At 48.2% G+C, this 71,683-nt stretch overlaps 2 long non-coding RNA genes across 2 annotated transcripts; one reads left to right on the top strand and one right to left on the bottom strand.

Moving 5' to 3' along the window:
- The first annotated feature begins 19,288 nt into the window (after positions 1-19,288).
- LOC111774927 (uncharacterized) lies at positions 19,289-37,671 on the top strand. The gene is made up of 4 exons (XR_011438110.1): positions 19,289-19,782; positions 34,315-34,418; positions 35,126-35,292; positions 36,542-37,671. It is a non-coding gene; the product is annotated as an uncharacterized lncRNA (long non-coding RNA).
- Positions 37,672-46,295: 8,624 nt separating this feature from the next.
- Positions 46,296-56,096, bottom strand: LOC106782131 (uncharacterized). Its single transcript, XR_001378974.3, has 3 exons — positions 55,949-56,096; positions 55,065-55,274; positions 46,296-46,543 (listed from the first exon to the last, which is right to left on the bottom strand). It is a non-coding gene; the product is annotated as an uncharacterized lncRNA (long non-coding RNA).
- Between the last annotated feature and the right edge of the window lie 15,587 nt (positions 56,097-71,683).

The following is a 71,683-nucleotide window of genomic DNA, read 5'->3' as shown; positions in this document are numbered from 1 at the left end:
GGCAAGTCGCAGGCCACCGTGGTCCTTACCCAACTTACAGTCCACAATCGCCACCACTGCCCCAGGCTTTTTACTATGAACATCTGGGCAACTAAGCTAAGCTAAGCTAAGACCCTTCTCTCCAGGACTAGATATCCAATTCTCTCAATTGCTTTTCATCTCAATAACATGTATAGGACTGGCTCAACGAGACTGGTTATGCCTGACAAGTCTCCATGGGTGTTGTCATGTGTAGCTCCAGGAGCTCCCAGCGGGAAGAGCGAAGCCTGTGACCCGGGAGACGAGGGCACCACACAGATGCGTGTAGGACGCGGAGGACAGGGCTGAACATGCTCTGCGCAGCTGTGACATCTTTAAAACACACGGCACCGACATTGAGCCATCACAATTCTCTACTTCTCAAGGGCAAATGCCACATTTTAGAGCAAGCTTTCAAGAAATACAAGCAGAGACATTCAAATAAAGACTTTCCGCCCCTGAACTCTAAACTTCGCACACACAATCACACTGAGGACGTCGTGTGGTTTAGCTTCCTCTCGCCCCCGGCGTTTGCCCAGAACTCCATCTTCTCAAAGCCGCTAGCCCTCCAGCTGGTGCTGATTAAGAAGAAGTGACAGCATGGTTTTCTCTTCCTACTAACCAGGGGGTTAGAAAGGAACATTTATGGAGTTTCTACCAGGTAACAAACTCCTGCTGGGCATTCTCTGTACCTGATTCCACGTAATCCTCGCCACAGCACTGAGAAATACACTCTTACCTCCGCTTCACGTACGGGAAGATGGAGCACCACGGGACTTCAATGACTTGCCCTGTCGACAAAGTTGGTCATGACAGACTTTGGACTAGAGTACACAGCTGTTGACCCTAAAGCCTGTGCTTTGTCCACTGCTTCAGACTCTAGACCTGCGCCATGCAACGGAAATAGAATGTGAACCACAAATATGAGCCAAATATGTAATTTTACATTTTATCATAGCCACATTAAAAAAGGGAAAACCAGGTAAAGTTAATTCCAGCAATTTTTTTTTTTTAACTCAATGGCTCCAAAATGTTAGTATCAATGAGTAATCAGTATAAAAACTATTAATTTTACATTCTGTTTGGTAGTAAGTCTTTGAAGTCCGTTGTGTGATTTACACTTACGGCACATCGCTCTTTGGACGAGCCATGTTTCAAGTGCTCAGTATCCATACTTGGTTGGTGGCTATCATATCAGTTAGCTCAGATATTAAACACAAAAATAGCTGTTTTGTTTTCTCTCTTAGCTATCCTTAAAGAGAATTACATTTTCTCTCAATGCTTTTAAATACATTTGAATGTTATAAGAAATAGTAGATGAATTCCTAATGAGGTGAAACTGAATAGCTTCTTACTTGCATTAGTCTGCTCAGGCTGCCATAACACAATACCCTAGACGGAGTGGCTTAAACAACAGATGTTTATTTTATCACAGTTCTGGAGGGTGGAACCTGAGATCAAGGGGCCAGCATGGTTGGCCTCTGGTGAGGACCTTCATCCTGGCTTGTAGTTGGCGGCCTTCCTGCTGTGTCCTCACTTGGAGAAAGAGAGAGAGCGAGAGGGAGACTGCGCACTAGCTTTGTGTCTATTCTCATAAAGGTACTAATCCTGCCGGGAGACCCCGCCCTCATGACCTCATCTAACCCTGATTACCTCCCAAAGGCCCCGGCTTCAAATATCATCGCGATGGGGGATAGAGTTTCGACTTATGAATCCGAGGTGATACAAGCATTCAGTACCTCGCGTCACTGAATAAAATGCAGAATGGGGAAATCTCTCACAGTGTTCAGTGATGCAAAGTGTCCTCGGGGTTACCTCTGAGGACAACTTGGCAACTTCTCCTGGTGTGTATCGGGGGTCTGCGTGTTGCAGATACGCCCCTGCAAAGTAAAGACGTCCGTTCAAATCCTGCTCTTTACAACTCTTTGCACATTTTGTCCTCAGTCCTTACAGCAAGCGGTGATATCCTTACCCCAGAGTTTAAGAGTCAGACCTGGAGGCTCCACGGTGTAGTGATATGTTGGCACTAAAGGTGGGTAAACAGTGGGAGCCAGGGCTCTACCCCTGGCCTTCTGAGCTCAGGGCTCTCTCCTACGCTCTGCTTTGTGAAGAGTTGCTGACAACCGGTTGCTGTTTCCTAGGGGAATCAAGGTTACGGTGGACCCTGTTCTGCACACTCTTGGCTCTGTGTCCCTTTTGAGCAGCAAAAAGCTTTAACAGGTTTCGGATCATCATCTGTGCTAAGCGCTTGGTGGCTTGGCCAGTGGGCCTCTGTGCTGGTACCCAGAGAGACAAGATAATTTTGCATGTGACTGTTGGAGCTTCTAGGGAGGGATGCCCGGGGAGCAGGCACTTGAACAGGCTTCACCTTCTTGTTGAAGCAACTGGTTCTTCATTCCTGCCTCCTTCAAACCCTCACTCCGGACTGCTCCCTGCCAGCCCCTGGCTAGGCTGGAAGTGCACAGTGATGGAGCAGTGGCTCTTGGCTCTCCGCACTCACAGCATGGTGACACAACCAGGAGGGAGGAACACATGCTCCTAAATCAGAACAAGTGTCAGCAAGGCCTTCGTTTACCAGCAGACGAGAGCAGGCAAGAGCTTCTAGGGCTCGGGGTAGATGCCGCTGCCTTCCAACAAGGCAGAACACCAGGACGGCCTCATTGATGGGGACGAGGGTAGGGCATGAGCAGAGTGGGCTGGGTATCTTGACCTGGACAAGCCGCCTCAGACCAGGGGGTCTCTTTCCCACCTTCACCGCCTCTTTAAACCCAGATGATGACAACAGGGACTTTATGGACAAAGATCAATGCTGTTTATTGAGGACCGTGCTATGCCAGGATTTTACATCTGTTACCTGTTATGAGTTGAACTGTGCCCTCCGAAAATTGATATGTTGAAGTCCTAATGTGTAGGACCTCAGAATGTGACCTTACCTGGGAATAGAGTCATGGTCGATATAATTAGTTAAGATGAGGTTATTAAGTGGTCCCCAATATACTAGTGTCCTTACAAAAAGGGGAAATTTGGAGACAAACACACACATAGGGAGAACACGAGGTGAAGATGAAGGCAGAGGTGGGGGTTATTCTTCTGTGAGCCAACAAACATCAAAGATTGGCAGGAAACCACCAGAAGCCAGAGGAGAGTCATGATTCTCCCTCACAGCCCTCAGAAGGAACCCAGCCTGCTGACACCTTCATCTTGAACTTCTAGCCTCCTGAGATCAAGCCTCAGGCCTCTATCTGGCTCAGGATTCCCTTGACAGAACCATGAGACAAGAAACTTCTGTGGCTCGAGGCCCCCAGTTTGTAGCATTCTGTCATGGTAGCCCTCGCAAACTGGCACGTCATGTCGTTTAATACATATACCAGTCCTGTGAAGAAGCTGGTATCAAGCCCATTGAACAGAAGACGGAAACAAGGTTCCGAGAAGTGACTTAGCCCAGGTTGCTCAAAGGTATCGTTTGAACCCAAATCCACCTTGCACCCAAGCCCGCTACGTCCCACGACTCTCAGTGGGTGTTTCCTCTCTGGCTCTGGGTGAATGTTCAGCCTAGGAAAGGATCAGATCATTCACTCATGAAAACACTTGCTTCTCTTAAGCACATTCTCCTCCAGGTTCTTTTGAAAGGCAAGCCGACCCACTGGGCACAGGGGCTGTGTACTGCTTTTCAGGAAGCAGATCCCAGACAAGCCAGCTCCACTGGTCCCCCTGAGCCCGCCTAGCAAACTCCCAGCAGGGGACAAAATGTTTTATCTAGCTTAGACCTCCCCCAGATGGAGCTACGCGCCTGCCTCAGGACGCGCCCTGCATGGAAGTCCCCTTCAGGTGATAGAAACGCCCCCGACACTGATGAATGAATGCCCTGCTTGTGGTCCAGGAGTTTCACTCAGTCCTATGACAGGCGTGCTCGTCTTTTCACCTTTTCTACAAAATGGAATGGAAAGTAAGGACGAATCCCTAAAGAATTTTTATTGGCCCTGTCTGTCATTTACTTTGGCTCCATAAACCAAAGAGACGTCAGGCTGCAAAATACAGGCAGCCCCCTGGTAATACTCCATCAGGATGTGCGGTGGGCACAGTGGATTGTACTCACTGGGTCAAACAAACATCTTTCATCTGTTGGTGAGTCCGTTTATTGAGTGGGGGCTTTCCTTCCAGCTAATTTCACTCCTCTGATGGAACATTAAGGGACTCCGGCAGTTCTTAAGCGAGGCAACCGTTACTCTTTTCAGTGTTTCCCCGCTTAGCTTGACCTAGACTCCACAGGAATTTTTCTGAAGCTGTAGGGTAAAACGAGGCATCTCTTCAGCCGCCTCCTCCTACTCCTGCCCCAGCAGAAGATCAAGCCACACCCAGCCTAGTACCCCAGCAGGTTCACCATGTCACATGGCAATGGTCAAATACTCGCGGAGATTTATCCCTACAAGGATGTTCCTGTCCACCCCAACTTCTTTCTACTTTTAGTTTTGCTGAGAAATTGTAAAACATGCTTGTCGTACAATATTACTCATTATAGAGGTGTATGAGTAAAATGTGATTGTAGCTACCGTCTTGCAATTTAAAAAAAAATTTTAAGAGAAATTGAGTCATACCATTTGGAGAGTTTTGTAACTGCTTTTTTTCACTAAATGATAAACCAAGGAGTCTTCTAGATTAGTAGAGTTAAATTTAATTCCTTTTAATTTCTCCTCTGTTTTCCATGTTTTGTTTAACCCTTCCTCCAAGGCTAGTCTGGTGTCACTGGTGACTTTGCCCTTGGATGCTTGCTGCCAAGAAGCTGTTCTGTTGATTCTGCTGTCATCGTCTCCACTAGACCTTGGCTACCAGATGCTGTCATCCCACCATCACTGCCAACCACCATCTCCATCACCACCCCCATCGCCCCCACTGCCATCAGCTCCAGTGCTACCAGCACCTCCCACCACCATCTCCATCACCACCACCATTGCCCCCACTGCCCTCAGCTCCACTGCTACCAGCACCTCCCACCACCATCTCCATCACCACGACCAGCACCCCCACTGCCATCAGCTCCAATGCTACCAGCACCTCCCACCACCATCTCCATCACCACCACCATCGCCCCCACTGCCATCAGCTCCAGTGCTACCAGCACCTCCCACCACCATCTCCATCACCACCACCACCAGAGTGAATTCTGAACTGTTCCCTGCTTCTTTGCAGCACTGGTTTCAGATTCAAAGTCCTCGGTGGGAGTCCTTAATTGTCCATACACAAGCTTTAGCTGTCAGGAGTCAGGGACAACAATCTGATTGGGTTAATCTGAGGAGGATTGGTAACCTCATAATATTAAATCTTCCTATCTAGGAACACGGGATGTGTTAAAATCTCCCATATTTCCAAGAATTTTTGTTAACAAAATGCTAGTCTGATCCTACTCATTTATAGATGATTCTGTTTTCTCCCTCAGTGTTTATGATTTTCTCTTTTTCCTTTGTGTTTTAAAATGTTCTATGGCATTTTTTTTCATTCATTCTAATAGAATAGATGCGTCATTTTAATCTGGAGTTCCTTCTCCTTGTCTTTCTGCTCTATGTTCTGACAGATTTCCTTGACTTTATCTTTTGGTTCATTTACTGATGATTATTTTGGGGTCACAGAACGGTGGATGACATTTGAAATGTCTAAGAAGATGTTTTCTTCCCAGAATATTCTTTATGAATGTGCAATCTTCCTGAATTTCTGAGAGTACTAATCAGAGTTTTTTACAGTTTCTTTTGCTCATTGAATTATCTGTATGTCCACAGGAGTCTATTCCACTGTCTGCCCTTGCAGTCCTCATGTCGCACATGCTGACCTGCTCCGCCAGCCTGGTGAGTCCCTGTTTGAAAACTGTGTTGGTTCTTCCAGATGGTAGATACAGCGGCCCTTTCTACAGAGGCGTCTTCTATGATTGAACTTAGGGTTTGGGTTCCTGGGCTGGGCTGGGGGCCTTCCCTTGTGTGCAGTGAAGAGCAAGGCTTCAGGCTGAAGACGTGGCTACTGAATGAAACGAGCTCAGTAGTGTCAATGTCAGAAAGCCGGGAACTTTCTCTGGGTTCACATGCATCTCCTGCAGCCCCTCCGGCTGGCCTGGGCTGGGCCTGGCTGCAGAGAGCAGACCCCTTTTCCTGTATCCATTTGTTCAGAGGAGCTGACAAATGGCTTCCTCTGAGTTCTCACTTTCTGCTGGTGATTTTCCATCCCATTCTCTGGCCTGTGCCAGGAATAACATTTCACACTCGTCTCACACCTTTTCTCCTCTGAGCTCCAGGCACTTTACAAGCAAACAGTTACTATTATTGCCCTCTGAATTCTGATGGAAAAGCTGAGAGTTCCAGGATCCAAGCTGCCACGGTTGGGGGTGAAGGCGAAGCTCTCAGACACTCAGGTCAGCCCCCAGCCCCGTGCAGGACCAAAGACAGCACCCCAGCCCCTGGGCTTTCAAGAGGTCCTCAAGGAGAGGAGGCTCAGGGAGGGTTCTCAGCCCTGGTCCCCTGGAGGCCTCCTCAGAGCCCTCCTATTCCAGCATAAAGCTGGTGCATTTGCCCTTGGCTGGTGACAGCCCAAGAGAATGGGCTCTTGGAACCATATCTTGAAAGGAAAGGTGGGCCAATGGTTTGTAGTTTCTTCTAGGGATGAGAAGACTCACGGAAGCCTGCAGTGTCACCAGCTTGTCTTGCTGACCAACGAGCAAATCTGTGTTGTGTGGCCCTAGACAGTGGAATAAGGCTCAATTGTTGTAAGCAACATGGGGCAGGATTTCACTATTTGGAGGCCTTGCTGACACAGTGAGATGCCCAAAGGGGAGTGAAAATCTGTCCCTGGTGGGGTCCCAATGGAAGCTGCTCTAGCTGTCAGTGTGGATGTGCATCATTGCCTGGGGCTTAGGCAGGATGTCGCCCAAACCCTCTTCCAACCCAGACATTTGCATCCTAAGACTTGACTCTCATGTCGTCTCTTCCGGGTGGTGGAGGCACTGGGGCCGAGACTCTGAAATTCTGGGGCAAGTTCCTGCTTGTTGGGTCTGTGAAGCTCCTTGACTCCCTCCTTCTCCTCCTTTCCTTCAGAAAGCCTTGATTTGGGGTCTATGGTTTTTTCTCTTCTGTAGGCAGCTTTGCCCAGTGGTAGCTGACGCCTAGCTAGAAGGAACACCTGTGACCACAAAATTTTCAGCAGCCAAACAAAGCCCTGTTGACTTAAATGTCTGCCAGGTTGTTGGGAGTCATCAGTGAGCGAGGAGTGTGTGTTGAATTCAGCTTCCCCTAGTTGGGTGGCTGGAAATTGGTCCTCATTGAACTGGGAACACAGTAATCTTAGGAAGGATTCATGGAACCATCAGGATGGAGGGGACTTCTGGCCAGGCAGCAACAGAGAACAAGCCATCCCTTCCCCATGGATCCCAGATGGAGGCTGGCAGCTGGAGGTGGACGGGGTGTGCTCGTTTGACTACATTTACTGAGCAGATACAATGCTGGTCACATCTGTATGTGTTATAGCTCGGTTACACCTTTCACAACTCTGAGAGGTGGGTCTTATAGTTCCATTTTACGAGTGGGAGATTCAAGGTTAAGTAAGCGGCCCCAGGGTCTTAGCACTAGCCGAGAGCAGAGCTGGGATGTTAACCCAGTTGTCCGTGGCTCCGACACTCTTTCTCTGCTGGAACGCTGCATGCCTTGAAGTTAGGTGCCACCAGCGGGGTCCCTCAGACCTCGTCTGGCAGGCCTGGAGTCTTTTCTGGCTAGCGGAGCCCTCCCAGGCCCCCAGAATTCTTTCCCAAGGGCTGGCTGCCACACAAGTCCCGGCTGCCTTCTCTCGGGTCCACTCTGAGCCTCAGATCCTATAGCGAGGTCTGGGCTCAGGCCCAAGCTCAGCAGGGCAGCCCTTGTCCAGCGCTGTGGTTTGCGATCTGGCCATTCATAACCAGCTCCGAGCAGGCACTTATCATCCTTCCACGACCACCCAGTCAGCCCCACGCTGCCTGGAAGTGAAGCCCGAGCTGCCATAGCCAGCAGCTGCTCAGCCCTGGGCCCTGCTGCTCTGTCTGCCACCCCCGCTGTAGCTGGCCCAGCCTGTCCAGCCAAGGGGACGCTGGAGCCCAGAAACAGCAGGGCCTGAGCATCCCCCACAAGCCACAAAGAGAGATTCGCAAATCAAAGGGGCCTGAGTGAACAGAGCTGTCACTTCAGCCCATCACGGAGCCGGATCTCAAAATAACGCCGGCCAGAGGCCTGCCAGCGGTGAGTCACCGCCCGCCAGAACAGGCACAGAGGCCTCCAGCGTGGGGAAAAACACCTTGGTGGCCAGCTGGCTGCTGCCGCCCAGAGCTGGGAGGTGCGGGTGTCTGCGGGGTGGTTCCACCACACTTGGGGCAGCAGTAAGGAGTCCGCCTTGGAGGGAGCATTGTAGTGACGAGGATGAAGGCTGCCCCAGGGAGAGGGGCCCAGGGCATCCTGGCTGTGTGTACATGCCCATCTATATGACCCGATTCATATCTAAAATTATACGGCCACACAATAACCAGACCCCACCTGCGCTGATACCATTTAATGACTTTTTACATCATCTTTCCTTTGGCTAGCAAAAATAAGTTACATACACTTGCCTTATAAATTTAGCCTTAATCCTCAACACATTGCAGCTCTTTACTGCCCATGGGTCCTGTCCCCATGCTATTCTCTGAATAAAAGAGCACTACTACCAGACCTTGAGAGTCCAAGAAACGCTTCTTTTGACTCCTTGGCTCGCCGAGCCTGCATCAGTAGGAACAGGAGGGAGGGGACCAGGAAATGGCCATGGTGATGGCGCTGCTGTCTCTCTCTGAGGACACAGTCTGGCTCCCTCCATCTCATCACCTGCTCCTGGCCTCTGTGATGATGAGGGCGATGCTGGCACAGCCTTTGAGTCACTCTCTAACCTGAATTTGACCCTGTGCTGCTGGCCCACTTCTTCCCAGGTGACCGAGTAGAGCTGCGAAGCTGAAATGAGCGGAGCAGCTCAGCAGATACAGTGCCGTGGTGACTTGCAGACCCAGAGCTTGCCCTCGGCGTTCTGATTTCCACTCTGTGTGTTTACCCTGACTCCTTCCCTGGGAGTCCGCATCCAGTCCATGGATGCGACATGTGGCAATACTTGCATGCGTCATGCCCGCCCTTTCCTGCTGGTTTAAGAATTTTCCTGACATTTTTCCTCTCTATATCTTGTCTTTGCTCCTAACTCCTTTCTCCTTTCTAGGCCTCACTTTTCTCATCGTTAAGATGGAGAATTAGACATGAACATCTCAGAGAGGCTTCCAGTTTTAAAATTTCAGGAGGCTAGACGATCTTCACTGGACTGAACATTAATTAGGAGGGTGTGTTTCTCTTGAGGAAGGAAGCAACAAAGCGTTCAATTTAAGCAAGAGTAAGGAATATGTCCTTGCTCCTCCCCGCTGTGAATTCCCTTGCTGTCTTTATTGATACTGTTCTCTAAACTCCTGGGCCTGGGCTACAGCACTATCAGAGCTGAGTTCTGTCACCTTGGTGCCCGGGTAGCCGCTGATGGGTAGAGGGTGCCAGGTGCTGATCTGAGGTTTCATTCAGGACCACAACCCAGAGAAGTGACCAGGGTTCACCTTGGCCTTCTTCATCTCTAGCCGGAGTCCATCCACCCCCAGCCCAGAAGCGAGCAGGTAGGGGATGTGAGCTTCGATGCCCCTTTCAGACTTGGCTCATCCTTTCCATCTCCATGCAGCTCCTCCCCACACCACTGACAGGTGAATTTCACATAATATACAATGAACCGCTTTAATGTGTACCATTCAGTGATGTTTCATGTATTCACAATGCTGAGCAACCATCAGCTTGCTGTAGCTTTAAAGATTTAAATTATCCCACAAAACATCCCGTACTCACTAATCACTCTCCATTCTCCCCCTCCCACACCCTGGTAACCTCTAATCTGCTTTCTGCCTCTGTGAATTTGCCTATCCCGAACGTATCATACAAACGGAGACATACAGTATATGACCTTTGGTGTCTGGTTTCTTTCACTTAGCGTAACGTTTATGAGATTTATCCAAGTTATACCACGGATCAGCACTTCATTTCTTTTTTATGGCTGAATACTATTCTGTGGTACAGATAAACCACAATTGGTTTATTAATTCATCCACTGATGGACATTTAGGTTGTTTCCATCTTTAGGCTAGGGTGACTGCTGCTACATACATCCATGTGCAAGATTTAGTGTGGACAGATGTTTTCATTTCTCTTGGATACATGCCTAAGAGTGGAATAGCTGTGTCATATGGTAATTCTCTGTTTAATTTTTGAGGAGCCACCAAAGATTTTTCCGAAGCAGCTGCACCATTTTACAGTCTCATCAGCAGTGTATGAGAGTTTCAATGTCTCCACTTTATGGCCACCACTATCATCTGACTTTTTCATTCTAGTCATCCTAGTGGGTGTCAAGTGGTATCTCACTGCGGTTTTGATTTGCATTTCCCTAATGACCAAGGATGTCAAGCATCTTTCATGTGCTTATTGGGCATTTGTGTATCTCCCTTGGAGAAGTGTCTACTCAGATCCTTTGCCTGTTTTTAAATTGGGCTATTTGCCTTTTTATTATTGAGCTGGAAGAGATCTTTATATATTTTAGATACTAGACCTTTACCAGATATATGATTTGTGAATATTTTCTCCTGTTCCATAGGTTGTCTTTTTCACATTCTTGATCATGTCCTTTGATACACAAAAGTTTAAAATTTTTATGAAGTCATATTTATCTAATTTTTCTTCTTGTTTGTGCTTTTGATGTCATATCTAGGAATCCTTTGCCAAATCCAAGATCGTGGAAATTTACCTGTATATTTTCTTTTAAGAGTTTAATAGTTTTAGCACTTAAATTTAGGTCATTGATCAATTTTGAGTTAAGTTTTGTATATGGTGTGAAGGGGGGTTCAAATTCATTCCTTTGCAAGTGGGTATCAAGATGCCCCACTCACATGGGTGTTTGGATGAGAAAGGGAGCTTGTAAACTGATTTCTTTACCAGAATCCTTATGTATTTTTCTGTTTGGGCAAACAAAGGTGTCCACGTAGAGATACACGTAATCCAGTTCACATTTTTCAAGTTCAGGGTTGTCACAAAGATTAAATGAGATAATATATGTAACACTTATGTAGCAAAGAGTGGGACCTAATGGTGGCGCTTAAGGTCAGTTCAGGGGACATAAATTATCAGCCTCTTTAGCAGGAAAAAAAAATAGGACTCCCTCCCTTCAGTGGAGCTTGACTGGCCTGTGCTGTGATCTCTTTGTTTCTTCTGAAACAATGGCTGTTCCAAAGCCCTGGGCCACATCGCAGCTCACATTCACCCTGTGTGTGCTGGTGGCATCTTCTCTGTTGTTGGGTCATTTAGCAGGACAAGGCCAGCCCTCAGAGACAGCTCTTGCCCTGGGAAGGCAAGGCTGCCACCTTGGAGCATCTCCCAGAAAAGACAGTACCTTGCTTCTGACTGTAGGCCCAGCGCTGGGACTCTCCCCATTAGTGAAGGGCTGGTCCTCAGATGTCGCCACTGCACATCTGGTGGCTCATCAGCAAGAGGAGAGTGCTGCCCTGACAACGTGGTTCCTATGGGACCACATCCCATAGACGGGATGGATCTCCACTGAGCTGAGGGGTTCAGTAGTCACTATCCTAGGTGGGCCACCTCTGGGGGTGATGGTCCAGGATCATGGACTCCAGTTCCTTAGTTGATCACCTCTAATGATTGTAATTGCTCCTCCACTACCCACTCATGTCATCATCCAGAACTAAATAGTCTCCCTTTCTCCATAACTTCCTTTCTTACAACTGTCTCAATCGATCCTTTTGGAAACACGGCACTGGGTCTCCCAGACCACTGCTCCCTCCGCTTTCTCCCTCCCTCTGGGCTCCCTCCTTCTTTCATCTGCTCCTCTCCTGTTTCGAGTCCATGCAGTACACCTGCAGCCTCACACTTGCAGGAATCTTCATGTCTCCTGCATTGCTCTCCTCCATGAGTGTCCCTGGCAACACCTCAGCCATGGATTGACCCAATTGTCCCTTTCTCAGAGATGACATCTGGGCTGTTGAGGGCTGCTGGAGAAAATCAGACCACCAGTGCGAGCCCATCAGAGCCATCGGAACCCCATTCTCCACCATGGCTCCTTTCAAACTACCCCCTCACTCTCAGTAGGTGGCCTCACCTCCTACCTTGATGCTGTGATGGAATCTGGGCTCTCCTCCAGCTGTCTCCTACACTCCTCCCAGCGTCCATGCCTTCTGGGGCTTTACCCTTTGATGGCCCATCTTGCCCCTGTCATCCCCTTGTTTACGTTTCCTTGCCGGTTTCTGCTTCACTCTTCCTTCTTACAAAGAAAAGAGCCCCAAGTCTCCCCATACCCTTCAATTCCTTCTTTGACTCTCTCCCTTTTCTGACCAAATTTAGGGGTGAGGGCTGTAGCCCCATGGGCCGACTGAGTGCCTTGTTCTTGGTCCTGGCCCAGAGGACACTTTTCAGCCTTCAGCCTTCATGATTTCTCTGCCACACTGGAGCGTGCGGACCATTTCCTCCCGGTTTTCACCACAACATGTCACTCTGGGGTCTCCCTGCCCTCCCGGCCCGCTCCTTCTCTGTCTCCCCTGCAGGCTCCTTTCTCTGCTGGTGACTCAGACGCTGGGTCTCCTTCAGCTCTGTCCTGGCGCATCTTCTCTCCTGCACCTCTCCCCTCCCTAAGTCACCTTGTCCACTCGGGGGTCTCCTGCAGTCTGGGAGGTCTGGAGGTGGGTGTCCCCTTCCTAGCACACCCTGGGTCATGGCCTACTGATGCTGTCTGCATGGTGGCCAGGCTGGGAGGGTCTAGTGGCTCTACCAGGAGTGCCATGAAGACTTTGGCCTCTGGGTCTCTGAGCAGAGAACCCTCTGGAGAGCAGGGTTCTGGTGAGACCCTTGACGGCTGCCTCTATACGGCCTGTGGAACAGCCGTGTGGACATCACCTGGGGACTTGTTAGATGTGCAGGGTCTCAGCCCCAGGGTCCTGAACCAAACGTGCATGTTGGCAAGGCCCTTGGGGTACCTACACACACAGCAGAGTGGGAGGTGCTGCTGGTGACCCATTGTGGGCAGAGCAGGAGAGAGTCAGGCAACTCAATTTTTTTAAGACGTTTTTGCCTCCAAATAGAGGCCAGGTTTCTAAGACAAATTTGATGGAAGAACCCTGTATTTTTTTCTGGTGGAATGGAAGCTTATGCTCAGCAAGCAAAAGAGATTCTTGTTTGAAAATAACTCTTGCCCCAGCTTTGTGGGCTCCCAGGGGGCATCAAATTAAAGGGAAAAGCAGTGGCCATGTAGCTGTCTGGCTGTGCCAGGGCGGGCTGACCTCAGGGTTGAGCTGTTCCCGTCCACAGTCTGGGGCCGGGCCTGGGCCTGATAACACTCTGGGGAAAGGTGACGAGGAGGATTTTCTTCGACAGTCTGGATGCACCCCGACATTCCAGCCCTCCGGGGTGCTGCTTCATCCCCCGCCCTCCTCACTCCACCCCACAGAGCCCATGCTCATATCCTTTGCCCCCCTGAACTGGGCCTGCAGAATTCCAGCACATGGGCATTTCATGGCTAAATATGACCAAAATCAACCCTGGCTTTTGAGCCGGCTCCCGAGGCCAAAAACAATAGCTCCTCCTGCTGCGCATTAATGGGGTGGTTTGGGTTTAGCTGGTAACTCCCCCCATCGCCAGCCCTGCCTCTGTAACCAGCACCCCCGGGCCAGGCCGGGCAGACAAGGCTGAGGCTGTTTGCAGGAAACAAGAGCCCCGCTGTGGGTCCAGCGTGTTCTGGTCCCACGCTCCAAATAAAGATGATGGGGATGGAGAGGAAGTGAGCTTGGGAGAGCCCCAGGTTCTTATGGTTTCAGCCTCAACAGAAAGGCCTGAACGAGAAAGCTCCTGACAGCCTCCCAGGAAGGACCAGGGTCTGGGCTCCAGACACTCCTGCAGCCACAACCCAAGGCCTTCGCCGTGACTAGTTACCGTCTTGTGAGCCTGTACGCATGGATCCCAGGCCGGTGGCCTTGTCCTCTTCCCCGCTGGGCACTTGTCACTCACCATTTAGCCCAGATCTTAGCTGCTGCTCGCAGGAAGCTTCCTTGTCCCCCCAGGGCCAGTGCCTCTGGCATCTTCTTAGCGCCTCGGTCACTGGCTCCTGGGATGAGGCTGTGTCATAATTGCATCTCGCCTTCCTCTGTAGGGCCACCGGGGCAGGCTCTGAGGGGCACTGCAGGTGCCCCCTTAAGGGAGGGCTTGCTGCTGCCCAGCTGCCAGAGGTGTGGTTAACTGATAGCCTTGACTGCTTCCTTGCCTGCTCACACTCCTCCTGGCACAGCCCCCTTCGCAGCTGAGGAAGGCAGTGGTACCAGTGCATAGCTCTTCCTTCCCACTGGGGTCTCCTCTAATTTCTGGTCTCTGCTCCAGAGTTCTCTGGGCCTGGGAGACACTTGGTCATGTCTGCATCACAGCCTGACCGCTCGCTGCCCAATCGTGTGCCCTGCCCCTCCTGCAGAGGTGCTACTCCCCAGCCAACCTTTCATATTCCTAACTCCGCCTCAGAGCCTGCTTCCCAGAGAACCCAGATGGGACAGCCTGGCAGGGCTGGGACCCAGGCATTCCCAGCACCTAGTACCTAAGAGGTCTCAGAGAAGGTGAGTGGGGAGAGCAAAAGGATGGATGGATGGATGGATGAATGGATGAATGGATGGATGGAAGGATGGATGGATGGATGGATGGAAGGATGGATGGATGGATGGATGGATGGACCAATGGCTGGCTGGCCGGCTCTTGAGCTGACTGCAGCATGCTCATCCCAGCTACCCACAGGCCAGAATAAGGTTCTGGGTCCTGGTCCCTGTTCTGAAGAAGATCTGACTGCCTGGAGGACCCCAAGAGCTGCTTCCTTTTGAGGGTGCAGCTGAGGAGGCAGCAAGGCAGACACAGAGAGGCCAGCAGCAAAGGTGGCAGAGGTGGTGTGGCCAGGCCTGTGGCATGCAGCCATCACTGAGCTAGCTGCCACATCAGTCTTCAAAGTGGCAAGACAATGGCCAAGCCAGAGCCCACACCCCTCACCGCGGGCCACAGTCACATCCCCTGGAGAGGGAGCGAGGAGCCAGGCTGGCCCAGAGCCTCCCTTCCCACTTTGGCTGCCTGAGGCACACGCTCACTGACAACACGGGAGGAGGATACCCAGGGATGCATCCTCAGCATTCAGGGGAGGACCAAGGAAAGAAAGCATGTGATGGTGTGTGAGTGTGCGCGCGCACGCGTGTGTGTGCGTGCATGCGTGTATTGAGGGCAGGAGGTAGTGGAGGAGCCTGGACATCCTAATATGGGCCTCTGTGGCCTGGGGATGGGGCTTAGAAGGGGGCCGTGTGGACGAGAGCTCTGGGCCTCAGTCCTAAGCCCTCTCTGAACCTGGGTAGGATGTTAGAGTTTGGTGGAAACCTCACAGGCTCAGTCTCTGTGGCCAGGGTCAACCTCACATGGGTCTGCGTCCCCACTGGGCATGGCATAAGAGAGGCAGGAGAAGGTCCCGACCCACGGGCATCTCCTTGCCTGAACCCCAAGGCCGAGGACACTGCCATTTGGGAGGCCTGCTTCTGAGACTACAAGGCTTCCCTTTTTCAGGGCTAAGATGCTGAGGAGGTGGTGCAGCTTTAAGACTTCAATCTAGCCTGGCCAAGGCTGCCTTAGCCTTCAGGGCCTGGGCTGTAACGCCCTCCCCTGCTCAGCCAGCCCCATGTCAGGGCACCACGGCAGTGATGTTGGCTCTGACACATCTGCTGACAGCAGAGTCTGGTCAATTCCCTGTCTGCCCCTTTTGACTGGGGCTCCCTCATTGCTCTCTCCCTCGCCTGGCACTGCCTGGCACACAGCATGAGCTCATCAAATGGAGATTGGGGGCTGAGTCAGGCCCCACAGGGAGGGAGACAATACCGTCAATTGAGGCTCTCTGTTGAACGCTGGTTTATCAGGTATGGAAGGAGCTGTTCTAATTATTTCACTTAATCCTCACAGCTTAATCCTCAGGAGGTCCGTGCTCTTATTGTCTCCATCTCTTGAGAGAGAACTGAGACACAGAACAGTTAAGGAACTTCCTTGGGGTCACACAGCCTGGGGGTCAGGACACAGTCGGGGAGGGTGGCACTCCCTTCAGGGCAGGCTGAAGCTGGGTGGCCTGCACGGGCTCCAGCTACACCCCTGAGAGCTGTTTGTGTCCCTGCCCCATCTGGCCTGCATTTTCTTGGAGGATTGTCTCAAAGGTCCAGGAAGCCGGGCAGAAATGGGAAAGGATTTTGGTCCCCGGTGTGGCATCTGTTTCCAATGACACACCCATACTGTCTACACCGTAGGCAGGCCTCCCTCCTGACAAAGTGGCAGCTTCAAAGTGCTGCTCACTGGACGTGCCTCTGTGGGTCTGTGCTGTGTTTGGAGGCCCCATCTGCCCGCTTGTCCCAAGGAGGCTGGGGCTGGGTACACCGTGACGTGGTGTGTGGCAGGAGGCCTGGGCCTCTGAGTACGGAATAACCCTGATCCACTACAGTGCTGGCCCCATCCTCGTACTGCAGCTGCTGAGGCCCCTTGCCCGAGGACATGGGCACAAGCACTGGCTTAGCTTTGCCTCTGCATCTCACAAAATCCCACAGCATCTCTGCAATCCCCTGTTTACAGGTGAGGAAACAGGCCCGGAAGTTAGGTGATTCTCCAAAGGCCTCCTGGAGGGCAAGTAGGGAGCAGCCAGGACTGGGACCCAGCACCATGCGGGACTTGCCCATCCTGGGTCTCTGAGTCTCAGCAGTGAGTCACCCAGGGGCCGAGCATCAGTCCAGATGGTTCTCACCTGGATGAGAAAATGAGTGTCATGTGAAGGGACATCCAAAGAGCCCCAAACCCCACACAGGAGGGGCCATATCCGGGTTCCCGGGCCTCCGTGTAGGTGAGCTGGGTTCTGCATGTCACATTCATCCTGGGCATTTCCCCAGACCTCATCTTCACGGAAGGCGGGGGGAGGGGAGCATCGTCATTCAGCCCGGAAACTAGAGAAACAGCTGGCAGTGGCAGAGGGATCACCGGGTGAGAGGCTGAGAGTCCATGTGGTGCACCGGGTCCTTACAGGGATGCCCTTGTCCACCGGGGCAAGAGCCAGCTGGAGGCCCGCTGACCTGGATCCCTCACTTGGCCTCCCCCGGTCTCTGCTTCCTCCTCTGTAAACTAGGAATAATAATGCCTCCTCACAGGGTAGGGATAGGAGATGAGGCGCGGTACAAACTTTAAAGAGCTGCAGACATATTAACCATTATTATTACGTGAAGCTGAGGAGCGTGGAAAGCGAGGGTTGATCTGTGGAGCAGTGATTTCCAGGTTGCTGGCCGGGGGCCTCCAGGGCGAGCCACATCCCTCATCCGTGACCTGCCTGTGGCCAATGACAGGAGAACCTTTGAGGGTCCGAGAGGCGTGGCTCAGCTTCCATGGCACACTGGTGAGATGTCGTCTGGGTTTGTTGAGCCGATCAGTAGCCGTAAGCCGGGTCATGAAGCAAATGCTCTGTAGTGCCCTGGACATGTCCACATGCACACTCCCCGGTGGCCAGGCCATCTGGAGCCCAGGGGCTTGGCCAGCCCAGGTCAGGACGCTCCCTGGGGCTCCAGAAAGAGGCTGTGAGGGGTGGAGAGGCCCCTCGGTCAGTTTGCTTCATTACAAGTGACGGACTGTGACTGGCTCCGCACACAATGGCACAGCCTGGTCCCTAGAGGCCAGAAAGTCAGCAGAGGCTTGAGCATCTTGCCTGTCATTGGCGAGGCTTCCCTGGAGGCAGAAGGCTGGACCTGGAGTCCTAGGCCACACCTCCCGGTTTGAGGTTTGAGGTTCCCTCTCTGGGGCCTAGTGGGGCTTCTTTCTGCGCTCCTGGGTGGGCCTGGGGACGCTCACTTTCTACTTCTGCTCGGAGCCCTGGCTTAGCCTGGGCTGAGGCCTTCTCTGCGTCTGCCGCTGCCCCCTTAACCCCTGCTTTGTGGCTACACCTGAGGCTTAGAGGTGGCCTGCCTAGTCAGAGAATCCACCCAGCTTACTGCCCTGTTGGGCCACACGGGGCTGAGGAGGGAGGGGCAGGCACCCCAGTGGCTGTTGTGGGTCCAGGTGGGCCAGGCTGTCCTCAGGCAGGAGAAGCAGCTCAGGGGGCCTACAGAGCTCCCCATGGGTAATGACAGAGATGGCATTTGTTGTCCCCCAGCTACAATGGGGAGAAATATGCTCTGTAATCCAGAACGTGGGTGTTGATGAGGCAGGACCTGGGTTCAGATTCAGACTCAGACTTTCCAGCTGTGTCACCGGCCCTCTGAGTCTTGGTGCCCCCATCTGCCAGCTGGGGAGAAAATTCGCCTCCCAGGACTGTGTATGGGCATCCTGTGCAGTGAGAGAGAGAAGCTGTTTAGTGAGATGTCTGAGCCTCGTGTGTGAAGTCGTGGGGAAGTCACGGGATTATCATGGCGCCACGGCAGGCATGGTGGGTACGGCTCATCTCAGCCCTACGACGGAGGGTAAGGATGTATGAGACCCATTTTACAGATGGGGAAAGCCAAGGTAGAGAAGACGATAGACATGATTTGCCCAACATCTCACTGTTAATAGAGGCAGAGCCAGGCTTGGAACCCGATTTCTTTAATCCAAAGCCTGGGCTGCTATTGCTACCTTTGGCATTATCTCCAGGGGTTGTGGTTTTATGATCATAATCCTCAGGATGCTGGTGGAATTGGGATTCTCCAGTGCGGGACTCAGAGCAACAAGCTTGTTTTGGTACACCCAAACCCAGCCATTCTCGAGCATTTCAGAGAGACAAGGAAATGTCACCATATTTAACCCCTCATCGTGTCATCTCCCCTCCTCCAAAAAAAAAAAAAAACCTGAGGTGGCTTCTAGCAAAGATACATATAATAATATTATGATATCACAGAAATAACAAACCAGGTCTAGGAAAAAAGTAAGTCAAAGTAGAGAAGCAAGATTCAGTAACAACACTCATCTATCATCTATGAGGACCAACATCGATGCTATAATGGAGCTCTGAGCTTCACTCTGAGCTTGGCAGCAAAAGTGAGACTTTATTTGTTACATCATTCCCATGGTCACAAAGAGAGCCCAGCGGTTGCTCAGGAAACCCCAGGTTTCCACGGTGGAGCTTGACAATGCCCTACTTGTGTGGTGCATACATAGGGGCTTCTAGAACTTTCCAACCGCAAATGCTGTAATGGGCCTCCCTCAGCCAGCCCTGAGGGGTTTCCTCTGTGGAAGCCAAGGCCTCCAGCTGCACGAGGCTTCTGTGTTGCTGCGAAGGGGCAGGCCTGCTCCCCTCCTGTAGCATACGCCTGGACAGCTGGTCACCTCTGTCCGATGGCAGTGGCAGGATAGGGGATGATATCTAGTGGGGAACTTGCAACAGAAAGGCCATTTGGCTTCTAGGCAATGACTGTGTACATGCCAGAGGATCGTGTTTTCCAGGGACATTCTGGCCTCATGGAGGACACCATGGCAGTGTCCACTCATGGGCCGGCGGGGGATTCTGACCTGGAACTTGCCTGCGAGGGCAGAAAGGAAGGCTTTGGGGCACGCAGCATCCGAGATTGGGATGGTGATACGGTTGATGAGCCAATTCAAGTGCCCTCTTGCTTCACCCTGGCATCCTCTAAAGGAAGTCCAGACATTTTCTCAGCCACAGGTACTTAGCTCTGTCCCAGGGCGTAGTTCCATTTCGCCTTTCTTTGGGGTGTTGCCTCAGGAATATTCCTCTGAAATGCAAGTCTGTTTGTCCCAGGATCTGGAGGGTTCCAACGTCCTGTTCCCCTCCCCTCCTCTTCCCTGGAGCAGCTTCCAGCACAAACCCGAGAGAGAGAGAGGGTCTACCAGGGATGCTTGCTTGAGGCATTCTCCAACTTCTCCTGCCCAAAGAGAAGTGTGAGGAAGGAGGGCGGGAAATAATTCCTGCCCCTGCTGTGTAGCAGGTGCTTTCAACAGGGTGACCAACTATCCAAGTTTGCCCAAAACGGGGGGTCCCCTTGTACAGTGGGTCACGCAGCTTCAATAATTCCCACAGCATTCCTGTGAGGCGGGAACTCTCACCGCATGTTGCAGAGGAGAAAACTGGGCTCGAAGAGGCCACCTGCCCCATCTGGGGACCCTGAGGTCATGTTCTTTCCACTCCTGCATGTTGTCACTCCTGAGGGGATGAGGAGACTTTCCAGACCTACTAAGATGATGAATCTGAGTTCCCTGGAACCTTCCAGCTTTCCTTAGGTGGTTCCTGTCTGCTGGTGGGGAGGCTCTTGTTTCTCCTGACTCCATACTTCTATGGAGAGGGGACCCCACTGAGTGGTCCAGGCCTCACTCCGCCCACTACAGTGCGGGGGTGCTCAGAGCGGGAATTACCAGGCTGTGCTCAGACTTGCCTCCCTGTCTCGGAACCCATCCTCCCTGCAGAAAGCCTTCATTCTGTGCAGCCTTGACCACGTGGGGCTGGGGGAGGGGAAATGTCTCCCTGGCGGGTCCAGTTCGCTGCACATCTGAGGCCACCTTCTCCACTCAGCTTTGTCAGTAACAGAGATGTTGTCTTGACATCTTTCGGTGTGACTCCTGCGTTTGTCTTCCTACTGATGTGTAAGGAAGGTGTCATGTTTTGAACCCCCTAAAGCCCCAACACTTAGGTTTTCTTTTCTGTTCTGAGACCTCCAGCAAGATTTGGATGTGCAAACCCTTGCAGCTTATCCTGGGGGACCCACAGGGGACCACGATCTGATTCCTTGGAAGAGAGCAGGATCTGGTGTGGGTTCTATGGGAAGTTGAGGAAAATGGACTCTGAGCCAGGGCCCCGGGGCCAATCTTCCTGTTGCTCCCAGAAATAGGAAGGAATCAGGGGTCTGTGGGATTGCTCATCAATGCCAGGGCTTCAGAAACTTCCTCCCCAGAAATGCAGCGTGGGGCTGCAGGAGGTCTTGTGTCTTTACCCCACCGAGACTGCCTGCCCCGCTGGTCTGTGGCTGGAGCCAGGAAGAACTCTGCGCTCCATCCTCTTCCCTCCTCCTCACCAGCCCCCTCTTCCCTCCGGGATAGTGATATCAAAGGGGACCTCACGCCTGGCTTGCACTTATCTTGATTGGTACCCAGGCTGCCCAACTTTGCATTTTCTGTTTTCAGAGGGCTTAGGTTAATCTGAAAGTCCTGCTAGAGACCACCCACCGCCCTTAAACAAACAGCTCACCTTTCAGCCCAGAGCCGACCTCTCTGCCTGGAACCTTTGATAGGCCTGGTCTCACTGAATGTGGCTAATTAGCCCAAACAACTGTGGCGCTTTCACAGATGTCAGGGCCAGAAAGCCTGGTGGGTGGAGGCACTTCTGAAAGCCAGTGCTTTGGCCAGTCTCCCTGCTCCTGGGCAGTGAAGTTCAAAGCTGAGCAGGCGTGCAGAGGTGATCGGCACTGCTGACTCTTGGCTGGAAAATGGACATGCAGAGCCAGGAATGCTCCAGACCCCACAGCCACGCATGGGGATCTCCGCTCTGCTCTACTCAAAGATGCTCCTGGGGCACAGATTTGGGGATGGAGGCCAGAAGGAGCTCAGAGTTTGTTTGCAAGTCTTCAGGAGCTTCTCCTGTTGTCATCTGCAGAGGAAGTCACCACCTCAGGCTAGGATGGCGTGTGCAGGATGTGCTGGATCCACCTGAGGTCAGTTCCCTGTGCTCTCACTCTGTTATCTCATCTTCATCCCTACAGGGAACGTGTAATAGAAGCTATAAATTGAGAAAGACCCCTGGGCTTATCTGGAGGGACAGCAGAAAGTGGGGAACACTGCCAAGGGACAGAGTGAGAAGAGGCAACACCAGGAAGAAGATAAAGCAGGTCAGACTCTAAGGCTCAGGCAGGAGCACCAGGGGACCTAGATGGCTGTAGGTATGTGAAGGGCTGTTTCAGTTAAATATTTCATTTTAAAGCTTAGTGGTTTATGATTCCTTATTATTTTACCTGGTTCTGTCCAGGGTTGACTGGGCTCAGCCAGCTGGTTCTCCTTTAGGGTGTCACGTGTAGTTGCGGTCAGATGGCGGCCGTGCTAGAGGGTCTGAGGGCTCAGCTAGGCTGGACATCCAAGATGGCTCACTGACACGGCCAGCTGCTAATGCAGGTCATGGGCCAGGAGCTCAGCTGGGCTTGTTGACACCTCCCTGAGGCCTCTCCATGTGGCATGGAAGTGAGCAGCCAAGAAAGCATTCCAAAAGCGAGTGTTCCAAGAGGCCTGGGGGGGATGCTACAAGGCTTCTTTTGGCCCAGCTGCAGAAGACCTAGAATGTGACTTCCACCACATTGGACTGGCCAAGCACTGAGGTCAGCCTGTTTTCAAGAAAGGGGATCAGGCTTCTCCTCTAGATGTGAGGAGCCGCATACGCCTTCAGGGAGGTGAGGACAAGATGGCGGCAATCTGGAAAGTATCTCTCCTGGACTTGCCAGGTAGAATGTGGAAGGCTGGTATGAGGGTTTTCTCCAGGCGCTGTCTGATGTTGCTGTTGGCCACGGGATAATGGTGAGGATGCCTCACGTATGTACTTTACAAAGCATTTTTCATATCCAAGTGATTCGCCAAAGAGTGAGCAAGAGGTTACTAGAGAGCAGAATATTCTTGTGTCTACCTGCCTTAAAGAGGAAGGGACAGGCTCCAAGCAGCTTAGTGACTTTCCCCACGTGATGCAGGTCTTCTGCCACTGACCCAAGCTCAAAGGCTACTCATCCGCATAGGAGATACCCTTGCTGGATTAAATGTCCTCTTGCCACAGCCTCCCCAGCATTCTCATGCACTGGTGGCTTCTCTCCACGTCCCCTGGACATGGAGTGACCCCAGGGTCACTCCTGGGTTCTGACCTGGCTCTCGTGCTCTTTGCTGAATGACCAGCTAACTGGTTTTCTTCCCCATGGCTCAGTTTTTCCATCCTTAGTGTGAAATCGGAGTCAGGACTGGGGAGCAAGCAAAGGAGTCAGAGAGAGAAAAACCTCCCTGGGTGGTGCAGAGTGGGCTCTGGGAACTGGCCAGGGGCAGGCCAGGAGGCCATTTCCAGCTGGCCCTACTGATACCTCCCTGGCTGTCATTGGGCTGCTGCTTTCCAGGCCACTGGTACACGGGGAGCACAGATGGAGAGCCGGCTGCTGGTCAGATCCCTAGACCAGGAGAAACCCTGAATGTCCAGGTGTGTTTGGGACCTGTAAACTGCCTCAATCTTTGGCCAGCTGAAATATCAAAAGTAATTCTATTTTGCCTAAATGCATTCAAATTATTCAGGGTATGTGTGTGTATGTGTTTAAGGAATTGATTGATATTTTAAAACAGATTGCATTAATAGACTTTGCATTTATCATTCCTGCCCGAGGCCCTACCCTACTTCCTCCGGGTCTTAACCATGTGGGGTAGTCTTGGCTAGTACTGGGGTCAACACAGGTGAAGACCATCAGTAACACTGGCAACAGACCCTTGAATGTGACAGCCAGTGGGGAAATCATAGGCCCATTGCCAACAGTATTGATGGCTGATCCCTCAGTGTCACATACTAGTGCCTTTTTGGGACCCTGGCCCTGAACTCTAGAGAGCACGACTGTCACATCCATGAGGAACCACACCATGCTCATGTTGGGGAGAAAAGTGCTTCATCAATGGACTGAGCTAGTCTGTCTTCCAAAAGGTCCAGGCATGGGGGTAAGGATGGAATTTACTCCCCAAGAAGCAAGCTGTGTTTTGACCCTGGCACAGAGTTAGGAGGGGAAAACTGAGGGCATACAGAGAGAATAAATCTTCCCAAATTACATCTTCCCAAAACACAGCCCAGGAAATGCTGCCCCCTGTTGCCAGCATCAACACTTAATGCGCAGCCTCGGCCCGGGGCCACCAGTAATAAAACATAAAAAACACAGAATCAACAGGCAGGGAGAGCCAGGGCGTGTGGTGGATTCCAGTCTGGCCTGTGAGGTTCTTCTGGGCACCGAGTCCTAAGGCCTGTTCTCTTTCCAGATCTTTCCTAGGTGCCCCCACTGAGGTCTCTTCATGCCTGGGACAGGCACCAGCAGGGCATTTCAGAGCTCTAGGGTAGAGAAATGGGGACTCAAGCAGATGACAAATGACAGCATCCAGCCTATTGCCAACATCACTGTGCACTGCCAGGGAAATTAGCAGCCAGCCCCAGTGGGGTCCATGGGCTCCGTACTCAGGAGAGCTGGCTGGAAGCTCTCTGGCTCTTTTAGGACAAATGTGGAGAGGGCTGGTATCAGTGGGTGGCCCTACATCTGGGGAAGCTATTAAAGCCACTGGAGGGCAGGGGTGACAGCTCCACTCTCTCCTTGATCCACAGAGAGTGGCCCCCACATGCCTCCCTGGGTTAATGTTCCAGTTATCTATTTCTGTGTAATAAACCACCCCAAAATGTAGAGACTTAAAACATTTGCCCTGTTCTTTCATGGTTCCGGGGGTTGACCAGGCTCAGCTGGGTGATTCTCTGTCATGTAGTTGCAGTCGGATGTCATCTGGGGTGACAGACGGCATCTGGAACTAGAGTCAATGAAGTCTAACCTAGGCTGGACATCCAAGATGGCCTTTTCACTCTCGCGCCTGGGCTGGGATGGCTAGGACATCTTGGGTCTGGCTGGGAATCTCTTGGGCTTCTTCACATCACGGTGGCTTGAGGATAATTGGACTTCTTACACGACATCGGGGTTCCCTCACAGCAAGTGTTCCAAGAGGCCAAGGCAGAAACTACAAGGCTTCTCATCAGCTAGCATGGGAAGTCACGTTGTGTCACGTCTGTTGCATTTCATTGCTTACATTGGGCCAGCCCAGATCCAGTGTGGGAGTGGATTAGATGAGGACACGGATATTGGGAGCCATGGTTCATGGGCGGCCATCTTTGGAGACCAGCTATCACAGGTAGAAAGAGAAAGACTAAGACTGGGTAGATCTGAAACCATTATTCCTTCTTACGGTCACTATGGAGCCAAAATAGCCAATGGGGGTCATCTGATTCAGTACCTCTGAGTGACAGGTGGGACTTCTGGAGCAATGGGCGTTCTGGGGCCATATCTGGGCAGACTCCCTGGTCCCTGGGTCAGCCTGCTATCACTATGTTCTGAAATGCTCCTTGACAACTCTTCCTTATTTCCACGTGTCCTGCTATTCTGTTTCCATGGCAATTTCTCAGTATTGGCCCTTGACTCTTTGTCTTTTGTAGTAAATTTCTCTTCAGTTGCTTTCACCGTCTCTCGCCTCTCATTGCTCCCATCCATGGAGCACATGGTTGGCAGGAAAATTATCATCAGATGCTGCTCTTAGCCTCGTATTCTCCTATAGAGGAGTCTGCAGCAGGTGTGAATGAAGTACAACACCTAAATGAGAGGCTCTGGAAGGAGAAGAAAATCCATCAGCTCCGTGTGAAGTCAAACATCATTTATCTGTATTTGATCCATGAGCAGGGCTTAGAGGGCATCATTATGTTTTCTGACTAGATAGATAGATACAATTCACCTAAGCACAAAATACACCCATTTAAATTTTACAATTTGCTAGTTCTTAGTATATTCACAAAATTGTACATCTGTCACTCCTGTCCAATTTCAGAACATTTTCGTCACACTCCCCCAAACAGCCATACCCATTAGCATTCACTCTCCAGTCCTCCCTCCCTCTAGCCACTGGCAATCACCAATCTACTTTCTGTCTTTATGGATTTGACTATTCTGGACATTTCCTATAAGTGGAATCAATATATGGCCTTTTGTGACTGACTTTTTTCACTTGGAATAATGTTTTCAAGGTTCATGTATGTTGTAATGTGTATCAGGACTTTATTCCTTTTTTATGGTTGGATAATATTCCATTATATGGATATACCACATTTGGTTTATCCACTCATTCATTGATGCACACTCGGGTTATTTCCACTTTTTTGCTATTATGCATAATGCTGTTAGGAACATTCATATACAAGTTTTTGTGTGAACATCCTTTTTCATTTCTCTTGAGTATACACCCAGAAGTAGAATTGCTGGGTCATGTGGTATCTCTATATTTAACTTTTTGAGAAACGGCCAGACTGTTTTCTAAAGTGACTACACCATTTTGCATTCCTGCCAGCATCTATAAGAGTTCAACTTCTCCACATACTCACCAACACTTGTTGCTATCTGTCTTTTTGATTCTACACATTCTAGTGGGAGTAAAGGAGTATCACATTGTATCAATTATTGCATTAAAGAAAGGGGAATGAGAAGATAGAAGTGCCAGTTGACCCAAGTATGAACAACCTTGAGATTGTGAAGGCAGAGTTGCAAACTAAATGCTCAGTGGAGAGGATGCCGTGGTCCTTATGCATCATCAGGTCTAAAGAGTCCCTGAGGGCACAGAGCTGAGTGTGAGAGCTCAGAATCAGGTCTCACAGACTCCTTTCCAGTCCTTATAGGATTGACTTCCTTCAAGAAAGCCGGAGTCCCAGTCTATTTTAACAGAGGCACTGCCCACTGTTCTCATCACCATGCACGGGGCCTAGCCCACTGAGAACCTGACATTATGTAGGGGTGGGGGCCTCACCCATAGGCTTGAGCCCAACGGACCAAGGCAGGACGCTATGTGAACACGCAGATGTGAGGGAAATGACATTAAGGCAGTGTTCTGGGTTCACTAGGGCTCCTCTCAGGTTCAGCTGACCCATCTCAAAGGTAAGCAGATGAGACCGTTGACCTGGAGCTGCCTTCCTACTCTACTGCATTTGGAAGAAGAAAATCGGCGTTCCCTGCCTGGGTTGGTTTCCTAGTTCTGCCAGAACAAAGCACCATAAACTGGTGGCCTAGAAGACAGAAATATATCCTTTCACGGTTCTGGAGACCAGAAGTCCAAAACCAAGGCATCAGCAGGGCCATGCTCTCTCTCCCAGCTTCTGGCAGCTGCCAGCAGTCCGTGGTGTCTCTTGGCTTGGAGCTGTGTAACTCCAGTGCCTGCCTCCATCGTCACAGAGCTGTCCTGTGTGTGTCTTCACATGGCACTCTCCTCTGTGTGTGTCTGTCTCTGTGTGCTTCTCCTCTTCCTACAGGGACATTGGTCATATTGGACTAAGGGCCCACCTCACTCCAGTACGACCTCATCTTAACTCACATCTTCATTACATCTGCCAAGACCTTATTTCCAAATAAGGTCACGTTCACAGGGGTTAGGACTTCAACATATCTTTTTGGGGGACACAATTCAACCCGTAATACTGCCCATGGCCCAATATCTTTCACCACATCCTCCGCACTGCTTCTGGGCCCAACCCTCCTTGGCTCCTCTCCCCTCCCACCATGGTAGCGCCTTTCTCAAAGCCTTAATGGCAAAAGCTGTGGATCTACCCACCCCCTCACCATTAGCACCAAATCAGGCCTTGTTCCGTTTGAAGGTCAGCAATGGGGACAGTCTTTGGACAGTCTCTTGCTGTCTTCAATTTCAGAAAGCATGGAGACCTTCCCCAAACGGACGCCGGCTCCTCAGCCGGCGTTGCCTGTAGAAAGGAGAGGACCTGGTCTGTGTTTGCAGAGAACACAGTGTACCCCAGACCATCAGCATCAGCATGCCCCGAGAACTTAATAATGTAAATTCTCAACGCCCACGCAGACCTCCCCGATCAGAAACTCTGAGGTGGGCCCAGCATCTGGTGCTTTAACAGGTCCTCCAGGTAATTTGAATGCACACTAAAGTTTGAGAACCACTGGCATAGAGAAGTACTTCAGATCTCTTGGAGAGGCTGATGAGTGAGAGGACAGCAGATGAAATGCAAAAGATAGATCCTGCAAGTGAAGAATGCTAGCTCTCTACTCTCTGGAATAAAGCAAGACCAAAATGTGCTGGGAGCTGGCCTGGCAGGAGCTGTCCCTGGGGCTTCCTGCCCCCAGGGCAAAGGAAAAGGCAGGTTTTTAAAGAGCCGGGAATTAGTGGCCTGGCTCCATTCTTGCTACCCCAGGGAGACTGCAGCTCATCGTCTCTACCTGGGGAAGGATCTGGACTATAGGATGGGCTGCATCTCTTTCGCCTTGCGCTGAAGCTCGGGTGGGTGGTGAGATCTAGCATGTTAATATAATAACAAAGGGTAGGAAACCCCAGGCTTTTCCTAAGGACTCCAAAAGGAAGCTTCTTGAAAGGGCCTATTCAGGACCTTTCTTTTTAACCTGCAACAGCAATGTTATGTTAAGTTTCTCCTGTGGAGTTTATTCCTTTATTCTTTTTCATACCCATCAAAATCCCTGAGCTCAGGGGACCAGCTCTTCCATCTCCCCAGCCTCCTTTACTTTCCTTATGTTCGCAAACAGTCTGTTGATGAGGCTGCGCCCCATGCAGCACGGGGACTTTTCTGGCTAGAGGGTCTCCAGGTTTCTCTCGTTTCTCTAATTGGAATGGGCTTTTCATTCCTTTATGTCAAGCCATTCCCTTTCTTTAAAACCTGAATCATGAGTAGATGTATAATTACTTAGAAGCGTAAAGATGTGTAATCATTTAGATAGGTGAAGATAATAGAGGGATGAGTCTTTGCCTCTAGCTTCTGAAACCATTTGGAAACATTAAGGAAAAATAAAAGTAGAAAAAAATGACATGTGATGAAACCAGAAAACAGGCACACCTCTGAACCACAACTGGTGACCTCCAGAGTCAATTTGCAGAGCCTGAGGGGTCAAACAAACGACTCCTCCTTTGGGATGACGATGGTCAGGGGCACCAGAGGGTTCTTGAGTCACGGCATCAGGAGAGCAGGGAGTCCGGGCTTAGTGAGGAGGCATCTGGAAACACGTGCATGTGCATCTTTGCAGAAATGTGATGCCAAGGTGGAGGCCAAAACAGGGAAGGCCAGCAGACTTCCAGTTACTGATCTTGGTCACCAGAAGAGAAATAAACACAAAATCGAATAGATATAGATATGCCTATAGATATAGGTGTGGATATAGATATATAGATAAATTCCACACATACAACTGTGACACTAAGAGCTTCCCTCTAAACCTGAGAGATTTCTTGAGCCAGCACAGTCATATCTTCAGGGGAGAATGTTGCTGAGAATATGTTCACAGGCAGCAGGTCAAAACCAAGCTGCCCAATCAGCTGCTATTCTTCAATTCCAGCTGAAACAAGGAGAAAGAACTCCCTTCAAAGATAAGTAATGATCACAAAGAAACCAGCATCATATCTATGCAAAATATGAGAATTTGAAAAAGAAGGAAAAGATTAAGACAAAGGGCAAGGGAGAAACACACCCTTGAAGGATTATGCCATCCAAGCAAATGAACTGAGACCAAAAATTCCATGAAATCAATAAAAGTAAAGAAAATGTCACCTCTCTGAAATAAGAGCTCAAAGAAGAGGTATGAGGGCTGGGAGAAGAGATGATGAAACAACCAAAGGAGATTAAAAGATACAAACCTTAGCCATAAGATTTTATAGAAAGAAAAGTTACGTGAGAGTCATCACAAAGGAGACTGGATATTGTCAAACATATAGGCAGTGGCAAGGACAGAATGGAGAAAAGAAAGCAAAATGAAATGAAAAAAATAAAGAGCTAAAGTGAGTTAGAAGAATGATTTGGAAGACAGACAAATGTTGTCTCTTATACAAGTAATTGATTCTCCTGAAGACAATAGCGGAAGAAATGTAAGTGAAAAATAAAGATATAATAGAAGAAGCTTTCCCAAAATAAAGGAAGATCCAAATTGACCTGAAATTTCATGACCCAGGAAAATACTTGTAGAATCATAAAAATGAGAGACATTCTTATGGAGACACTGGAATTAAAATATAAAGAAAGAACTCAATGGCCACCCAGGTTTCCAAAAAATCAACTCCATTGGAAGGAGAGAAATTTCCATTATAGTGGCTGGCGATTTTCACAACAGCATAATTCAAAGTTAGGAGACAATATAGTAATCTTCAGAGAATAAAACAACACAAGAATCAAAACAAGTTAACCATTATTTAAGAGTAAATAATGATAATAGACAATTTTACTGAATTCCAGACTCTGTGTAAGTGCTTGTATATATTATCTCATCTAATTATCTCAATAACGCCATGAGGTAGGTACCGTTATTAGCCACATTTGGAAGATGAGGTTCCTGAGACCCAGGGAGATTAAGTAGCTTCCCAAGTTCCCACAGCTTGAAATGGCAGAACCAGGACATGAACACAGGTGTCTGATGCCAGATCCTGCTCTCCTAAGTATTATCCTATATTTCCAAACTTGCAAGAACTCAGGGATATAAACTCTTGAAAATCTACCAGAAAATGGCTGAAATGCAAGAACTGAGTGGGAAAGGAGTAGTAAAAAGGAACAGTGGTGAGCATTGACTCCATTTTAATGTAGAAGGTAGATGTGGAGAGAAAGCGTATTTAGTGAGGTTTGTGGTTGGCCGCCTCTAAGACAGCCCAATGAACGCTGCCTCCAGCTATTCATGCCCTTGTGGGATTTGTCATGCTGTGAGCTGCCCTATGGAGAGGCCTGCATGGCAAGGAGTGGGTTTCTCTGGCCAACAGCCAGTGAGGAACCGAATTCAACCAACAACCACATGAGTGAGCTTAGAAGCAGATTCTTCCCCAGTTGGGCCTTGAGATGACCATAGCCCAGGCCAAGGCCTTGACAGTGGCCTTGCGAGACATCTTGAGTCAGAAACACAAAAGCCGTGCCTGAATTCCTGGATCATAGAAATGGTGCGATTGTAAGTGTTTGCCATTTTAGGCCACTAAGTTTTGGAGTAATTTGTTACACAGCAATGGATAACTGACCAAGGTCTAAGCATCGTATGTCTAGTCCCAGCCCCATAAAAGACTCTTTCAGATCCGCCATTCCACAAAGACTACCCAAGTCCTAGAGAGTAACTCCACATGTATGTTATGTTTATAGAAGGTTTGAGTTTGTTTATAGAAGATGTGTGTGGGGGAGGGGCACATCACTGGACCAGCAGCGACAAAGGTAGTGACCGCAATAATTAATCATGGCTTCCATTTAGCCACTGAAACAGAATTGACCTTTTCTTTAAAAAGAAAAAATCTCTTTTTATTTACTATAAAATGATACCCATTATAGACAATTTAGAAAATACAGAAAATGAGAAAAACGGTTTTTGGTGGTATCACAATTCTAATAATATTTAAAAAATATATTTTTCCTTTTTTGATGCAACCTCTTATTTCTACACAGTGGCTGCCAAAATGAATATAATTCCCTATCTTAACATGTTTCACTTAACGTTTCTGAATCATTAAGATCTTTGATCTCTTCATAAATTTCACTTTGATGGTCTAATAACATTCCACTGTGTGTTTGCCTGTTTGGGGGCATAAGGGCCATTTCTCTGTGGCTGTAGGAGGGGAGTTTGGCTTCTGCTTAAAACTCTTATAAATAACACTGCGGTATAGACCCTTGAGCATAATGCCTTTGGTATGGTGAGATGTTTCTTAGAGAAATTCCCATAAGTGAAAATAATGAGTCAAAATATACCCCTGGGCCTGACACAGAATGCCAGATTGTTTCTTGGAAGGGTCCTGTCTGTTCACACTGCTCCCCACAGTGCAGGGAGGACCCACCGTTACACTGCCCATCCTTTGAGGATTCCTCCAGAGGAGAGAAATCCTTCTTTAAGAGGCTTTCCTTTTTGTTTCATTGAGAGCTAATGAGGCTAAACCCTTCCCTCCGTGTTCAATTGCATGTTTTGCAACCGAGTAATCATCTGTTACTGTCACCATGTGTGGATCCACTGGCCCAGCCGCCAGCCACCTACCGCCAGCCTGGCTCTATTATGCTCAGCTTTTCAGCTCTCAAGTCAGGCCTTGTCCACCCCACCCCCAATCTCGGCCAGTTTTCTGAGCACACCGGGAGACGATAAGATGAAGGTCTGTTCTCCATTGAATGAAACCTCCTTGAGGGCAGGAGGGCTGTGTCTTGCTCTCCGGGTACCTGCAGAGCCTCGGAAGGGCCCGTGCCTCATCTGTGCTCAGGTTGAGGGGCTGTGTGTCTTCATCCCCATGGTATCTGATGAGACTGACTTTGAACTGTTATTTCCATTTTGGTGTCTTGACCTCAGGCTCTGTTTCTAGAAATGTGGCTGCTGCTAGCTTCGGAAGTGTCACCCCAATCCTCTTCCATTTCCTAACGAAGTCAGTCTCTCTGGCCCTCAGGAATCTCTAGTCCCTTCTCTAGAGGCCCCTACTCTCCCACTAGCCCCATCACTGCTTAGTTAATCCTCTTGAGAAGCCCACTGGCCCCCGAGCACGGGAACCGAGATGGTCACATCCATCAGTCAGTTAAAGGCTTCATTGAGCCCCTGCCCTGAGGCCTGCACAGGGACGTTTTCTTGGGCGAACTTAATTATTGCATCAGAAGAAAAAACATGTTCTCATGTTAGTCTTGGGGAGGGAGCAAGAGTCAGCAAGGCTTCCTGTAATTTTTATTACCAGTAATGACATTTTCCACGACCCTGAATTCATCTGGTTATTTTTATTCCTTTTACATTTCTTGTCTAAATGGTGACAGAATCGATGAAGGGCAGGCTTGATAGCAGTTTCTATAAATTCAAGGAATTATCGGGAATTTTGAAAGGTCACTTAATCCATTCCTCGAGCGTCTGGCAGCACAGCCATGGCTGAATCCTCTGACATCTGGAAACCTCATCGATTGGTCAAGATTTCCAGAGAAACGCCTTCCACAGTCTCCCATAGATTGAGCCATTCTATGGTCTGGAAACTCCCAATCAGGAAGGCCTCCCCAGCTCTAACAATCAATCGCCCTTTGGAATAGCAGCAGCAATGTGAGGCTGCCTTTTTTTATGTCTCAGCCTGGGCTGGACCCTGAAATCACCTGGGCAGCTTTAAGGGTCCTGATGCCCATGTTACACGCAGATCAGTTAAATGAGAGCCCCTGGCATGGGGACAGAAACCTGTGTTTGTTAGTGACGCTGATGTGAAGGAAGAGTCGAGACCCACAGCCTTGTCTTTACTGATTCATCAAATGCCCCACCTGGAAGGGACATTGAAAGGACTTTAAAGATTCTTGGTTCCCACCGCGGCCTGAACATTAGAATCACCTGGAAGGATTAGGTGATCTGTCAATGCCGGGCCTTGCGCCAACAGTTTCTTGCTGAATTGTAGCTCGTCTGGAGCCTGACTACTTTTTGAGAGCACCCAGGGCTCTCTGTCCAAGGCTGAGGGTCGCCCAGTTGAGACTTCATGAGGCTTCTTTGGCCTCTGGCCTTCAGAGGAACTAAGGAGGGCTCCAAGACACATTCACATGTGCAAGAACACCCATTTTGCAAGTGGCGAACAGACGCCTTGAGGCCCGTCCCGAGACACTCTAGTGGTTCATGGAACCTGGGTCACCTTCACCACTTCACTTATAAAATGGAAAGCAAACGCCTAGAGAGGTCCAGCGACTGGCCCAGGACCGGGACTCAGCGGCAACAGCTCATCGGGAACCCTGAGTTCTGCTGTCGGCCCGCAGCTCTGCCCGAATCCAGCTGCAGCTCCGTGTGCATTACCCAGAAAGACAACATCTCGTTGCCTGGTGTGGTAGCCTGAGACGTGGCCCCAAAAAGATACACACCTCCTCATGCCTGGAACCCACGAGTGTTAGTTTATGTGCAAAAACAAGGACTTTCTAGATGTGAGTAGGTTAAGGATCTTGAGATGGAGAGACCATCCCGGATTACCTGGGTGGGCCCTAAATGCAAACACAAGTGTCTATAAGAGGGAGGCAGGGAGAGACTTTACACACACACGGGAGAACTGAGTGTGTATGGAGACTGAGCACAAAAAGATTTGAAGATCTTGGCTGTGGAGACTGGAGTGATGTGGCCACAAGCCAAGGAACACGTGTGGCCACCAGAAGCTGAGAGAGGCAGGGAATGAATATGCCCCTTGAGGCTCCAGAAGGAGAAATCAAGATGGCTTGATTTCGGACATCCGGCTTCCGAAATTGCAAGAGAATAAACGTCTATTGTGTGAAACCACCAAGGGCATGGTAATTTGTTACCGCAGCCCTAAGAAACTAACACACCTAGGGAACAAAGCTTTAGGGTCAGGAAATGGAATCTGGAATATGTGTCTATGTGACCAGTTCTAACCCCAGTTTCTCTGGGGGTGCCAACTCAGGGAGGCAAAGTTAAAGTGTGTGTGTGGGGTTCCCTGAAGTTGAGTTCCAGCCCTCCAGTTGCTTGCGTTGGCCTTTCAGAGAGCATCCCTCACAACCTGGAGCACAGACATTGGCCTCCCCCAGCTACGTGTATGGAAGGTGCTGGCCCCAGCATACAGTGGCCCCTGCAGTGCTTACGGAGTGTGAGTTGCCTCTCGTTCTTTGTTACAGCTGAGCCCAGTGACGCCCTGGCCAGGCATGGCTAGGAGAGGCAGGGCTTCATGGGGTCCTCCTCTGCCCCCTGCAACCCCGACCCTGTAGCCTTGAGCTCACCAGGACTCTTCTTACTGGCCAAAAACACGTGTTGGATCCGCCCATTAAGAGCGATCGGAATTTCATCCTTCAGGGTTCCATGCAAACATCCTTCCCTCCAAAAGTTTCTCTGACCTCCCAGACGAGGTCACTGGGTCGGTCGGGGTCCCAGCAGGAAACAGGTGGGATATTTAAATTGAGTAATTTGATGAGGGTTCAATGAGAGGACTGCTTCCAAAGTGTGGGCTGGGATTAGGGGAAGTCTTGAGAGGTGGGGTGGTCCTCTGAGCCAGTGGTGCTAAATTATGGTGGGGATCTCTACCTGTCTCTGCCCACAGGGGAGGAGGGCGAATGGATCTCAGAGACTGGCCACATCCGGGGTGGACAGGAGCAGAGCCTTCTGTCAAGGATGCCACCAGTCCAGGGCCCCCTGGCTCCCACTTCCCTCCTCCTTCCTCCACCCTTCATTCAGTGTCCCGCGGTGCCCCATAGAGAGAACCCAACTGGAAACCATAGGTCCTGCAGGTACTCAGATTTGCAGGCATCACTTTTGGGCCTCCTGCATATGTGTGACTGGGTCATTAGTGTCTGTCTTCAGACCCCCACAGGAGTGTCAGATCCACAAGGAAGGAAACTTGCACATCTCGCTCACTGTACAGCGCAGGCGCATAGCCGGTGTGCACTAACCATCTGCTGACTGACAACTGAGGGCCGCAGAGACAAGTGGGAGTCAGACCGTCCTGGGAGGCATCATTAAGGAGCCCAGTAAGTGATGTCAGCCCCTCACATCCTGCAATGAGAGCCTGCCCTTCTATCCTCTCTCGTCTCTTCTTGTGACTTGGGAGGGCTCAGATGAGAGGACCAAGGGGCAACCCCTGCCCTGTCTCCAGCCCCCCTTGTCCTAGCACACTCACCCCAACAACACTGTGTGGTGAGGGGCCATCAGCGTGGCTTGACATTTCCCAATGTATAGCTGCTCTCCTGAGATGTTGTGCGTCTCCCCCCTGCCGACTCCCCCTATGGACGCTGCTATGGACTGAATGTTTGTGTCCCCCCAAAATCCGTATGTTGGAGCTTTAACCTCCAATGCATTGGTACTTGGAGGCGAGGCCTTGGGGAGGTGGTGAGTTCATGAGGATGGATCCCCCGTGATGGGATTTATGTTCTTACAAGGGGGTAAAGAGACCAGAGATCTCTCTCCCCACTGTGGGAGGACACAGCCAGAAGGCAGCTGTCTGTGAACCAGGAAGAGGGCTCTCGCCAGAACCCAACCATGCTGGCATCCTGAGCTCGGACTGCCCGGCCTCCAGAACTGTGAGAAATAATGGTCTGTGCTTTAAGCTGCCCAGTCCAGGGGACTTTGCTAAAGCAGCCAGAACTCAGACAGGCCAAAGTTCTCCTCCTGGCCTAGGTGTGTGTGCAGCTTCCGAGGAGGGGTTGGTGGTTCTGCCTGATGGTGACGGGTCCCTCCCTGGAAAGGAAACTGAACGGTCAGAGGAATGGCTCTGGCTTCCCACAGAGCAAAAGTTAGCCCTGGAATGAGAAGTCTGCAATGCGGGCAACAGACCCCTCCATCCTCAGGGGAAGCTGCAGGTCCTGGTCCTTGAAGCTGTCTCTTCATATGGAGAGAGGAACCGGCCCACCAAGAGATAAGAGAAGCAGCCTCACTCTGGCTCCTCGGGCCAGCTTTGAGCGGAGCCCTGGGGCTCACGCTTGGTCACCAGGCAGAGAGCCAAGGCCATGCCAACCATGTACCAGGGTGAGGGGTATGTGGGCTGTGGGTGGAGGTAGGACAGGGAGTCAGGAGCAATCTGGAGAAAGTGGGGGACTTGAGCTGGACCTCAGGAGGCCAGGCCACTTTCCTGGCACAGGGAAGATGCCGGCAGAGGCCCTGAAGAGAAGCTGTGCCTGCTGAGACCAGCAGACAGGCTCCTTCACGGGGTGGACCTGAGGGCATGATGACCTTGAGGTCCCAGCTTTGGGTAGATCGTCTGCTTTCTTCTGTCGTCTCCAGCCTCCTCCAGTTTGATTCACTGCGAGTAGTACCGCAGCTTCAAAGTCTCCTGAAGCAGATGTCCTCCACCCTGGCTGCCCATCGAAGTCACACAGGGAACTCTAGGAAAAGATACTGGTCCTTGGGACCCTTCCACAGAGATAAGTATTGACTAGGCTGCTGTGGGGCTGAGGGATTTGGCAGTTTTTCAACTTCCTCCAGTGATTTGAGTGTGCGGCTGGGGCTGAGAACCATGAGTCTAAGGGGGAAGTGAGCTCTTTCATTGCATGTTCCAGCCTATTAGGTGGAAGAAACTATTCGGAAGTCCATTCTTTCCACCTTGGAAAATGAGGCGCCATCTTGTAGATCTTATTTTTGGGTTCTTCCAACCAATGGTCTTCTGTGGAATTGAGTGCTGTGGGCTCGAGGAGGAACAAAGCCGGGGTGCCAGCTTTTCTTCCTTCTCTTGGAACATCAGCTTGTGGGGGTGGGTGGGACTTCTGCAGGGTGGCTCAGCTGGGCTTGGGAGGGAAGCTTTGACTGCGCCCACGAGACCCTTAGAAAAAAGTCACCATGAGATATTAAATGTCATCACTTTCAAATTGCCACGATTACATATATGTAACTTGGAATAATTTTAAAAGCCACTTGAAAGATCCTCTGAAGATGTGTGGACAGAGGATTATGCACAGATATGCACATTGGAAACCATCAACTTCTTCAGCAAGAAGGGAGGGAGGTTATGACTGGTGAGGGATGGAACGCAATGGAGGGGAGATCTGGTGACAGGGAGATTATGTATAATGTGAAGCCAAAGATGTGTAAAATTCATACATAAAATACATCTCAGCTGTATAAAATACAAAGAAATAACCCATGATAAGAATTGGAGTCTTTTGAGCCAGCCCTGATGGCCCAGCGGTTAAAGTTAGGTGTGCTCTGATTCGGCATTCCTGGGCACAGAACCACACCACTTGTCTGTGAGTAGCCATGCTGTGGCAGTGGCTCACGTAGAAGAACTAGAAAGACCTACAACTAGAATATACAACTATGTACTGGGGCTTTGGGGAGGGGAGGAAAAAAAGAGAGGCAGCTCAGCAACAGATAGCTCAGGGTGATCTTTCCCAGAAAAAAAAAACCAAAAACAAAAACAGAATTGCAGTCTTTTGAGCATTAGTTCATGGTATTAGATATGAATTATTATTTTTCTTTTTCCTACTTTAACCTTTCCTATATTTTGATTATTTTCATAATCAGAAAAGAAATTATAACAAAAATGTGAATTGAGTGGCAAGTTGCCTTTCTCCCTGGAGGTAGGATCTCCACGTTTAACAAATAAAAAAGATAGGATGCTCACTTACATTTGAATTTCAGATAAATGACTAATTTTTAGTACAAGTATATCCCAAATATTGCATGGGCCATACTTATACTAAAAAAGTATTCATTACTTATCTGAAATCAAATTTAATGAGGTATCTTTTTAATTTATCTGTCAACCTTACCTGGAAGAGAAGGTGAGTGGGCCTACGCTAGGTGGGGGAATTTCCAGTCAGGGCCCGATTGCTTCCACGGTCCCCAGGACCAGGGCTGTGCTGTTCCCCCTGCCTGAGCCATTGGAGGGCATTATCCTTTGCAATAGCAGCATTCTCTCCCAAGTCCTTGGATCAGTCATCTTCTTATTTTTCTGGACTAAAATACAGCTGCTTCAGTGTATACATCTATTTCATGCAAATGGTAGCAATAATGTTTGTTTGTATTGTGTGTTAAAATTCTCACTGGGCATCATGTTCTTAATCACAGTACAAATTTGTCTCTCCGATGGGTCACCCAACATGTCAGCTTCTTGACCCACCTTCTCTAAGGTAAGGTCTATGTTTAGTCCCATTTTGTGGGTGAGGAAACTGATGCTCAGAGAGAAGGACAGAAACTTGCTCAAGGTCACATAGCTGGAGGATGGCAGAGCTACTCCCCTTCCTCAAATCTGGCACAAAGAAGCATTTCTCTGCCTTGTGCTCCATTGTGCCATCACTGTATCACTTTAGCTTCTGAAGCAACCTTGTAAGGTAACTATTGGGTTAGGAAAGCTAAGGCCTCTTGAGTTGCCTTCCCATCCCAGCATGATTCCATTGGTCTCTTCTTATCTTTCTTCCTCCTTCCCTCTCTCTCCCCCTCCCTCTCCCTCTCTTCTCCTTTCTCTCCCCTCCACTCCCCCCACCTTCCCCCTCCCCTTCCAGACTCCTCCCCCGTCCCCTCCCACCACCACTGCAAAGAAGGCCTTTGGAGTCTTCTAAGTCTGCTAGATTCCCCTTACTAGCTCTGGGACCTCAGGCAAGTCACTAGAGCTCCCCTCCTTCAGTGTTTTCACCTGTAAAACAGGAAGAACAATCTAGAAGCATGAGCTTGGCTTTCAGTGGAAAAACCTTCCCCACTGGGGTTGTGGCCTTCCCAAGTAGCTTTCAGGTGGATTACGGTGAATGTTTCTTCAAAAGCATCTTTTCCCCCACTATCCAGGGCTTTAACTGCTGCCTAATGACCCCAATTAAAACAAACAAAACAGTGCACATTATGTGATTGAGTTTCTGGCTTGATTTCTTGCCAATCTTACTTTGTCCAGAAAGAACCAAGATGAAGACTTTTAAGGAAAACCCCTGCATACGTCCAATGGTACTTATTTCTTGGTGAGGTCCTTAAACTAAAGTCTTGTTGCAAAGAAATTGCTTCCATTTTTCTTATTTCTCTCAACCCCTTCAAGGTCTTTCACCAAATTGAATCCTGAAACTTTCTTGGAAATCCAGAAAATGAAGCGAAACAAGAACACTGTAGAAACCTAAGAATATATTAAATGGTCTGGCACAAATTAATGAAAACCTCTTTGCTTGTAAAAGCAAAATAAAGATTCAGTTCTTTCAAACAAGGAGAGCTCTGTGGAGGAAGTGTACATTTTCCATTTGACTTCAACACCTCCCAATGCTGTGAGCAGAGAGTCAGAAGCACGTGAACACATGCCGTCTATACATGCGGGGTGAGGAGAAGAGACGGCCAGCACAGGGCTGAATCCTCTCAAGACTGCCCAGAGAGAGAGGGTCACCTTCATTTTCCAAATGAAGAAAGAGGCACTGGGAGGTCCAGCAACTCACCCAGAGTCACTCAGCCAGTAAGCCATGATGCTGGGCCTGACCTGAGGCCTGAGCTTTCTGCCACATGACCCTGCCTTCAGAGTGGGCCAATGCCTCTAATGTCTAATGGAGGATGACTAATTCAAAGGGCAGAAGTGACCACGTGAACCTGCATTTGGCCATGGACCATTTCTAAGGCCTGCATTTGGGCTCACCCTCGTTGCTCTGGAGGAGCCCCTGAAGCTTTCTCATCATCTTCACATTCACCCTTGGGCCCCCTCTCCATTCCTATCTGTCTCTCTCAGGACCAAGTATAATATCTTTCCCAGCTTCAGCATGAGGGAGAATGCAAAGATGATAGATCCCAACTGACAAATAAACTGTGTGGGAATGCCCTTCACAAGCTTGGTGACCTGGGGCCCGCTGTTTGACTTAGTCTCCTCATCTGCAAAGGGGGTACATTAATTGTCACTCCCAGCACTGTTGTAAAGGTTAATTACACACTGATGATGCTGAATAACCTCCTCTCTTTTCACTGCAGACTCCATCCTCCATCTCTCCCCAGCCTCAAAATGTTCTGAATAAATGAAAGCCCTGAATGAGTGGGAAAAGGAGCATGTGAAGAAAGCTTGCAAGCAGAGGCCCACAGCATCCCTCTCTTGGCACAAACTAATGCCTCTCTAGTCTTGAGAATCAGCCACAAGTAAAACTATGTCTAGGGTGGAGCCATGTGCCAGGACCTTGGTTTCCCCCTGGGGTCCACGGGAGGCCCAAGTCGGGATGTGGAAAGATGCTCTTCTCCCAATCAGGGATCAGGTCCCACAACCAGGCAACTGCTGCCTGGTGCCCAAGTGCACATGAGGAAGCTCTTGGAAAAGTGAAGTCCTGGTGACATCCAAGGATGGTGGCATGGCCAGTTCAGGTGACAGACACCCAGAGCTCTGTTTGGATGATGGACTGCTCGGACTGTTCCCTGGCTCTGGCCTGGAGGAAATGCCCATGCCAGGAGTCCTATGCCAGGTGTTCTTGCCACTCGCCTGGCTCCCCATCCAGTCCACAACCTTCTGCCAAAGACTGAGGTCACGGCCACCTCCTCTTCCAAGCCCCGCTCTGTGGCTGTGCCAGGAGTTGGGCATTAACTCCCTTTCACTCCTTTGGAGAGGATGAATTATGCCGGGGCCGTGCTAACCATCATTTAGAGATTATTTTTGGAGACAGAAAACTCTTTAGCAGCAGGCGTGGAAGGTTACACAGCGACCAGGAGAGTGAGACTCCTGGATACTCCAAGCAGACCTGCCAAGAGGAGGTCGTCATCAAATGGCGCTCTGGGGACCGTGCTGACAGCCTCACCTTTGGAATACCCTGCGGCGAGCGTGCCGTTGCTCCAGCCAGGATGGGGCCGGCTCTGCTAGGGCAGGACTCGCCCTCGTTTATGTTGGGATGGTGCTCCAGGGTGGACCGATGGAAGGAAATGGGGCGGGATCCAGAAACACCTACTACCTCACCATGTTATCTCATCGCACAAGGGACCCAGTGTCAGGGAGACCAAGCGCCTGGCCCTGAACCTTTCAAAAGTCCAGCTCTTTTTAACCCTTGGCTGCAAAGTACTGTCTGGCCCCTGGACTCCCGTAGCTGCCTCCCACAAGCTTGTTTTTCCATCTTCGTGATGAGAGCTGCAGCCACAGGCTTTCAAAGCTGCTCAGAGTCCCACTACATGCTGCGTTTCTACCCTGCAAGCGCTGATGGGGGGCACGCCTGTGGGACATGCTGACAGGTCCTCAAGACCACCGAGGAAACCTCCTTGCCAGCAGGACAGGCCTTTATTCTTTTTAATTTTCAGTGAGTTTTAAAGTTGGAAGGACCCTTCGTGATGGTCTAAGCCAAAGACTAACGTTCAATCATAAGAATTACATACCGTGTCTGTATTGGTTTGCTGGGGGCTGCCGTAATCCCAGACTGGGGACTTTAACAATAGAAATTTATCTTCACAGTTCTGGAGGCCAGAAGTCCAAGATCAAGGTGTTAGCGGGGTTGGTTTCTTCTAAGGTCCCTCTCCTTGCCTTGCGGGTGGCCAGCTTCTCGTTGCGTCCTCACGTGGTCTTTCCTCAGCGCGCATGTGCCCCTGACGCCTTTTTGTGCATCCCGAATATCCTCTTCTTGTAAGGACATCAGTCACAATGGGTTGGGGCCCGTAATCATCCCTTTAAAGGTCCTATTTCTCCAAAATACAGTTACATTCTGAAGTACTGGCTGTTTGGGCTTCAACATAATGAATTTTGAGGGGGCATAATTTAGCCTATCACGGTGTCAAGACTCAGTCCACAAAGACAACTGAAATGTAAGTTTTAGAAGAAATGGTACTTATCCTTGCCATGTGTGAGGCACTTTGGTGTTAGCTATTGGGTTCTGTTTAAAAATAGAATTCTATCCTATTAAAAAATAATGCTGGTCGTGACCCACCCAAATGATTTCACAACCCGCTTATGGCTGCAACCTGCAGTTTTTCAGACTGTAGTCAGGGCCAAACACTTTGCGGCTCTATTTCAGCACTGATCTCGGGAGATAAGCCAGCGGTGACCCAGGCCAAAGCCCTTATCTTAATGACGGGGGAGCTGAGTCAGGCGTGGGCTCCAGCAGGCTGGCCCAGGGAAGATGGGTTGTGTCAGTGGCCCGGGGCTGAGAACCCACAGGTTTGGGCTTCTTCTAGAAGGGAGAGTGACAAGGCGAGGTCAGGATAAGGGGTGATGGAGAGTTGTGTCTGAGACACAGTGTGAAAGGTCAAAATAGGGGAACCAAATCTGTTCCCATTCAAAGAGCAAGGGCAGGGCAGAGAGGAGAGGGAGCCGCAAAGAGCCAGACTCCCAGCAGATGCTGGGCCAGAGAGACAAGCCAGGGACCAGTGGCCTGAGAGCATCCTCAAAGTCAAAGCTTGTCTGTGTTGGGGGCAGTTGGGTGGCATGGGGTCAGTCCCTGCATGCTGTGGACTAGTAGAAGAAATGTCCTAAATCTACTCTCTCTCATTACCTTTCTGCTAAAGGACAAGGAGGAGTTCTGGCTGAGGCCAGAGTCACAGGACATCTCATAACTGGACAGTGTCTTGACACTTCACACGGAAATGCATGGGGAAGCAGAGGAAAGGAGGCTGTAGCTTCTGGAACATCACCAAAGTATGTCACACTGCGTGGAAAGCCATTCCTAAAATTCTGAAAATGTCATCGTGCTACTTTCCCATTTACCTTCCTAAAACACAGAGGTAATTTCTTCCATCATTTGCTTGCATGTACATTTATTGTTTATTGTTGGAATATACAGCTATTCCTTCGGAACAGAGTAAAAATTCTTTAACGTGGCATTTGAGATTCAGAGTCCTTCAATACCTTCCTCCAAATTAAATCTTTCCAGGTTCTCACTTGTCATTTAGAGACCCCCCCCCCCCGCCATTTATACATAAGCTGAACACGATTGGAATAGTGCCAGAATATGGTGCTCTGCTTTCTATTTTAATGATTAAAAAATCATTATAAATAATATCGTACATAAAAAGAGTATATACTGCTTTTTAATAATAAAAACAATTGCAAAATAAATCATACCTAAAAAAAGAGTATAAAAGAGCATCTGTACAGTTGAAACAAGAGAAATAAAATCTACCACAGAGCTTAAGACACAGACCCTTGGGGCCGGCCCCGTGGCGCAGCGGTTAAGTGCTCACGTTCCGCTTCAGCGGCCCGGGGTTCACTGGTTCGGATCCCAAGTGCGGAAATGGCACCACTTGGCAAGCCATGCTGTGGCAGGCGTCCCACATATAAAGCAGAGGAAGATGGGCACGGATGTTGGCTCGGGGTCAGTCTTCCTCAGCAAAAAGAGGAGGATTGGCAGCAGTTAGCTCAGGCCTAATCTTCCTCAAAAAAAAAAAAAAAAAAAGAAATAGACCCTTTGGAACTCATTAGGAACCCCCTGTGTGCCCTCCCCAACTGCACGTCACCAATGATCACCCTGAATATTGTCTTAACCATCTTTTGCCTTACTGTATAGTTTTCCATATAGTCTCTCTTTTTAAATTACATTTTATAATTGTATATTCCTGGTATTTAGAAATGCAATTGACTCGTGTATTGATTTTGTCCAACAAACACAATAAACTCTTCTATTCTAAAAATTGATCTGTAGGTTCTCTTGGGTTTTCTATGTAGAGAGTCTTAACACCTGCAAATAATGACAGCTTTGATTGTTGGTCTCCAATCTCTTCCATTTTTATGTCTTTTTTCCTTCTTATTGCACTGGCTAAGCCCTTTAGTACATTACTCAATAGAAAAGGTGAGAGCAGGTGTTCTGGTCATTTTTCTGATCTGAAAGGGAATGCCTTGAACACCTTTATGTATGATTTGCTGTAGGTTTTGTTGGTGCCCTTTCTCAAGTTAAGGAAGTTCCTCTCATTCTTTGTTACAAGTTTTGTTTTGTTTTGAAATCGTGAATGGATGCTGAATTTTACCAAACAGATCTTTGCATCTGTAAGCACGAATGTTTGTTCTCGCTTCTTTAATCTGATGCTATGGTTAATTACATTAATGGATTTTAAAAATTGAACCAATTTTGTATTCCTGGGATAATCTCAAAGTGGTCACAATGTATGATTCTTTACACCTTTTGCTTTAAAGTATTTTAAGTTCTTTACAGTATTTTGATTGGAATTTTTCATTTCTATTTACCCTGGAAATTGAACTGTAGTTTTATTTTCTTGCATTCCTTATCTGGTCTTAGTATCAGGCGTAAGACAGCCTCTGAAATGAGTTAGTATGTGCTTTCACTTTTTCCATTCTTTGGAAGAACATATACAAGGTAGAATTATCTGATCTTTGATGTTTGATGGAAATCAACCTTAAGGATTTTTGGGTCTTGCATTTCCCTAGTGGAAGAAGTCCAGCAACTAGAAGGTTTTCCGTTTTCATCTCGAAACAGTTTTAATCTGTTGTAGATTTGTAGATATGTGTCCATCTTGTTGTTTATTGCCATGGAATTGCTTGTAATATTTCTTTGTTATTTGTTTAATTCATACAATATTTAGTTACATTCCTATATTCCTTTCCATTCCCAATTTTGTCGTATTTTACCTTTTTCTTCACTAATCTTGTCCAATGTTTGTCTACTTTATTAACATTTTCAAATAATTGATTTAAATTTTGCCTATCATCTTTATGTTTGTTTTTATGTCAGCGATTTCTGTCCTGATATTTGTTTTCTTCCTTCTATCTTCTTTGCTGTTTTTTTCTAATTTCATATTTTGGTTGTCTAACTCACTAATTTTGAGGCTTCTTTTCTACTTTAAGCATTTCAGGCTACAAATTTCCCTCTAAGTACCATGAAGGTAATACCTACTATTTTTATTATATTCATTTATAAATATTTTCTAATTTTCATTTTTATTTCTTTTTTGTCCCATGAATTATTTAGGAATATGCCTTTATAATTTTAAAACATTTTAAGTTATCTTTTTTGTTATTTATGTCTAACCTAATTATGTTGTAATCAGAATATGTGCTCTGTATGATACAAATTTTTTGAAGTTTGTTGAGGATAGCTTTATGATCAATATGTGGTCAAATTTTATAAGTGTTTTCTATGTGAGAAACATGTATATTCTTCGTTCGTTAGGTGTGATAGCTGCTTGTCGTATCACTTACTTAGAGAAGCTGTGTTAAAATATTCCATCATTAAGGTAATTCATCAATTTCTCTTCGTTGTTCCAGTAATTCTTGCTTTATATATTTGAGGCTATTAGTAGTATTTAAATTTAGAATTTTCTTTTCAGGTTATTATTTCCCTAATGCGTTTTATTCCATCTTTTGATTTCATTTATTCTGTGTCTTTAGGTTTTACAGTTATCTCTTATAATCATTATATAGTTGAATTTGGTTTTTCTATTTTGTTCAGACTGATGGTCCTCATATTTTAGGGGAGACTTTCTTTCCATTTCTATTTAGTGCAATTAGGATTTATGCCTACATTTTTACTATGCAATTTATATTTGTTTCATCCTCTTTTATCTTCTCCTTTTGTGCCTTAATTCAGATGGAGTGCCTTAAAATCTGATCCATTGTTTTCCCTCTAATTGTTTTAAAGGTATATAGTCTACGTCTGTTCTATTAATGGTTATCTTAGCTATTTCAATATGCACATTTAAGAATGTCTAAAGTTTATCAATATCTCTATTGTCCTCTCAAATAATACACTTTTTCTAGGTTTACTACTTTCTGGAAGCAGATGTACTGTGAAGTTAATGAAACATGAGTTTTAGAACTCTCCATTTGCATAGACTCTTTCCAAGATACTGCACCTCATTTTGTTTTTTAAATTTAGTATTCTTTTGTTGGAGGTCCTCCAAATTTTGTAAGTTTAAGATCTCACAGAACCAGGATTGGTGCCTGATATTTCCAAGTCGTTCTGTGGATTTCTAGCTTCTGTGCCAGCTCAGCATTACATTTAAAGGTGTTTCTTATGTTGCACCTGTTGTTGTATTTGTCTCAGTGAGGAGATTCATTCAGGGGATCTAAACAACCACACTGCTGTAGCAGGAACTGAGATTGTGAAATTTGCACAAAGACCTCTGAATTCCTAAATATCTCTAGGCAGGAATCAGGCTAAGAAAGCTACTCAACTGCAGATATGGCCATTTCTTGTAGAAAAGAAGGGACATCAAAGAAAGTGTATCCAAGTGCTTGCGAGAACAGTGAACTAGCAGCCACTTTCTGGGCTTGGGAAGGCCCATGACTGCAGCCTGGATCTGCCCCCTTGAGTGGCTCCATAGTTGTTCTCAGGGGCTCCTGGAGCTGCTCGTCCTTTGTTTTCCATCAACGGCTGATGGGGACACAGCTGGAAAGAGAAGTCCATCCTGAGCTTTCCTTTCCTTAACATCAAATAAAACAAACAAAACATTAAATATGAATAAATATGAATATTTGTCCATGATGTCATATCTTTTCAATAACTGAACAAAATACATTTGAGTGGTTTCCAGAGTCAATTAAATTGTATATTTAATTTTAAATATCCATAGCTCTCTTCACATAAACAATTACTGGAAGTGTTTCATGAAAATTGATGTGGCTTAAATAAAAGTTGGTCTGGGTTAAGAGGGTAGAAGTAATAAGATGAAGTAGGGAATGTGCACTTCAAGGTCCCATACGTCTGCCAAAAGGGTCTTAAAGATGTTTCTGAGGTTCTAAGCAGCCAGTAAGAATAAGAAAACATGATCATGTGACATGGCTTACACTGACCTTAATATAAACAAACCATGACAGCTATTCAGGAGGCACAATTCAGCTTATGCTGCTGAGACTTGAGACTCGTGTCCCTGTGGCCTGCAATTGAGCACTCACTGTGCTGGGCGGGGAACAGCATCCTTTATCAACATCCTCATGGGCTCAGCAGCTGGGAGTTGCCCAGGCTGCCTCTGAGTTTGTTTTGCACGCACCTGCGCTCTAACTGTGACTGTACGTACAGGCGCGTGAAAGGAGCTCCCGGGAAGGGGGCTTAATCCTTCACCCAGTCCTGGGGGAGTAATATTTTCTCTATTTTTTTTATTGAGGTATAACTGACATATAACATTGTATTAGTTTCAGGTGTGCAACATAATGATTCAATATTTGTATACATTGTGAAATGATCACCACAATAAGTCTAGTTAACATCTGTCAGCATATAAAGTTAACAAAATTTTTTTCTTGTGATGAGAACTTTCAAGATCTACTCTCTTAGCAACTTTCAAATATACCATACAGTATTATTAACTATAGTCACTATGCTATACAGTGTATTCCCAGGACTTATTTATTTTATAACTTGAAATTTCTACCTTTTGACCCCCTTCACCCATTTCTCCCCCAGCCCCTCCCCTCACTGCTGGCAACCACCAATCTGTTGTCTGTATCTATGAGCTTGGCTTTTTTCAGTTTCCACATACAAGTGAGGTCATACAGTATTTGTCTTTCTCTGTCTGACTTATTTACTTAGCATAATGCCCTCGGGTCCATCCGTGTTGTCACAGTGGCAAGATTTCATTCTTATTTATGGCTGAATAATATTCCAGTGTAATTATGTATATCGCAATTTCTTGATCCATTTATCCGTCAGTGGGCACGTAGGTTGTTTCTATATCGTGGCTATCGTAAATAATGCTTCAGTGAACGTGGAGGTGCATATATGTTTTCGAAGTAGTGTTTTTACTTTCCTTGGATATATACCCATAAGTAGGATTGCTGGATCACATGGAAGCTCTATTTTTAATTGTCTGAGGAACCTCCAAGCTGTTTTCCATAGTGGTTGCATCCATTTACATTGCCACCAACAGTGCACAAGAGTTCCCTCTCCTCCACACCCTCGCCAATGCTCGTTAGCACTTGTCTTTCTGACGACAGCCATTCTAACAGGTTCTGAGGTGATGTGTCATTGTGGCCTTGATTTGCATTTCCCTGGTGATTAGTGATGTTGAGCATCTTTTCATGTACCTGTTGGCCGTCTGTCTTTTTTGGAAAAATGTCTATTTAGATATTCTGCCCATTTTTTAATTGGGTCGTTTGTTTTTTGCTATTGAGTTGTATGAGTTCTTTATATATTTTGGATATCAACGCTATATCAGATGCATGATTTGAAAAATTTTCATTTTTCTGGTCAGTTTAAATTTTAAGCCTAAAGTGATGACATTTTCAAGGCTTTATTCTCTGATACCTGGAGTGAAGCTTGTCTTCATTGCCTTTTAGTTAAAGAGCCATAGGTATAAATGCTCGGCCAGACTGAAACCCAGACTCTGTCTCTGGAGAGCTGGACAGCTGTTTGACCAGGACACCTGCCTGAAGAACAAGTCATCCTGTCTGTCCCACCTTCTGCCAGCTTTCATCATGTGCGAATAGGGCTGCTGAATCTCCTCCACTGCATGGGAAGCTGCCTAAGGGTTAGGCCTAGGCCTGGCTTGTTCACCATCTGTACTGGTTTGCTGGGGCTGCTGTAACAAAGCACCGTGAACTGAAATGTATTGTCTCACAGTTCTGGAGGCTAGAAGTGTAAAATCACTATGTTGACAGAGGTGGTTCCAGGTCTCTCTCCCTGGCTTATAGATGGTCATTTTCATGTTCACATGGCGTGCTCCCCATGTGCCTGGCTTCCCAAATTCATCCTCTTTATATAACCACCAGTCTGATTAGATTAGGGCCCCTTCTAATGACCTCACCTTAACTTGATTACTTCTGTAAAGTCCCCATCTCCAAATAAGGTCAGTTTCTGAGTTATTGGAAGTTAGGACATCAACATATAAATCTGGGGCGGGGTACGTAATTCAACCCATAACATTATTATATCTCCAGTTCCTAAAAGTGTCAGGCACAAAAGCAAATTAAAAGAATATTTGGAGAATTAATGAGTGAGGACGTAAATTGGGATTTATTTTATCAATAGACAGAGGGTGTTCCAGGCCCAAGATTTTTACATTATAGCAATAATTCTAGGCTGGAAAATGTAGAATAGGTGTTACTAAATGCTCGTGTTAGTCATAAAAGCCTTAGTAAAGCTTAGCAAAGGATGTGTCACTTTAAGTTATGTGAATTCCTGATGAAGACTCCAAGATCAACCAGTTATAAAAAGTACCTCTTGGGACCGGCCCTGTGGCCGAGTGGTTAAGTTCGCGTGCTCTGCTGCAGGCGGCCCAGTGTTTCGTTGGTTCGAATCCTGGGTGCAGACATGGCACTGCTCTCAAACCACGCTGAGGCAGCGTCCCACATGCCACAATTAGAAGGACCCACAAAGAAGAATATACAACTATGTACCGGGGGGCTTTGGGGAGAAAAAGGAAAAAAAGTAAAATCTTTTTTTAAAAAAAAAGTACCTCTAAGTAAATGAGTGAGTGGAACCTACACAGGGTCGTTGCTCAAACATAGTTAAATGTGAGAGGAAATCTTCCAAAAGTGATGACTGGACTTCAAATGGCTAGTATTGATCTGGCACTGAAACGCCCAGGTAGCTAGCCAGCCTCATGGCTTTAAGACGAGCGCATCCGAGAAGCCTGTTCTCCGTTCTCTGCATTGTTGGGGCTGAGAAGTTGGCAGTGGGAAGGCATTCTTTATCCATACCCCCACCCCCAAAATGACTGTGTTCATTATTTTCTGATTAAAATGGCAATGCATTGTAAAGAAGATGTCAATTCTGAAAATTAAAAAAATATATATTCCTCAAAACTTCTGGAAGTCCATGACAGCAACTGCTACGGTTAAGATATATATAATTCCAAACACTTTCAAGATGCATATTTACCCTTTATATATGATATATATTCATCCAAATGGGGTCATACATGACACACTGTTTCATCACTTGCATTTTAAGCTTAATAGAGCATGACATGAACCCACACAGAGCGACAGCAGCACGCTGAATCCATGAGGTACCACCGCAGGATGTGGCTCTCGCCAGTGCCCCTGCTCTCTGCTGAAGGACGTGCCTCATTTCTAGCTTTTTGCTACTGTAAATGCTATTAATTCCCCTTAGGTACACATTTGTATGATTGCTGAATAATTTCCTGATGTTAAACACTCAGAAGTAGAAATGAATGTGTTTTATCCTAAAGATTTTTAAAAATATCCTTTGGGAATGTTGGGCCCATCGTCACTCTCACCAATAGAGCATGAAATTGTGTTCATCCACAACATTGGACGTTATTCTTTTAAAATTTTGCCTATTTGATGGATAAAACTGACAACTCACTGTCACAACAATTGTCAATTCTTTGTCACTTCTTTGATAACATGATGTGTTTATTGGCCACTTACATTTTTATCTTTTCAGTTTCTTTTCCATTGCTTTATTAATAAACATTTTAAATTGTTTCCAGTTTTTCTTATTATAATTAGTATTTTAGAGAGCATCTTTGCGTATGTGAATTTTCTTGTTTTGGAATTATATCTTTCAGAGAAATTTCTACACAAGGGATATCTGGGTTAAAGGAATTGACTTTTCTTGTGGTTCTTAACGTAAAATGATTTTCAAAAGGATTAACTAAGTTTATTCAAGAGTATATCAGCTTTATCACCTTCTGATTAGCTTTAGACATTATGAAGGGGCAAGAAAAACAACTATTTTTCTCTGCTTTTGCACATTTTTTCCTTTCAAAATGCATTCTTTTGCATTATTTCTTTAGCAATTTTCTCCCCTCCATCTTCTCCATTGTCCCTTTCTGAAATTGCTGTTCTTCCAATTTTGGATGTATATATTTTTTCCTTTTGCTTTGTATTTTGTGAGATTTCTCCCTCTTTATTTTCTGGAATGCCTAATGAATTTGTTGTCCCGGCAATTGTGTGTATCTCAAGAGGTCTTTCTGTTTATTGTTCTCTTTTTGTGGTACCTTATTTTTGCTTTAAGTATACAGGACTTTTTGTAACTTTTGCTTCTTCTTATTTAGCTTTTTCATCTATCTCTCTATCTGATGTATTTGTACTTAAATCCTTTAATTATTTTGGCTTCTGAGGGAATAGATCAAGATATCAGTGCTATTATTTGGTATTAGGCTGTTCATGCCTTGCGTTTCTGGAAGGTTCTGCATTATTTGCAGGCCCCATGCCCTGAGGGTAATTTTCACAAGGATACTGGAAGAGAGGAATTGATGGAGCAGTGAGCACGCTAGAGTTCCCATGATCCTCTATTCCTTCTTTTGTTCACTTTTGAAACATTTGTGTGTGTTCACAGAAGCCATGATTAGTGTATTGGTTAGAGTTTGCATTTTGCCACAAATAACAAAACCCACTAAAGAGGAGCATAAACACATTACAGTTTTGTTTTGTTTTTTCCCTCATGCACTGGGTCCTGGCTCAGAGGCTTGGGGCTGTCAGGACCCCAGGTGTCTGAGATTCTTGTGGCTTTTCCTAATTGGAAACAGACAGTCTTGTTTTCTGAGTAGGAGGAGGAAGACGAGATGAGGAAGAAGGTGCAGAACTTAAAACAGAAAACAAAACTTGCCAGGAAGCCCCTGCAGAGGCCTGCTCCTGTCTCATTGGCCATTTAAACGGTTCTTTTTCCCAGCATTCTGAGAGCTGGAGGGGATCAGGTGACACCGTGACCGTAGCAGATGCTGGTCGCTTCCTGTCTATTGCCCATTCTTAACTTCTTACAGATAATCCTCAGATTATTGCTTAGTCTCGTCTTTTTCTTTTCTCCTGATGGCTATTTAGGGCCTTTGCGGGAGGCCCATGAATTACCTTATTTTAAACCCCCCTAGACCTGAGGACACAGAGACTGTTCACAGTTCTTGGAATTTCTTTGGCTTCCAGTCAAGAACTCAGTCAAACATAAATACTACTTCTTGAATACTTACCACATGCCAAGCACTTTTCCAAATGTTTTACATCTATGAACACATTTTGCCCCACAACTGCCTTGACGGCTAGATGCTATGATGATGCCCATTTAACTGATGAGGAAATTGAAGCGTGTGGTGGTGAAGTAACTTGCCCAAAGCCACACAGGCAGAAAGTGAAGCAGGGAACTGGGGCGGACGGGCAGGCAGGCAGGCTGCCTTCTGGGCTTGGACTCTCCTGAACCGTGTCGGAAAGTCATGAGTGACTTCTACCAGCAAATCTGAATTATGTGATGAGAAGCGATAAAAAGCAAACAAAATATACAACATCTGAAGCCTGGTCTTTAAAGGGAAAGATGACAGTTGTTTGAAGCGGGGGGCGCTCAGGGAATGTGTGAGCTGAAGACTGTCTACGCCTCATTTCTCATCAGTGCAGATCAGGTTAAAAACATAATCATCTTCTTCCTCATTCGTTCTGTGTTTGTGGAAACTTCACCGTGATCAAAGCTGTCTTAGGGCAAAGGGTGAGCCCTTCTGGAAACCGAGCTTCTGTGAGGGGCGGCCGTTTCTCCCCAGCCCAGGGCTGTCGACACGGGGCCTGGGGAGTGCTCTTGGGTTCTCCTTTGAAGAAATATGGCCATTATGCAATCCTGTCGCATGGCCCGGTGTGAAGACAGTGCCCAGAGGACCCAGTTTCAAGCTCATTGGAACCCGTGAGACCTCAGTTTCTACATCTATAAAATAAGGCTCATTTGGATTCTGTGGAACCAATTTGCAAAATCAGCGGATTCTGTGTAAACCTAGATGTGCTTTCTTTGCAGACAAATGGGGTTGGCTTTTTCTCGCAAAGAAGTCTTTTGGTCTTTGCCGAGAGCCAAGCGGGCAACTCCAGAAGCCTGGCTTAACTTCATTTCACTCTCTGGTGCCTTCTTGGTTCCCAACTTTCAAGTCGGGCATTTCTCATTTAACAGTTAAGGAGGACTATTTGGGGTCTCAGAGGGAACTTTAGAAATGTGGGTCATGCTCCAATGCTCCATGAAAATGTACAGTCCCAGGAGATCTGACTCATGGTTTTTCCTTTTAGCCGCCTCATCAGACCTCTGCCCAGCTTCTCCAGTCCCTTTCCTATTGGAAACTCACATGCCGTCTATTTCCAAAGTATATCAGTCAGGATAGGCTAAATTTTGCTACAGGAAAAAATCACCTAAAAATCTCAGAGGCTTTCCACAAAAAGAGTTGATTTTCGGCTCTCACAAAGTCTGCAGCAGATCTGGGCGACCCCTCAGGGCGCTCTCCTCCATATTTAGCAATTCAGATGGCTTCCTTCCTTCAGCCTCTCCATCTCAGCACTCCTCTCTTGCAGATGAAGAGAGAGTCAGAAGGTCAAGCATCTGTAGTTAACGGCTTTGGCCCAGAAGGAACATGACGTTTCCATTCACGTCTTTGGTAAGAACTAATTACATGGCCATATCTAACTTACAGGAATAGAATTTATAATCCTCTGTGCAAGTGAAAGAAGAGAACTAGATATTGGTGCACATTAACCATGCTGACCATATAGACGGAAGCTCTCTTCGTTAGAAGAGTTAGCTCTGTCTACCCTGTGAGCTTGTATGTGTCAGTCAGCCAGACTCAGGGTTATGGAGTCTTGATGAGGAAGGAATTTGGAGGCCATAGTTTAATTATCCCAGGTCAGGATCCTTGGCATCAGTCCTAACAAATGACCATCACGTCTGTGGTTGGCCACTGCCAATGATGGAGTCTCACCACCCCATGGGCCGGAAAACACCAACTGAGACAGTTCGGTTGGAAAATTCTTGCCTGTGCTGAATTTGGGTATCTTCCTGGCACAGCCAGTTCCCAGGACGGGTTCTCTCCCCATAAATAGTGCTGGCTCTGTCCACACCAGTTCTTCTGTGATCTTTCAAATGTCTGAGGACATCAACCTGTCTCCTTCCAGCCTAGGTTGCACAGCCTTAGCTTCCTCCACCAGCCCGCAGGTGACCTCCAATTTTTCACTATCCTGATCACCACTCTGTGTCACCTCCTTTGAGTGTGGAACTCAGAAGCAAGCACCGTTTTTCTACAGTCTGACCATTGCCAAAGAAAGGGTTATTTCACTGCTCTCTTCTGGACTCTGCAATTCTAGCAATGCCACCTAAGATAACATTAGTTTTCCCAGAAACCACGCCACACTCTGGCCTTATGTTCCATCTGGACCTATTGGGAATTGAGGCCTGAGACTTACCCCTCTTCCCTTCCAGGGTTCTGTCCAGTGGTGTGTAGACAAAATGAGATGAAAATAAAAATGAAGTCTTTATTAGTGGTTGGGCATGTGTCCCAAGATTGACAAAAGGCAGATGTCTTTGATCTCAACTGTAACAGAGAATTCGTTTTGGTTCTCCAAGGCTCAGAGGTGACCTCAGCTCTGTCCATCCGCAATTAAAGATGACTGGGAAATAGTGTAAGGCTGACTGAACTCTCTCATTCATTTTAAGGTAAAGAAGCTAAACACACATGGGTGTGTACACACATACCAGAGTAAGATGTGCAGTGTGCCTACAAAAGACAAGTCCTGAGCCATGACCATCTATACTTAGGAGAGAAGGAAGAAGAGAATATTTTTGCCTCCTCTACTGGCCATGAGGCAGGTTGTGAAAGAAATATGTCAAAGAGCCAAAGTGGCCCTGGTCCACTAGTTAAAGGCTCTCGGTGACTATACTTCCTTTCCACTTGGCTTCAGACCATTCCTCAACTTAACAGGATCATTTCGAATCATGAGTTGATGATCCATCAGAGCAATGACACCCCTGGGCTTTGTGTTATTAACTTCTGGGTTATCCAAGTTACTTATCAAGAGAGGGACAGTTACAAAGAAATCAAACACACATCTTAATGTTTCTAACCGTGTTGATACTCCTTGAGTGTCATTTTAGCTGTGAATTAATGTCGTGTAATGCAAGGGTAAAAAAACAAGTCTTTGCATAAGTTCTGCTAAAATTTAACCAATAGAGAAGCCCAGCCTAAGAGGAAATGAAGGTGGTTTGTCATGGCTTGTTCTTGGTGAACAAGAATCAACGTGTGGGCTCACCTTCTTTCGTAGGTATGCTACCATCTCCTATTTAATGGTTCCACTAAGAAACTTTCCAAGAGGCAGCATCTTATCTTTCAGAATCTGCCGTTTTCTTCTTTGCGAGCGCCAGGACATTTTATCCACCCATCTCTTCACCAGACTCATAGATTTTTTTGAAGTTCAAAAGGGTTTGTTCAGGAAAAATGCTTATACTTGTGCATCTTGGATCTAATAAAAAGGTTATTCATCTTAGGAGTTTAACAAACCATAAACATTTTTATATATTAACAGCCCACATTTTCTCTAGCTATCCATTTCCAATATAATCTTTCACAGTTATGAATATGATGAATTAAAAATGTCCTAATATTTACACATTATTATAAACCTATTTAATCAAACTTTCCAAACATTTAATTAAAAGCACAGGTCAACTATGTAAGATTCTCTTTAAGGTCTTACATGCTTTGTAGTGAAGGCTTATAGTAATTGTTCGTGTCTCAGGCTCCTCTCTGCCTGCACACATGGGAAGAATCTCTGATGCTTGCAATTTGGCATAATCCTTTGGCTAATTCTGGCTAATGGGCTGACAGCAGAAGTTCAATGTGCCTCTTCTGGGCCAGAACACTAAATTGCCAGAACAAGACCCTCCAATGCTCTTTCGCCTTGTCTTAATGTGTTTGTTATCTATTGCTACAAATTATCCCCAAAACTTAGTGGCTTAAACCAATAAATATTGATTATCTCACAGCTTCTGTGGGTCAGGAACTCAGAAACAGCTTAGCTGGGTAGCTCTGGCTCAGGGTCTCTCCTGAGGTTGCAGTCAAGATGGCGTCCAGGGCTGCCATCATCTGAAGGCCCAACTGAGGCTGGGAGATTTGCTCATATGATGGCTCACTTACGTGGTTGTTGGCATGAGGACCTTAATTCCTCACTGACTGTTGGAAGGAGGCCTCAGTTCCTTGCTGTGTAGACCTTTCATAGAACTGCTTGAGTGTCCTCACAATATGGCAGATGGCTTCCCCCAGAAGGAGTTATGCAAGACAGAATAATGTGGATGTCACAATGCCCTTTATGAGCCGACCTTGGAAATCACAGTATTCCTATTGCAACATTCTATTCATTAAAAGCAAGTCACTAAGCACAGTCCACTTAAAGGGAGGGAAATTGGTATCCACTTTTTGAAGGGAAAGGATAAAGAATTTGTGGACACCTTTTAAAAACCATCACAGTCAGTGACAGAAGAGGCCACATCTTCCAGATGATGTAACTGCAAGGCTCTGGAGCCTTGATCGGCCTGGGTCCCAGAGTGACTTGGTGGAGCAGAGCCCTTTGCTGAACGATGATGAATATGGAGCATAAGAAAGAAGAAAATCTTTGTTGTGTCGTCATTAGGATTTTGAGACTACTCATCATCACAGCATAACCTAGGCTATTCTGACTAGTGGTCATTGTAAGACACAAACATAAACAAAATCACAGTGATTAACATGTAAAAGTGGTCACACAATTATGAATTCCCTACATTTAAATGGTTGTTATTGTTCCTTATGGTATTCCCAAGGCTTCATTTGTTACACCCACGTAGGGCTTCAGTAATTGTCATACACTAATAACTTTAGCAGACCCCAATCTAATTGTGTGCATATCTATCATTTCGGAAGAGAAGCGGTCACAGATGCTGATCCAGGACAAGTTTGTGTAGTCTAAAGTGATCCAAACCAAATCGCTGGCTGAGTTCCTTTAGATAATGAAGTCCTATTTGTTATATCTGGGCTTTTAAGTCCCTGCCCTTTCAAATCTAAAATTCAGACATTTAGTTTTTCGAAACTTGGTGTCTTTCCCAGGAGTGATGTATTTCTAAAAGTTTCTTATGGTTGGCAATATCTAAACTATTGTCCTGTCATTATGATAAATTGGTCTACTCTATAAATATTAATTGGAAACTTATGCATGTGTTATCAATATTGCATTATAATTAGTAGGGTCATCTTAAGGTTCCATCTACCGGGGATGAGAGATGGAGTGTGTGCAACATTTGGCTAATTAATCACCTTGGAGCACTCTGTCAGAGTCTCTGGTTAATTGATTGCCGTGTAGGACCGCAAGAGCAGTCAACTGCTTGACTTTCTTTCCACCTGCTTATTACACAATCTAGTACCCACATCTGAGGGATTATTGTAGTTTATTTATAGTTCCTTGTGTTTATTCTTTCTTATCTACAGAGACAGTGAGAAATATAACTCTATACTTTTTCAAGAGATGGGTTTCGTAGAAAAAATAAATACAAACACTCTTCTACTTAATAAAAGCAGTATAGTTAAACAAATCTTTTGCACACGTTATGTTAACTTCCCTCTTGAGTATTGTTATGAATTCACGGTCTTCCACAAAGTCAGCTTGTTTCAGGTAACCTTCATTATTATTTTCCTTTTCATGATCCATTTGTTGATGGGGTCTCTTCAAAGTGACTCCTTTGTCTTGTCAACAGCAACCTCACTGTCAATTTTTATTTATTGGCATTAACAGCACCTTCCATACTCATTAATACTTTTCCTGCCCCAAGCTCTGAGAACCAGAGTCCTGATTCCCTTTGGTGGAAAATAGGACTGAAGACAGAAGTCTGGACCGAAGGGCACACGGGAGCTATGGCAGGCCCTGCCGCTGCCTGGCCTGGAGCTGATCTCACCTTCCTCTTTAATAACTCTGATTGAATTCAGTGACAATGTGCTCAGCTAGACATGTTCACTGTCACGGACCCTTGCAGCTGAGGATGGCCCAGCCTGGCCTGGTCTGGACCACCACCATGTCTTGCCTGGATGATTGGAGTAGACTCCTGTTCCCTCCTTGCTCTCCTCACTCCATTTCTCTCATAGCATACAGAGCAGTTCTCTCACAATGTAGTCCAGGTCAGAGCACTCTTCTGCCAACTCTCTGGTGGCCTCCATCCAACGAAATAAGAGAAACATCTGTACAATGGCCTCTGAAGCCCCTCACCACCTCTTCATTCTTTCTGCACATTATTCTCCCTCTTGCTCACTTTCCTCTAGAACAACTGGGTTTTTTGCTGCTGGTCCTTGACAGCCCAGCACATTGCTGCCACAGGACTTCTGCACTTGCAATGTCTCTGGAGGGAGCTGCCGAAACACTCTTGTCCCAGTGTCTCCGTAGCTGACTGCTGTCTCTAAAGAGGCCCTCCTCTATTTCTGCCCTCTCCTTCTCCCAAGACAGCTCTGTTTTTCCCTATGAAATACATCCGCATTTGTTTATTCTCTTCCTCCAGGTAGAGCTGAGCCTCCAGATGGTCAGGACTTGTCTGCCTTGTTCCCTGCTCTGTTCCCAACTCTGAGGACAAATAATACCCAATGTATAGGAGATCTTCCATAAATATTTGTTCAATGATGAATAAATAAATGGATGAATAAAGCTGCGGCTCTCAATGTTTTTACATTTGAGGCATACTTTGAATGCTCAATAGCAAGCATAATGATCGTCTCCCGATGTGGTCCGGGTCGTATGACGCTTTGGCCAAGACTCCGCCACGGCTTCCATTTCTACAAAGTAAGAGCAACATCTGCACGGAGGCCTCCACAGCCCTGTGTGATCTGAATATTGAAAGCATCTTTCAAACATAAAAATGAATTAAATGCCTCTGCTCTTTTCCCTCAAGTATCCACCTCATTGTTGTGCAGCAAAGCAGCAGTGTGTAGGGAAATCCTCTATGTCCTGTGGGGTTTGTGCTCCTCAGGTACCGTTCTCCCACAGCCCAATGAGCGTGCTGCCAGCTGACACGCTCCAGGCCTCGCATCTCCCACTCGCAGCCCCTGTGCCTGGTCCACATCGCGGCTGTCCCCGTGTGCCGGTCCTGTGAGCTCGTGTGCCTCAGCAGAGAACCACCCACATGGAGAATGACCCACAGGCAACGCTCATGCTTCTGTTTTGCTCCCTTGGACTCCTCTATAAAGATCCAGGGAGCGTAGCAAGACCGGAGAGTGCAAATGAGAATGAGCTCAGCTTGGTACATCTGTCTTTCTTTCATTTTGTCCCACACTCATCGGAGGGGGCTGACATTCCAGCTTAGTGTTAGGGAGTGTGGCCCAACAAAGACTCCCAATGGAACAGGAGATTTTAGGAGGCAGTGAGTTATCTGTCATGGCAGGTATTCAAGTACAAGCTGAAGGACAGGTTAGAACGGCTACCAAAAGAAGGCAGACTGAGAGCAGGCCACGCTGGGTGCTCAGTCAGCTTCCCATCCTGGACACCAGGTTTCTCTGGACTCTTCTTTCCTTGTCCATTGGCTGAGCTGACCGGTGGTGCTGGCCCTTGAGAAATCCCGGAAAAGCCAAGGACCTGCCAGATCACCATGGGCGCATTCTTTTCTTTTTTCTTTAAATGAACAATTAGAATATTGGAGGGTGCTAGAAATGTGTATCTTGATTGTAGTGGTCTTTTTTTTTTTTGAGGAAGATTGGCCTTAAGCTGACATCTGTTCCAATCTTCCTATTTTTTCTTCTTTTTTTCTCCCTGAAGCCCCAGTACATAGTTGTATATCCTAGTTGTAAGTCATTCTAGCTCTTCTACGTGGGATGCTGCCACAGCATGTCTTGATGAGCAGTGAGTAGGTCCACACCTGGGATCCAAACCAGTGAACACCAGACCACCAAAGTGGACTGCACGAACTTAACCACTTGGCCACCAGGCCAGCCCCCCTGGGCATGCTCTTAAACAAGAGCTACCGTCATGTCTTCTGCAGGTTTGTTTGCTGACAGCAGTGGAACAGAGTGCAAGGAAGCCAGAGAAGTGTACGACTCGATCACATCACATCAGCATCGCAGGGTGGACTCGAAGTTAAGCTACTTTCCAAATCAATAAAATGAGTTTGATCTTTCCATCACTTCTCAAGAATGCCTCACTCTCCATCACTTATTCTAGAGGGTTGATATTTAAAAATTATTTTTGGCATTTGTCGATAGACGTTCCGTTCAGATGTTACCCAAAGGTCCCAGACCAGTCAAAATGACACGGAAGGCTCAAATAAGTCAGATGGCTTTGAAATGAGACTAAATTGGTGGTGAGTTTACCCCGCGTCTTGAACAGGGTTTTATTTGCTGAAAGCAGCACCGGCAGTTTGAGCCCGTCCTCAACTCTCTACTGGCCAAAAATATTATTTACATTTAAAGAAAAATAATCAAATGCTTTTTTTGGTGCTTACACTAATTTTTCCTCTGTTTAGACTGAGGTCAATACGGCCCTGTTTTCAACCAACCTCCACAGCCCAACGTCCAGGTCTCATCTCTAATTAAAGAGATAGGACCAATGGCATTTTTAATTTCTTTAAAACTGCTCAATAAACAAACGCATATTTCAACAGCTAGCATTCTGTTTATCCTGAGCTGTTCCTCCCCCACTTTTGAAACCTGACATTCATTCCAGTTGGACGGGATGGAGATTCTGAGTTGAAAAACAGTGTCTTTTTTAGCTCGTCCAAATTCCTACAGAAACGAACAAAGTGGAACCTGGGGGTTCTTGGCCAGAAGCAATCTGTTGATGGGGATTAGGACCTGATGTTCTTCTTTCAGTTTTTCAACTTAAATCAAGAAACAATCTCTGGAAACTACCGTGGCAGGAAAGGTGGAAGGAATTATTTCTTTGTCACAGGGTCCGGGATGTCATATTTTAAATACGCACAAGATAGGCGCTTACAAAGGAGTTTTGTTTTAGCATTGTTCTGGAAGCCTGCATGAGCTCTACCACATGAGCCCACTGGTGCTTGCCTTCCTCCCTGTGCTGGAAAGATGATTTTGGAGATTGGGGCTGGGGCAAGGGGATTCTACAGAAGGAAAGAGAAGAAAATTTCAGTTGGGTATACATATTTCACTGTCTCTGCTATTTATTTTGTGGAAGATTGTATTTTCCAAAGCAGGGTGCAACAATATCATCCGCCCTACGTGCTCTTCTATGATGTAACTTTGACACCCTCACATGGACAAACAGGGTCCAAGTGCCCTCCTGTTGAATCTGGTTGGCTTGTGGAAAAGAATAGGGAAAAAAAAAGGCAATGTACCTTCCCACTTATTTTCCGGAACACTATTGCTGGAGGCCTGAGCGGCAGTGAAAGAAGTCTGACAATCCTGAGGCCGCCATCTTGTGAGGAAGCCCAGGTGACATGCAGAGACCACATGTAGGAGTTGAGTGGAGGGGTCATCAGGTGATTCCAGCCTCCTGCCATCAAGTCACCTGTGCCTGTCCCAGGCTTCTCAGCAGAGGCAGAAGGCCTCGTGGAGCAGAGACAAGTCATCCTACTGTGTTGTGACTGAGTTTCAGACCCACAGCGTCCATGAGCCTAAGAAAATGATTGTTTCATGATACCACATTTGTGATGGTTTGTTACCCAACAAAGATGACCGGAACGCCTTACTTAACTCTGACAAAGCAGCCTGCCCTCAACACCACCATGTGCCAGGGCCCATGCTGGATACTGTGACTGTCACCCAGAACATGCCAATCTAGCAGGGACCAGGCATGTGAACAGATGTGTTATGGGGCCACGTGTAAGGGCGACCCTAGAGGTAGCACCCAGTGCTGTGGGAACACAGGGCTTTGGGTGAGGGGGGCTGAGGGAGCGGGTAGGAGACCACCCCATGTGGAGAATCCCAAAAGGCGTCTGAAGGAGACGACGTTGAACTGGTTTTGAGCAGGATTCAGTCAGAAGAAAGTGAAATAGTTCTAGGTGGAGGGCACAGCCCACTTGTAGGTACTAAATCACGGAAGACTTGAGATGGAGAGGAAATAGACATGTCCCTAGGCTCCAGCTCAGCATAGATCGGGAGAGATGAGGACAGCAGAATGCAGCAGCATTGGGTATGGCTGGATCACAAAAGGCCATGGTACGAGGCCGAGGAGGTGAGCCTCGTCAGTGGGGCACGGCAGAGGATGACGGGGAGGGAGAAGAGTGTGCCCTGCATTTCTCCAAGGGAGCCTGCGTGTCAGGGAATAGAACCTGGGCCCAACCCATTTCCTGCCTCCTTATGGACACGCTGGAAACTCCAGCCAGGCTCTCAGAACCAATGCTACAGCCGAGACTCCCGGCTCCAGCCGCTCTGGCCCTGGGGGCCCATGGGGGTGGCACCGTTTTCTCCTCGGCAGTGACTGCGTGGACACATCTGCCTCTCAGAAGGGCCTTCCCAGTTGTGTTACTTCTCCAAAGGAACAGAGGGCTGGTGTCTAGGACTGCTCAACAAGAGCCACCAGGACATTTTTGTCCCCAGGAGCCTGCTCCCTGCGGCCGGCAGTGGGGTAGGCGGCCTCGGCCAGCCTCAGGCAAAGGCCCTGCAGAGCCTCTCTGCCCTCCTTGCCTTTTAACAGAAGCCGAGGCCTCCTGCAGGGCCCAGGGCTGCCCGGAAATGCTGAAACCCATCGTCTTGAGGCCCCTTGGCTTTGAAGCCTGGGGCAACTGCAAGCGTTGCGAGCCCCATGCACCTGAATGACGACACGTGCATTCATGTGAGAAATTCAGCATAATGGCTGATTTACGTTTATGGGGGAATTGTGAGTAAACTCACATTTATGAGCAACCCCGCTAAGGTTCTCTCAGCTGCAAATCCTGGGCCATAAGCCCAGATACTCAATAAACCTCAGTTTCCTAGAGTCGCTCACCCTACAGGGCCCAAGACTGAGTAGCGGCAGATCAGGTAAAGCCTTTGCTGTCGACCTGGTACAGGACAGAGAACAATAAATATTCACTGTCACTATTATTCTCCACGTTCCCCGAAGTCCGCTCCACAAAGCAGCGTCATCTCCATTTTGTACGTTAGCCCCCGAGACTGAGACCTTGCCTGGGGCCACAGAGCTCTGAGTACTCGAGCTGGATTAAAACCCGGGTCTCCTGGCCTCCAGGCTGGGCATCTGCTGGCGGCCGCTGCCTCGGTGAAGCTGCTCTTGCCCTCTGCTGGGACTCTGTGGCAGCCGCTGGTGAGATTTTTCTCCAGCCCACTTTCTATCCCGCAGCTACAGTGATCAGAGGAACCACCACGTCACACCTCCCAGGGTGAGACTGAGGCCCCGACCTAGAGCAGTCACATCCATCGAGACAGAGAGGAGAGTGGGGGTGGCCAGGGGGTGGCAGGAGGGGGAGGCAGAGTTGTTGTTTCGTGGGTGTGGAGTTTTAGTTTGGGAGGCCGGAGAAGTTCTGGCGATGGATGGTGGGGATGGTTGCACAATGACAGGAATGCACTCAATGCGTTGAACTGTGCACTTAAAAACAGTTAAAATGGTAAATTTTATGTTATGTACATTTTACCACACAATGAAAGATGCGTGCCCTAAAGGGAGAGGCCCAAGTGCCTTCATTTGGGACAGACAACCTTCTCAGAAAGTCATGTAGTCGGGCTTCTGCATGCCTTCCATCCTCATCTATCTGTCAGTCTGTCTGTCAGTTCTGTCCTGGACTTCCACTCTCTCTGGTTTCCTCACACACCATTTGTCCTTCTTTTCCTCGCTCAGGCCTGTCCTCTGCCTGGGACTCTCCTTAATTCCCCCTCCCCTAATTTCTTCCAGAAGACCTGGCCCAGGCAGGGAAGAGTCAGGCACCTTTCATCACCAGGCCTCAGGGTCGACCCCAGCTCTGGGCTCTGCCGTGTTTGGGGCCCACCCTGCCGAGGATTGTAATGACCGTCTCTTGTCTCTCTCCCCACCATAGGGGAGCCACCCTACGTTCTCCCTGCGGCTCCAACTCCTTGCACCAGGGGCTGGCCATGTCCGACAGGCTAAGTCAGAAGCTTCCTAGTGGCAGACAGCAGGACAGTGGGCCTTGGGCCATGGAGCAGAGGTCTCAGAGGGGACTGGCCACCGTGGTGATGATGGCTACTCCTTCGGGCAGTGACAGCACATGGGGACGGTGGGGGCAGGGCTTCCAGGACAGAAGAGGCATGGGTGGACCACAGACAGGGCCTGGAGGAGAGAGGGATGGAGGAAGGTGTGAGGTGTGCCTGCCCCTTCCCTGCAGGATCAGTGGCTGAGGTGTGATCCGGCCCCATGCCCAGGCTGGCCCAAGCCCACCGTGCTGGTACCTCCAGGGGGGCAGGCTTGTCAAGTAGCTGCACAGGGTCCTTCCCCCAGCAAAGCTCTTTGGGGGCAGTACAGAGGGATCAGGAGCATGAATTATGGAGCCAGCCTGCCCAGGCGGAAATTCTAGCTCTACTGCTATCTGTGTGACCTTGAGCAAATTGCTTAAACTCTCTGTGCCTCAGTTTCCTCAACAATGAAATGAGGATAATAATAACTGCATCCTAGGGTTGTACAGTGCCAGACCCATAGAAAACACTATGTAGATCTTAACTGTTATAATTGTGATTCTGCTTCCAGCATCCCCCTGAGAGGCCAGCAGGGAGAGTTTTGAATTACCATCATGTAGGTGACCAAGCTGAAGAGGTCATGTGATTTGCCACCTTGGGGACAAAGCCAGGTCATTGTCACCTTGGGATAGCTCATTTGACTTCTCTGAGATGGTGATGGCCAAGCTGGCTGTGCAGAGGGGCCTGGATCCTGGGGCCATGGGCAGCTCTCCCGTCCTGTGCACAGCGGTCACCCATGTTGAGGGCAGCTTTGGGGGTCTAGGGCTGGGAAGTGGGCCTGTGGTTGGGGACAGCAGACACCTCCCTCCCTCCTCTGTGCTGGCTGGCATGTGCGGTGTTGGGGCAGGCAGGACCGCTTAGAGCCAGAAGATAAACATATTAACTGAACTTTCCATCTGTCATTTCAGAGAGTCATTTACTGCCTAGCTGTGGTTGGAAAAATTAAGTCCTTGTAATTTAGAGTCAATATTTCTCGCGGAATCATGTTAGACGGGTTGGCGAAGCCCGCAGCCTCTCAGCAGAGCCGCCTACAATCAAAACAAGTTTGCTTCGACGGCTGTCCGCTGCCCTGCCCGAGGCCCAGCCGGCTGGCTGTCCTGTGCTGGCCCCCAGTGCTGCAGCTAGGCAGGCCTGGGCACCCTGAGCCACAGAGGTGGGGGCGGGAGGAATTGGCTGTGGGAGGAGCTCCAGCCCCTTCCAGCCTCCCCCTCTCTGTTCCCGTGAATTGTTGAGCTGGGGCTGTCATGACAGGCTACCGTAGACTGGGGGCGTAAACAATAGGCATTTATTGTCTCACGGTTCTGGAGGCTGGATGTCCAGATCGACATATGCACAGGGTTGGTTTCTCCTGAGGCCTCTGTCCTGGGCTCATAGCTGGCCATCTTCTTGCTATGTCCTTGCGTGGTCTTCCCTCTGTGTGTGCGTTTGAGTCCTAATCTCCTCTTCTCATAAGGACACCAGTTGCATTGGATTAGAGCCACCCTAATAGCCTCATTTTATGCTAATTACCTCTGTCTCCAAATACAGTCACATTCTGATGTCCTGAGGGTTAAGGCTTCAACACACATGGATTTAGGGGTGACACAACTGTGACCATGACATCCTGTAAGCTGTCCATTCCAGACTGGTTTATTCTCATTCAATCCAGGAGAAACCGAGTTTGTTGGTTCCATTTTGTAGAGGAGAAAATTCAGGCTCTAGAAAGGCGGGGGTCGCCCCCAGCTCCCACAGCCAGTAAAGGCAGATGGTGGACCCAGGGGCGGGAATTCCAGTCTGTGAGTTTTACATCACAGCACAGCAGTGTCCTCCTTACAGCCCCAAGTGAGTGCGTGCCAGCACTGCACAGGGTCCTCAACGCTCCAAAGGCTGCCAGACAGAATGACAGGGACGCTGGCTTCAGCTTAAGGCAGATCCGTCCAACAGTGAGTGAAAGGAGGGCTCCGGGCAGCGAGCTCTCCATCCCTAGCCAGGGTCCAGCCAAGGCCCCCGCCTGAGTTGGGATGTCGTCTTCAGTGATGGACTCTTCCAATACACACACTACTCCTGCTAGACCCACAGATTTATCCAGCTTGGGGGTCTCCCTCAGAGATTGTCCTGTTCAACCTGGTTTCACTAAGTAAGCCTTTGGGGCCTACTAAATACTGGGTGGTAGATCGTTTAGTTAAAAAAGATGGTTAAAATCACAGCAGGCTGTTCCGGAATCAGGAAGGCTCAGCCCCAGACCTGAGGTGGCACAGCGGATCTTTTAGGACCAGCCAACCTCCTCCGTTTGAGATGGGGAAACTGAGGACTGAGTACAGCCCAGACTTTTCAGACCTGACCTGTGGCTCAGGCTCTGGGTTTGGCCCAGCCGTGCGGCCCGCTGGCCGTGGGGCCACTTTTGACGTCCCTGGCGGTCTGGCAAAGGCTATTGTAACTGTGTGGGTGAGGCAGTGGGTGGAGGTGAGATAGCATCCTTGCAGGCCCTCCTGGACTCTGCCTCATCTTCCCCTGAGCAAACCTAGGCAGATCAATGGCACGGATCTGCAGTGGGATACCCAGGAACAAAAGGTTTGTGGGAGTGCACCGACAGCGCATGGTGGTCTGGAAAGCCGTCTTCTCTGAGGGACCGTACTCCGTCCTGCATCCGCCCCGTCTGTGGAGCTGGAAACTGAGGCTGAGAGAGATTCAGTGATTTGCCCAGACCCACAGCCAGCAAAAGGGCAGGACTGAGACCAGGGTCCCCAGCTTGAAGCCCAGGACAGTCTCTGGGACTCAAAGTTGCCTTCTAGGTCCCTACACGGCTTCCCAGCTGTCAGGGAGGTGGGTGGGAGGACACCTCTGAGTGACGGCCTGTGAGCCTTCTGGACAGAGGCCACGCAGTTTATTTCCAAAGAGAGGGGAGTTCTCTGACATCCCTCATGTCGTCAACCGTCAACCAAGGCCCCAACGCATCTGCTGTCACTTCCCCACTACCCACTGCCCTCTGCTTCCTCCGATGGGTAAGAAGAAATATCAGCGTGGCTGCCTTGGGGGTCCAAGGTCTGCTGGCCTCTGTGGGCGGCGCTGCCCTGCTGCCTAGGCCCTGCTTTCCCCAAATGCTGCCTGGCGCCCTCCTCCTCCTGCCTTCCCCCTGGCCCTCCTCGCACATCCTTACGAAGCCACATGGGGGAAGAAGCGCAGTGCCTGCGCATTGGAAGGCTCCTGTCCCGGCTCGGGGAGGCAGAAGGCTCCGCTCTGACCACTAACTTTGCATGTGTGAACTAAGGACTCTGCTAACAGCGTGGCTCTTTGCAATGTCCAGGACAGCTTAGTGTGCCCTGCTTGGAGGCTTCCCCTAGTTGTGTCCTGAATCTGATCACCCCAGAACGGCAGATCCCTGTTGTGGGCAGAACTGGAAGATGGCCTCGAGATTCCCGTCCCCGGATTTTTATAATTTCCTCCCCTTGTGTGTGGGCAGGACCCTTGAATATAATGCCATATTGCTCCTGTGAGTTGCTTACAGTATATGGCTAGAGGGAGTGTGCAGATATGATTAAGGTCCCCAAGAGGATGACTTTGATTTAATAAAAAAGGATATTGCCCTGGGTGGGCCTGACTATATCAGGTGAGCCTTTAAGGACACCGGCAGCAGCAGCCCTCCCGCTGGGCTGGGAGGGGGCAAGAAGCCATGCCGATGGAGGGGACCAGCATGAGGAACCACGAGGTCACTAGGAGGTATGAGTGGCCACTGGTTCCTCAAGGAAACGGGGACCTCAGTGTTACAGCCGCAGTGTCCTGAATTCCACCAACCACCTGAAGGAGACGAGAATGTGGCGGGCAGATGCTGTGATTTCAGCCCCATGAGACCCTGGGCAGAGGACCTCACACCTGTGCCAGCCTCTTGACCCCAGGAAACTGTGAGATGATATATTTGTGTTGCTATAAGCCATGAAGCCTGTGTTAATTTGTGCCATGGTAATCAAAAATGAATGTGTCCATCCCAGGCTTCTCCTGTGGATAAGTCCTCAGAGCCGGTGAAGTAATGGCTGAGCTGAGCCTGGCACCTCAGCGGGCGGGGACATATCTCAGTTCAAGCATGTTTGAGAGGAAACAATCGTCACGCCTATAACCTAAAGATGAAACACGGGACAGAGGTGGGAGTAATGGGACGGGGGAGAGACAGAGAGAGACTTCTGTACCATTCCCAGACATTGTACTTTTGTTCCTTCTTGCTTGTTTTATTTATTCATTTATTTTTAAACCCTTTCATTCTAATAGTGCTAAGAATGAAACAAAGCTCAGTGGATTAATCTTCATGGTCTCTGGTTAGAATTTTCATCTGGAGGATGGAGCTTTCCTGCAGATTAAGAGTCAGCCGTGGAGGGAGAGCCCACTGGGGCTCCATGTCGGTCGTGGACCTTGGGCTGTTTGGGTATGAAAATGCTGCACGCTCTGTAAAGTCCCCAAGGATGAATAACTCTGTAGAAGGTTAGTATCTCCATTTTGCAACTGGAAAAAAAAAGAAGGAGGAGAGGCAAGTCGTTTGCTGTGGTTTCTGGGACCAAATGTCCAGTGTTGCCTTTTTGAGATGGCAGCTAAAGCAACGAGGGGTGATGCTAAACCATCGGCACCAAGAAACCTTCCCCAGGGGTCTCGTGGCTGCATTCGGGCTCATGGAAGCCCTTATGGTGGCCAATGGTGCTGCTCAGAGGCAGCTGGTTCTCCTCTCCTTCCCAGCACCGAGAAGGCTGACCTTCCCCGTGGGCGAGGAGACCACACGCCTAGTTCTGTCCCATGGGGTGTGAGTAGAAGTGGTGTCAGTTACTGCTGGGGTAGTGCATTTCATGTTGGGGAGCACCCCACCTGTTCCCACCCCTCTATGAGCTGCACCGAGCCAGGATAGTGATGAGCAGAGTCTCCAGCCGACCTGCTGTGGACCATAACCTGAGTGAGGAATCCACCTGCGCCATTTTCAGGCCCTGGGGTTTGACGGTTGGCTGTCATCGCAGCACAGCCTGGCCCACCCTGACTAATGGAGCCAGTCAGGGCCATTGCTGCAGGTCCATCCCTCCTGCCCACGTGTCTGGCTGACATGCTGTCATGACCTGGACCACACGGTGGTGAGAGCTTACAGAAAATGATCTGGGGTGAAGGCATCTGGGAAAGCTGGATTTTCTAGTTGGAAGTATCAAAATGTATTTGAATTCTGAAGGCATGGGACTTTATTTTTTCCTACTTGTACACAGATGCAAACATACTATATGTGAATTCTGTTTCCTGCTTTTTTGCTCATTTCAAACATTTCTTCATGCTGTTATAGAATTTTTAAGCATCCTTTTTAGTGACCGGATAAATATGTCCGAGTGGATTTTGAAAGAACTTACTTAATCGTCCTCCCCTGCGGCGGGATATTTAGATTGTTTGTTGTTTTACACCAGCCTAAGTACCACCGCCATAAACATCTTTGTGCATAAAGCTTGTTTTCTGTTTAATATTATTTTCTTTGGCTAGGTTCCTGGAAGTGGAATACGTGGGCAGAAATGTCATGGAACCTTACCTTTTTCAAACATTCATTTGGAAAGTAAAGCATTCATTCCCCCTGATGCCAGCGGATGGCCAGTCCCATCAAAGTAACGCACTCTTTCATTAGTGATGAGAATGGAGTTGGCCTTGGCCATCATCCTGCCTGTGGGTTGTTACCCTCCAGGACCAAGTTCCAGGAGGCCCAGCCAACCAGGGAGTCTGACCAAAGCCCCAACAACCTCAGCTCGGTACTCTCTGGCTCTAACCCAAGCCATGAAATTCCTGCGGGCCCGCCACCATCCCCTCCAAACAGCCCCATTCCCTCCACAGGCCCCTAGTGTTTCTCCTGTGGGTCTAACACAGCCTTGTCTTCCACCTTGTGGATCCCATGCCCTCTGCAGTCCCGGAGCCGATGTCCCCTTTCCAGACCCCTGGCCTCAGCCATTGCGTCTCTTCTAAGTGGCAGTGACTGCAGTTCTCTGGGGTCTCACAGGCTGGAGTGGGGAAGGATCCTCCCGCACATCCTGGAGAGTGTCTTGACTGGGCTACAAACCAGGGTCCCTGGGGCGCAGCTTTTCCCTGCCGCCTCTTCTAGACCTTTCCTCCAACCTGGCTTGTCTTCCTGGGGATCTGAGAGACCTCTGAGGGGCTTTCCACTGTGCTGCCCTCAAAACCATTCCCTCCTTCCATCCCCAGTTGCAGCCTGTGCCCCAGGCAGGCCTTTCTCCTCTGAGAGGTGACAAGACGTCCTCCTTGACCAAAATGTAGTAAGGCTCCTCTGAGCCCTTGCCTCGACTGGGCCTCATCCTTTGCATGCTGAGCCTAGTTCTAGCAAAAGAATCCTGCTTAACCAGTTTCTCGAGAATCTCCCCACCCTTGATGTTCAGTCAAGCTCCTCCTCCCCCACCCTTGATACCCAACCAAGTTCCTTATGTCATTTTCCAGCCTCGCCCTCCCCCTGCTCACTTCTCCCCATTTGTAATTGGAGTTGAGCTCACTGTTTCTTGCCTATTGCAATAATCTTGATTAAAGTCTTCCTTGGAGAAAGTCAAATACCATATGATCTCATTCAGAAGTAGAAGATAAAAACAACGACATACAAACACATAGCAATGGAGATTGGATTGGTGGTTACCGTAGGGGAAGCGGGGAGGGCAAAAGGGGTGATTAGGCTCACATGTGAGGGATGGACTATAATTAGCTTTTGGGTGGTGAACAGAATTCGAAATATATTACGATGTACATCCCAAAGCTATATAATGTTATAATCCAATGCTACTGCAATTAAAAATAAATAAATAAAAATAAAAATAAATAAAATAAAGTCTTCCTTGCCCTTTTTAACAAGTGTCAGAATAATTTCTCTTTGACAGGGGACATTCCTATCCATCCAGAACACCCTCACCAGAGAAGTTAACTGTGGAGGGGGCCTTAGCCTTGGGGAAGGGCTGCCAGCCCCTCCCACAGGCGTGGGCCTCCCACAGAGGACACCCTAATTGGTACAAGGCCAACACCGGGCAGCTTGCCATGCCCGCTGCCTTGGCCAGCCCCAGCTCTGCCCCCCCGCCATCATACACACACAGATGGTAAGTCAGGAGATGGCCCGAACCCTTTTCCCAAAATTTCTGTATCATGCAGGACATCTGTGCTATGGATCTCTAACAGTTGGAAAGGCAGGAAACGCTGGTCAAGGAATGTTCTGGGTGTCTTCCTCGAGAGCCGAGAAACCCACATCCCTCTTACCCACCATCCCAGCTCCATCTTCACCTCACAGCATTTCCTTTAAGACCCATTCGTTCTTTCACTCAACATACATTTAGTTATTGAGTTGCCCGTATATCATCTTGCCTTAAATTATTGGTGGGGTCTTGATAACTTCAGAAATTTTTTCTTCTTGACTATTAGCTTTATTTCATTTATTCAGCAAAGACTTTTGAGTGGCTGAGCATTTGTGAGGGTCTGGGGCTGCCACCCTGAGGCTAAAGGTGGACCGAGGCCCTGCGAGTCTCCGAGAGAAGTCTGCGAGGAGCAGAGGCCTCATGCCTGAGGGACAGTGCCTGGCCCATTGCCGAAGACCTGGTCCCCACGCAGAAAATGAAGCAATTGGACAATTGTTCCTTTGGGTCTATATGATGCTAAACATACAGCAGATTAATTGAGATAATTTGCAAGGTGTGACAAACAACAGGTGCTTAATATATTCCCCACTTCCTCCCCTCCATCTTCTCTTTTCTCCTCCCCTTTCTTCTCTATTTCCAAGAAACTTCCCAGATGGTTCTTGAGGTCATCCACCTCTGGCCA

The sequence above is a fragment of the Equus caballus genome, chromosome 1, assembly GCF_041296265.1.
Source record: "Equus caballus isolate H_3958 breed thoroughbred chromosome 1, TB-T2T, whole genome shotgun sequence".
Lineage (NCBI taxonomy): Eukaryota > Metazoa > Chordata > Mammalia > Perissodactyla > Equidae > Equus > Equus caballus.
Note: the sequence above shows the minus strand (reverse complement) of the source record. Positions and strands in the feature narration are given on the sequence as shown.